This window comes from Erythranthe guttata, chromosome 7 (assembly GCF_056151865.1).
Source record: "Erythranthe guttata isolate IM_541 chromosome 7, IM_541, whole genome shotgun sequence".
Lineage (NCBI taxonomy): Eukaryota > Viridiplantae > Streptophyta > Magnoliopsida > Lamiales > Phrymaceae > Erythranthe > Erythranthe guttata.
The window spans coordinates 9153388-9217500 of NC_142539.1; the positions used below are offsets into that span (position 1 = coordinate 9153388).

General features: G+C 33.2%; 3 protein-coding genes across 8 annotated transcripts in view; 2 read left to right on the forward strand and 1 right to left on the reverse strand.

The window, feature by feature from the left end:
- The window catches only part of LOC105950335 (disease resistance protein At4g27190), a 22910-nt gene extending 6982 nt beyond the window's left edge, over window positions 1–15928 (forward strand). The window contains exons 2-5 of one of the 5 annotated variants that reach the window (XR_016032216.1): window positions 10713–13823; window positions 13988–14132; window positions 14221–14338; window positions 15864–15928. Coding sequence is in view for 2 of the 5 variants with exons in the window: in XM_012973687.2 (XP_012829141.1) it covers window positions 10714–13812 (3099 nt within the window). In the remaining 3 variants the exon portion in view is untranslated. Of the gene's footprint in view, window positions 1–10712; window positions 13824–13940 lie in introns of all 5 variants that reach the window. The other 4 variants (XR_016032215.1, XR_016032213.1, XM_012973687.2 and 1 more) reach the window with 4 other exon arrangements.
- Window positions 15929–29036: 13108 nt separating this feature from the next.
- LOC105950366 (disease resistance protein At4g27190) lies at window positions 29037–39213 on the reverse strand. Of its 2 annotated transcripts, XR_016032217.1 has the most exons (3): window positions 38966–39181; window positions 29240–31416; window positions 29037–29146 (listed from the first exon to the last, which is right to left on the reverse strand). XR_016032217.1 is itself a non-coding variant. In XM_012973713.2 (2 exons), the coding sequence occupies exons 1-2, from the start codon at window positions 38994–38996 to the stop codon at window positions 29300–29302; spliced, it is 2148 nt and encodes a 715-aa protein (XP_012829167.1). In that variant the 5' UTR covers window positions 38997–39213; the 3' UTR covers window positions 29037–29299. The 2 variants fall into 2 exon arrangements, 1 of the variants encoding a protein (XP_012829167.1); XM_012973713.2 differs by having other exon boundaries at window positions 29037–31416; window positions 38966–39213.
- Window positions 39096–43423, forward strand: LOC148769164 (putative disease resistance RPP13-like protein 1). The gene is made up of 2 exons (XM_088820903.1): window positions 39096–42288; window positions 43040–43423. Exons 1-2 carry the CDS (start codon window positions 39429–39431, stop codon window positions 43066–43068), a joined length of 2889 nt encoding a protein of 962 aa, XP_088677029.1. The 5' UTR covers window positions 39096–39428; the 3' UTR covers window positions 43069–43423.
- The last annotated feature ends 20690 nt before the right edge of the window (window positions 43424–64113 follow it).

Here is a 64113-nt window from a genome sequence, read left to right on the forward strand (position 1 = left end):
GCCACCTCTGCTTAGAGAATGTCTTCCCCTTCGGCGTTGTGATCCAGTAGCATTCAGATCTGGGAAGAGATTCATACGCTTGGACCGACGAGTTGGAATCCTTCCTGCATTGGAAGAGGGACCCACGTTCTGGAAGTTGTCTGGGTCAATCGGATTCATCTCGTCTCCGGGCTCAATAAAGCTGATCGGCATAGCTTCAAGGTTGACAGGATGAACGATGATGACCAGATTTGGGTCTGCTGGTTCAGGTGCTGCAGCATCGTTGTGGACATCACCAGCTGCGGCTGGAAGAGGATTTCTAGGAGGAGATGCCATGATACAGTAGATAAAAAAATTGCTTCTTGTGCTTTTGATTTTTGAGTGTGAATTTTCGAAAAAGAAGCACGAAATTTAGAAGCCCTAATTTGCAGAGAAAAAAAATTGAAGTGGAGAAGGTGAATAAGTGTTGTGCGTTTTTCTTGGAGAAAGTGTGATTAAAGAGAATAAAAGTTTCTTTGGCAGTTTAAAGCAAACCGTGACAAATGGCACAATAAGGAGTGGACTTAGTGGAAAATGAAAGACTAACCCATGTACCCATGACCCATATAAATAGTGATAATTCAATAATAAATAAAATAATAATAAAAATAGTAGCACTCACGAAATTTCCACAAAAATAAGAAACACATTTATTAATGATTAATAGTGTGAGAAAAAAAATAAATTGGCTGACAGGCATAGATTTTATTATATATATATATATATATATATATATATATATATATATATATATTTTTTTTTTTTTTTTTTTTTTTTTTTTTTTTTTTAAACTCTTATTTTCAAGTCAAACAATTCACATGGAACATGATCAAGTGTTCAGTTTGAAGGTTCCTCAGTTACTAAGATATGACTATCAAAATAGAGGAGTTTGACTTATGTGAGTGTAATTATTCCCCAAATGTTTACATGAAGCATGATCACGTTTCAAGGTGAAAGACTTCCAGTTACTTATTTAGAAAAATAATTCATCACAGTGAAGTCATTATTTAAAGAAGCTAAGCTTCAGTAAATTATGTTGCAGCTTAAGATATTTGATGAGGTGCTGCAACATTTTTCAGGACATGTTTATTGAGTACACATCCCGAGAGATTTTCTAAGTTTAGAAAACCTCTCATAATCTAATGCCTTTGTAAAGATGTCAGCCAGCTGATCTTCTGTGGAAATGTACTTTAAGCACACAATATTTTTCTCAACTATATCACGAATAAAATGATGTTTAATATCTATGTGTTTAGTTCGTGAGTGTTGAACAAGATTTTTTGAAATATCAATAGCACTTGAATTATCACAATATATGGTCAGGGTGTTACTGGTTAACCCATAATCCCCCAACATTTGTTTCATCCAAATTAGTTGACCACAACATCCTCCAGCAGCTACATATTCTGATTCAGCTGTTGAAGGTGATACACAATTTTGTTTTCTACTAAACCAAGAAACCAGATTATTCCCCAAAAAGAAACATGCACCTGATGCACTTTTTCTGTCACTAATATCCCCAGCCCAATCAGAATCACTAAAACCTATCAAGTTTGTATTAGTGTCTTTGAAAAACTGAATCCCTAAGTCTACTGTACCTGCAACATACCTAATAATCCTCTTCACAGCTTTAAGATGAGTGACCTTGGGATTAGCTTGATACCTGGCACACACACAAACACTAAACATAATATCAGGTCTGCTTGCAGTTAGATACAGAAGACTTCCAATCTTGCTTCTGTATAGGGTGCTGTCAACATCTTCTGCAACATCATCCTTGGACAGTTTTTGGCTGGAACCCATTGGAGTTTTCATGTGCTTGGCTGACTCCAACTCAAACCTTTTGACCAGATTGAGATCATACTTCTTTTGATTTACAAAAATTCCTTCACCTGTCTGTTTGATTTGGAGTCCTAGGAAGTAATTCAACTCTCCTACCATGCTCATTTCAAAAGTGTGAGACATAGAATCTACAAAAGACTGTAAGAGGTTAGCACAAGTAGAACCAAAAACAATATCATCAACATATATCTGTACAATAATGATATGGTTATTTGTTCTTCTAACAAATAGAGTTCTGTCTGCTTTTCCTCTAGAAAATTGTATTTCAAGTAAGAAGTCAGTGAGTCTTTGATACCAAGTTCTAGGAGCTTGTTTAAGACCATACAAAGCCTTCTTAAGCTTGAACACATGATCAGGTTTGGCAGAATCTTCAAAACCCTTGGGCTGCTCTACATATGCTACTTCATTAAAAAAACCATTTAGAAATGCACTTTTGATATCCATCTGATACAATTTGATTTTAAGAAAACAGGCTATAGCAAGAAGTAACCTAATAGATTCAATTCTAGCTACTGGGGCAAAGGTTTCATCAAAATCTATACCTTCAATATGAGTATAACCTTGTGCTACTAACCTAGCCTTATTTCTAACAACTGTACCTTTTTCATCAGTTTTGTTTTTGAAGATCCACTTAGTTCCTATCACATTTATACGACTTGGTCTGGGAACTAAGTACCAAACATCATTCCTGATGAACTGATTCAGCTCTTCATGCATTGCATTAATCCAAAACTCATCATTCAGTGCTTCTGCAATATTCTTTGGTTCGACTGAAGATACAAAGCAAGTAGTTCCAGTTAGTGTACATTCAGAAGATAAATTTGCAAATCTTACCATATCTCTGTAATTCACTCTCTCTTTTCTTCTGGTCCTTATCCCATCAAAGATATCTCCTACAACTTGAGTTGATGGGTGATTTTTCTGGATTCTACTTGATGGTTCCTTTCTGCAGACATCATGAGTTGGCTGCAATTCAGCTTCTGTGCTCTCTGTAGGAAGTATTGAATCAGATGTGGTAACACTTGGCTCAACACCCTCTTCTCTTGATACTGGACTGTTTATATCTGGAGCATCTGTGGCAGTAGTGTCTCCTCCTGTTGTTTCTCCTTCAGCAATCAGATCATCAACTTCATCTTCAGCTGTTTTACTGCGGAGATCAGCAAAGTCATCAAATACCACATTTACAGATTCAATAATGGTTCGAGTTCTTAAGTTATATACTCTATAAGCATGACTGTTATTAGAGTATCCCATAAACAAACTCAAATCACTTTTTGAATCAAATTTAGCTAGATGATCTCTATCATTTAGGACATAGCAAACACATCCAAACACATGCATGTATTCTAGACCAGATTTTTCTCTTAAAAAATACACCAAAGTATATCTTGAAAAATCATCAACACACACAAATACATATTTACCACCTAGGCTTTCTACCTCTATAGGACCCATAAGATCCATATGTACAAGTTCAAAACAAATGGTGGTACCAACGGGTTGTAACACATTGTGTGATACTCTAGTTTGCTTTCCCTTCTGGCACATTCCGCATATAGGAATGTCCTTGATCTTGAGATCAGGAATTCCTCTTATGGCATTGTACTTGTTGAGCAGCTTCAGATTTTTGAAGTTTGTGTGATCTAGTTTCTGGTGCCACAGCTCTAGTTCACTTACTCTTGAGCTCTTGCTTGAGATGGTGTCACCTGTTTGATAACAATTATCCATTGATATGGAACCTGTCAGTACACAATGATTTTGATTATCAAACACACAACAACAGTATTTATCAAATTGAGCACGCAGATCATCATCACACAATTTACTAATACTGATGAGATTTGACCCCAATCCTTCAACATGTAAGACATTTGAAAGTTTTGGAAGTCCCTCAAGACTGAGTGTTCCACGTCCAACCACTTTGCCTTTAGCTCCTCCTCCATAGGTTACACGTCCTCCATTGAGTGTATAGTAGTTTGATAGAAACTCTTTAGTTCCAGTCATGTGCCTAGAGCATCCACTATCAAAGTACCATGAACCTGAAATGTTAGCATTTAAAGAAGTGTATACTGCTTTGCACATAAGTTTACCTTTGGGAGTCCATATTCTACACTCCTTTTTGGTAAATTCTACCTTTTTCTTGGAGGTGTTCCCTGGAGTGCTGTGACTCATCCTGTACAACATTTTGTCACTACTTAGTTTCTCACAAAATGGACGGGTATGTCCTGGTGAGAAACAGTCATGACAAATGTATCCCATTATTCTGGACTCTGAAGTGGTGACTGTGGAATTTCTGCATTCTTTTCCATTTGAACCCTTCTCTTTTACAAAGACAATCTCCTTCTTCTTTACTGGCTTGTGTTTCTTCACTTGGTTTTTGAACCCTAGACCTTCATTTTTGTTGTACTTCTCCAGTGACACAATCTCTTTGAGTTTAGTTATGTCGGTATTCATCATCTTGATTGCTAGAGTCGCTTCTTTGAGTTCATCTTTCACCTTTGCCAGTTCAAGATCCTTCTTGGTGATACCAACCTCCAAATGAGTGATTGTTTCTTTGAGAGAAGGATTTTCCTTGTTGACTGCATCTAGAGCATGAGTCTTCTTCTCCAAGTCACTGAACAATTTCTTGTACATTTCTTCCTCATCATTAACTGCTTCATTACTGGATTCTGCTGCATTCAAAGAAATAGAGTTTAAAGATGTATAATGATCAGTATTTAACTCAGAAATTTCAGTTACTGAAAGTGTTTCAGAAGGTGTTGCAGCATCCAGAGGAACTCCTTGTGATTCTGTTTCAGAAGTATTTCCAGTGATATATCTGACAGAGAGGGCTTGTTTAGTGGATTGCTGTTCCTCTGTCTGTTCAGGTTGCTCTTCCTCCTCATCACTGACTGCACAAATCAGACTCATTCCTCTTCTTCTCAAGGTATTTGCACATTCATTAGCATAATGTCCAAATCCTGAACATGCCCTGCATTTAATATGATCCAAGTTAGGTGGTTCAGAATTTGAACGAATAAATGAAGAATTTTTTGAAGTGTTTTGAGAAGATGTTTGAGGAAATGTTCTCTGTGGAGTAGATCTGTTTCGGGGCTGAGTTTGTCGATTTTGTGGAGAGCCTTCTGGAAATAACTGTCTGGGCTTGATTCCACTTCGTCTGTACGCCCTATTGAATTTCTGAATCTGAAATGCCACATTGTTGAGACATTCTTCTGTATCATCATCATATTCCGGAGCAACATCTTCCTTCTCTAATTCTGCTTGGAGTGCATTTGATAGATCGTCTTTTGTCCACCGTAATTCTGGTGTTGGAAATACATCCCCATCCGCATCTGTGATAGTTGGTGGCTTCCATCCAGTAAGAATAGATCTCCAAGCTTTCTCATCAATGGCTTTGATGTACGCCCTCATCTTGACTTTCCAGTAGGTGTAGTTTGTGCCATCAAGTACAGGAGGTCGCATAGAAGCAGTCATCTGAGTATCCATCACGAATTTGTTTCTGTAAAGAAAATAGGAACAAACACTTAGTATACGTCAAGTGTTGGCTCTTGATGCCAATTGAAATAATTTATGGTCCCGAATTCGTTTTATACAGAGGTGTTGTCTAAAGTGTTATGACACTTGAACAAACATGCAGCGGAAATAAAGAGAACAATACTCAGAATTAAAAATGTTCACAAGTAAAGACTTGTGAACTTGCCCTTTACAGGACGGAAAATATATATTAAAATCAGTATTCCAAGAATACAAACAGAAGAGGTGCGAAAACTTCTTCCTTATGAATGAATCTTTTTCAAGATCATTCTTACAATCAAATCTAGATACTAAAAGAAAAATATTAAAAATTCTAGATTTCAAAGAATGTACTCGTGAGGAGTACGTAAAGAACTTATGAATGAATCACTATCTTGATCATTCTTACAACCAAGTCTAGAAACATATATACTATACAATCTAGACTACAAAGAATGTACTTATGAGAAGTACGTAAAGAATGTACTCATAAGGAGTACGTAAAGATTGTACTCATGAGGAGTACAAACGACCGATTCTAAAACCACTCTAAAACTCTCGTGAATATTCTTCAGCCCTCGGTTTTTATTTCGTAGAATCGATAATCTTCCTTGAGTATTGAAGTCGGTATTTATAGGCATTCCAAGCATCCACTCCTCAGCCCATGATCTGCAAGAAAACCAACTACAAGAGCACTCAAGAACATGGGTTAGTGGGTTAGTGGGTTAGTTTAAGGAGTTAGAATAATATTCACAATTAAACCCACTTAAGCACTACTTAGCCCACTAAGCACTATACTTAACCCACTAAGCACTATTTATTCCATAACTAAAATTTAGTTAGAAAATAAGAAAGTTAAAAACAACATGTGAAGATAATCCACGCTCACGTGTTTCACTCTACTTCTTGGAAGTACTTTTAGAATCATCCACACATCAACTGAAATCACTATCTGTAAAACCAACATGTGTAACATAAATATTGTTTTCATAAAAAATACCATAATCAATGGCTCCTTCGACATATCAAAGAATTCATTCGCCGCCTCCCAATGATTTGAATATGGTTTCTCCATAAACCTGCTAATCAATAATACACCAAACATGATATCTGGGCCATTAACATAATACCGGGGCAAGTGGTTGTAAGATACATCAAGTTTCCAATTAAGCTTCGTAACATGGTTGTGTTTACCAAATTTTCTTCCTCTTATTTGCTTAATTTTAAGCCCGTAATGCAAGGAGTTGACACCGGATTTGAGCTCTCCATTTTGAAAATTTTCAAAATTTCTTTTGCATATTATTCTTGAGAAATAAAAATTCCTTCTTTTGATTGATCCACATTAATGCCAAGAAAATGATGCAATTCCCCTAGATCGGTCATTTCAAACTCCTTCATCGTAGAAGCTTTGCATTCTACCAGCATCTCAAAATCATCATCCGTGAAGATTAAATCATCAACATAAAGACTCACCACCTTAAAACCGCCGTTAGAATTTCTTTTGATGCAAAGAGTATGCTCAAAGGACAACGTTCAAAACCAAATTTAATGAAATAATCATTAATTTGACCGTACCATGCACTGGTTGATTGCTTCAAGCCATAGAGGGCTTTCTTGAGTTTGTACACCTTTTCTTCTTCGCCTTTTTTAATGAGCTCTTATTGAAGAAATTCGTTCAAGAATGCTGATTTGACATCCATTTGGTACAATTCCAACCATTTTGAGCTGCAAGAGAGATAATTAAGCGAATTGTATCAGGTTTTGAAAGGGATCCAATACCTCATTGAAGTGATCTCCTTCATTTTGCTTATATCATTTTGCAACAAGCCTTGCCTTGTATTTGTTGATGGAACCATCAATAGTGATTTTTGTTTTGAACACCCATTTCACACCAATAGGAGCTTTGTGTGAAGGTAAATGTGTGAGCTCCCAAGTTTCATTTTTTTCAATGGCTTTGATCTCCTCTTTCATCGCTTGATTCCATTTTTCTTGTTTTGAGACATCTTCAATAGAAATTGGATCATCTCCAACAAAGAATGCAAAGAAAATAAGAATTGTTACATTCACCTCCTCCGTTTCATCATAGATTTCTCTCAAACTCCTCTTTTTTTCTTGGCGGGGGTGATGGTGAATTTCGTGGAGACTCATTTTCACCATCATTTGGTTGCATTTCTTGAGAATCACCTTCTTCATTTCCAAGGGTCTTCCAAGTTAATGATTCTGAATTTTTTTTAAATAATAAGAGGATTTTTCATCAAAATGAACATCCCGACTTATCACAATTTTTTTTTTGTTTGAGAATTGCAAAACTTGTAAGCTTTTGACCTCTCACTATACCCAATGAAAATGCATTTTTCGTCTTTAATGTCGAGCTTGGTTCTCATAACATTTGGAATGTATGAGTATGCAAGGCAACCAAATGTTTTAAGATGACTAGCATTTGGCTCCTTACCATACCATACCTCATTTGGAGTAAAATTCTCCAAGTTCTTCTTTGGTGATCGGTTGATCAATTAAACGGCACAAGCGACCGCTTCAACCCAAAAGTCCGATGGAATATTTTTTTTTCACAACATCGAACTTCGAACCATATCCATGATTTTTCGATTTTTTCGCTCTGCTACGCCATTTTGTTATGGTGCGTACCGAACCGTCAATTTATGTATGATACCATGGATTCGACAAAATTCTTCAAATAAAGAAGATAAATATTCTCCACCGTGATCACTCCTCAAAGTTTTTATTTTGAAAATGAAAAATTTCTCAACATGGATTTAAAATCTTTGAAGCATGAAAGAGTTTCGGATTTTTCCACAAAGTAGGCCCATATTTTTCTTGTAAAATCATCAATAAATAACAAGAAATACCGATTACCACCGAGAGAAGGAACTCGAAATGGTTCATAAAGGTCACTGTGAATGAGATCTAATGGTGATTTTGATTTCCAATTTGACTTGGAGGGAAATGACTCTCAATGTGACTTCCCCAATTGACATTCTTCAAAAATTCCGTCCATGGCTTTAATGTTCGACAATCCTTGAACAATTGCCTTGTTCGATAAATCCTTCAGACTTTGGAAATTAAGATGCTCGAATCGGTCATGCCATAACTTTAAACCTCCGTCCTTCACAGTTAAATGGCAAGAGACTTCAAAAGTATCAAGTTTGGTCGGAAAATATTATTTCTGGTCATACCGATATTTTCAATGTGTTGATCCTTCTTTTTTAAAATGCAAGAGAAGTCATCAAAAAACATATTGAAAACTTTTCTCATCAAGTGACCAACACCTAGCAAATTACTTTCCAAGTTAGGTACATAGTAAACCTCGGACATTGTTTGGCTTTTCATTATTTTGTTTTGAAAACAATTTCTCCAACGCCTTCTAATGTGTAGGTGTATCCATGGTTAGTTAGCTTCGACAAGATTTGAGAATATTTTTTTATTCCCCGTCATGTGCTTGCTCGCACCTCTATCCAAATACCAAATATTTTCAAAGTTACCATTAGATGCAACCAATAAAGTCTCCATATTTTCGACTTTATTTCATGCATATAACCAACTTTTTTTCTTTTTTCTGGATATTTTTCCCAACAATCTTTGATTTTGTGTCCCGATTTATGAAAAAATGACACTGAACGTAAAGCATTGTACCTTTATATGATCTTCGTCCTCGGCCTCTTCCTCTTTGAAAATTGTTCAGAAAATATTTCTCCTCCACTTTCGCCTCATCGTTTGATTGGGCTTGTCCACGGTAATTATTCTAAGAACTTTTTCCTCCTCGAGTATTGGCCACGACCTCGGCATTGTCCACGGAATGAACCACGGCCTCCCGTGAATGTAACTTGGGATTTTAATGCTTTGTCCGAAGAAGAAATTTGAGGACTTCTTTGCAGGATCCTTGTTCTGTTTGCTTCCAATCGTCCTTGTAAACTCTCTAGATCTTGTAACTCTTTCATAGCCACAACAACATGATCAAATTTCACCGGCAAACTTTGCATAATTTTTTTGACAACCCTTTGGGTTTCCGTAACTTCGCCATTTGATTTACAAGAGAGGTGTTTCTTGTAAAATATTCAACAATTTTTTCGTTTTCTTTCATCTCCAATTTTTCTAATTCAACCCGCAAAGATTGCAAACGAAACTTCTTTACTTTATTTTTCCCGGCATAAGTTGTTTGTATTAGAAGTTCCCATGCCTCCATGGAACTACTCGCCCTGGTTATTCTTTCATAGACGGGAACTTCGATTGCTTGATATAATTGGAAAAGAGCTTTTCGATCTTTTTGTTTCGCTTTTCAATGTTTGCTTTTGTGCATTCGTCAATTGATCCTTATTTTCGGGAGTCTGAACACCGTCTTCGACAACGCTCCAAATGTCTTGAGATTCAAGATTTGAACAAAGCTTCATTAGATTATTCCAATAATCAAATTTTGTCCACTGAAACGGGCTATTAGTGAAGCAAGGTTGGTGGGCATTTTTTTAAGATGGCTCTGATGCCAAGTTGTGGCACCAAGATGAGATAAAATGATTAATACTGAAATTGAGTTTTAGTGAGGTTGTGAAGACTAGAAAAAATATTATTTTTTAAGAGAGAAAGTAATAAGACAGATGTATTATTGAAGGAAAAATACTTTTGTTTTGTTTTTTGTCTTGCTTACAATCATCTCTAGCACTCCATCTTTATAGTGAGGAGTATATTACTCTTCTAATAAATTAAAAGATGACACTTGTACTTACATCTCTTCTAATTCTGATTTAACATGTAAAAAAAATCAAAAGACATTTGTCTAGATATATTTAGAGAAAGTTGCTTCAAATTCACATTTATTCCAACATTGCATCACCCACTTATTCCAACATTGATTCCGCACTTATTGTCACACTCATTCCAACAGTAACTAATTAGCATATATATGAACAAAAATGAAACTTTGATCTTTAATGAATGGGAATTATCAAGCTTGTTTCTATAGAATGTAGTCGAAAATATGAAGATTATAATCCATACATAGATTGAGTAGGATTTCATCTAAAATCATCTATGCATGGGAAAACCCTAAACTCTTCGGAAGTACTGTTTCAAATAATTTTGAATTCAGCTGACATTGGTTACACTTGTTGCACACGGTTTAATGTATCGAATATATATCATTGCTTATCCAAGAACTTTTATTTAAGAACACTTGATATAAAAGCAATCATGATGGAAATGGACTAAACGTTGATTTTTTTTTTTTTTAAAGATGATATATGAAATGGCACTTGCATAGTATTTTAATTTTATATGCGGTTTTTACATATAAATAACGCATGCAATTCACATTTGATGGTATTTTGCAGGATGGCTTCTTTATCAATATATCCTCCTGTTAAGGATATAACCATGTGGTTTATCGGAATGACAAAAAGCATTAAAGATTTGGAAAAAAACTTAGCATATCTCGTGATAGATGTGGTAGCCATTAAATCAGGAATGAGTAGCATTGATAAATCACTGAAATATTTGTCTGTCTACAAAGAGAAGAACGTTAACTACGAATCGGTGGAGCTGAAAATCAAAACTTTGATGCTCAAGTACAAGAAGTTCATTGACACCTACAAACAAGTCACCGAAGGCATCCCAATTATCGGGGATGAGGTAGACGTCGACAATGCAAAAAGGATTATAGATGAACTTGACAAAATAAAGCCGAAGATCTTCACACATAAATTTGTCAAGCGTGGTGAACTGAGTAGAGATATTGCGGAGCTAAAAGTCGAAGCGTCTTCACTCCTTAAAGATATAAACGAGGATAATCTGACAGTTGAGAAGAAACAAGAAGTTCCTCAACACTTGAGAGCTTACGATAATCTTCCAGTCCACAAAGAATATGTCAAGGAGCTTATGGTGCACCTCCACGATCCAAAATTGAAGGTGATTGGTCTCGTCGGCCCAGCTGGGGTGGGAAAAACAAATGTATTGAGGCTGTTGAACAATCAAATAATAGATACTATGTGGTTGCCGGGGGAAACGCGGTTAGACTTCATCCTGGTCATAACTCTTCCCAAAGAACTGGACAAGAAAGAGAAGATTATCGAAACAATACAGGATCGCGTTCTGAAGAAGCTAAAACAGGCTGTACCGGACAACGCGGATGAAAGGGAATTTGAACTTTCTAAATTCCTGGGTGACAAATCATTCATACTGCTCATTGATCAGATCTGCACAGATATTGATCTAAATAAACTGGGACTACCAAACAACGACCGTTGGAAAGTTGTCTTGGCATCCCATAGCCAAAAGGTTATCAACGAGATGGCTAGCACAATAGTCGAAATGGAGCCGCTCTCAATCGATCACGCAATCAACCTTTTTCAGAACATATACGGTAAAATAAATGACGAGAATTTGGAGCTTAAGGCTCATGGAATACTCAAGTGCTGCGGAGGGCTACCACAGGTGATCAAGTTAGTAGCTGTTCATTTAAAAGACAAGAGAAGCTCGTGGGATGGAGTGAAGCGTATTTTACAGAATGACACCGATGCCAAGTTCCTAGGCGCTCCGGATGTTTGTAATGCATACAAAATGGTATATGATAAACTGCACGAGGAGATGTCAGCTGGATGGAATATAAAAAGATGCTTACTCTACGGCCTACTGTTTCCACTCGAGCACTTAATCCACAAAGACTATTTAACAGAGTGCTGGATGTCTGAAGGTTTCAATGATCTGGAAGAAGACGTTGACCAGCGACTGCAAGAAAGTCGAGGCTTGGGAGATACACTATTGAAGACACTTACAGACAACTACTTGCTATTGTGGTGTTCTGACGGGCATGTGAAGATGCCAATTTACTTCAGAAAGTTAGCTTTCAAAGAAGAATACATGGCGAAAGAAAACTGTCTTATTTTGAAGGCATCGCAACGAGGAATGCCGGATAATGCAAACAGTGATTCTACCTTGTTGCAGGAGAGGAACACGAAGTGGGTAACACTTGAGGACTCGCTATTTGAGCATATGGGCGTCGGTCTTCGAGTTCTGGACCTGAACAAAACAACGATCAAATCACTACCAAATCCAGTTACTAAATTCACCAAACTGGTGAGTTTATATCTGAACGACTGTTCTCAGTTGACCGGACTACCGAATGAAGTAGAGAACCTCAAGGCGTTGGAATTGCTTGATGTTCGGGGAACTTCACTTCAAAGTTTACCTGATGAAATCGGTCTGTTGGTTGGCCTTCGGTGTTTGAGGGTGTCGTTTGCCTGTGGAAGCAAAGTGACTCAAGAGATGATTCCTGGTGGCATAATCGACAAACTCAAGAAACTAGAAGAATTCTCTGTTGAGACGTGCATTTCCAATAAACGGTGGAATTCTATTGCTGATAGAGTAGCTGGTGAGCTTGCCAGTTTGGAAAAGTTGAATACTCTTAACTTCCGTTTTCCAACGATAAGTAGCCTTACAACATTTGTTACTGAACGCCAATCCTGGCAAAACAGAAACACACTTGAGCCCAGATATACGTTTAGATCCTTCAATTTTTTTGTTGGTTCCCATGGTTTGCGACATCCGTATGATTCAGATATTTCTGAAACTGGAAAAAAACTCAGATTTTGCACCGGTGAAGAAAATTGTTCGGATAACGATTTTGAATCGATAAAAGATGTTTTGAAGCAAGCCGAAGCTTTCGTACTATTTGGCCATGTGGGTGTTCAGAGTTTGAACGAGTTTGGCTTGGAAAATGTCAGATCGTTGAAAGTTTTGATCGCCGGACGTTGTCATAACTTAAAAACAATTTTCAGAGAAGAGCTTGATGTTGTATTCAAGAGTTTGAAGAAGCTGCAATTATTTAATCTCAACTCGTTGCAATGTATTTGGAGAGGATCGGCCCCGATTCCTCAAGGATGCCTTTCAAAGTTGGAGGTGCTGACATTGTGTGGATGTCCAGAGTTAAAAGAGATTCTGAATCTGGAGTTAGCGAAAGCTCTTTCGAGCTTAAAGCACCTAAAAGTTGAGAATTGTGCCCAACTTGTAACGATTGTCTCTAGTAACATGCACGAACCAGATGATCACCAATCTAATGATGCCCTACAAAAGTTAGAGACTCTTGAACTGAAAAACTTGCCAAAACTGCAAAGTATATGCACGGGTACCTCACCGAACTCGGGTTCATCATTGAGGATAATTCATATAGAAAGATGCGGTGAATTGAGGGATTTGTCTATGATTTTGAATAGTGCAAAAAAGGTTGAAAAAATAATGTGTGAATCCCATTGGTGGGAGAAACTTGTGCTGGGAGATGAAAACAAGGAACATTTTCGGAGTCGTGGGATTGTAGTCACTTTACAACCCTTGTCTGTCGTAGCCGGTGGAGCAGAGTCGTCTTCGTCTGGCTCTGGAAGATCAGTCAACCATTTTGAAGAATCATCTTGTGTATCATGTGCATGTGGAGAAAAGTAATGTGGAAACAGGTACATTATAATTTAAGCTAATAACTAGTGTTGTTGTTCTGTTACTCATCTAATATTAAGTATGTAGCTTCAAAGCTCATTTTTTTTGTTCATTTCTTTTATCTTTCTTCATTTCAGATTGATCATTTGAGCAAAACAAATATTCAACTTTTGTCGAATTTCAGAAAAGAGTGATAGCGCTCATGGATGTATGCGCAATCTACAAGGCTTTGGATTGGACATAATAATTTCAAGAAGCAAAGTCTGGCTGAAGACTAAAAACTTAGCGCTTCTCGGGAGGCAACCCGAGCATTTATCATTTTTTTCCTCGTATTTTTCTTATTTTTAGTGGTTTTTAATTTTCTTAGAATTTATATAAGCTTGCAATCTAATAATTTAATAATGTTTGAATTTTCAGGTCGAAACACCTCTGGAATTTCTTTTTTTTTTTCTAAGGAAAAACTGAAAAAAAAAATTTGCTTGAAAGTGTAAGAGATGGAGGAATACAGCACGTGGAGGATGTTTCAATAATCAAGGTGTATTATATCCTTAAACTTCGTTTTAATTACATTGAGGACAATATAAATTTTAATTTTTGGGGGTGGAAAAACACTTTTTATGTGCTTTATATGTTTTAGAGTGCATGCTTTAGGATAATTTTTTTCATTGTAGTTGTTTTAATTTCGTTTATTTATTGTTTTCTTTAAAAAAATATGTTTGAGTTGAATGCATCGATAAATTGTGTTGAAGAAAGATGCCAATGCTTGATGATGAAATTACTTGCTTTGTTGTAGCTATACTTGAATTTTGGTGAAATTCCGATTCAATGTAATTTAGGAGTGACAAATTGTTGAGAATCATGAATTATGTGTTGCTTTTGTTGAAAATTTTGTTTCTTTAAACGTGGAGTTAATTTATGCTATATCATATGATATTCGATTGAACAACTCACCTTAGGAATTTGCAAAGTGAAGTATTGAGCCGTTGAATGATTTGGAATGTGATTTGGGCCTTCTTTGAACCGTTTGAGCCTTTCAAGCCTACCTTTAACATACTTATCACTAGAACCTTGATTGTGCCTTGGAGAAACGGTGTTCTTTCTTTTAGCCATAATAAAATGGGTAGATTAGATGGAGGATTTCTTGAAAAAATATCCCTTGGAGTTTAGTTGGAATTTTTTTTACGTTTTTCTTCTTCGCAATAAAAAATATAAAAAAATCATAAAAATAAAAGAAAAATAAAAAAAAAAAAAAAAAAAAAAAAAAGAAGAAGAAGAAGAAGAAGAAGAAGAGAACTAGTAGGGAAAAAGAGGACATGTGTAAATATTCAAATAAAACTCGAACCATACCTCAAGAGCAAAAGTGGAGACTTTTGAACTTTTGAGAATCGAGTAGTGTAATAAGTCCTTAGAGGTGAAACAATAATTCAAAAAGCCTAATCTTCAAATCTCGGCGAAAACGCCTCGATTCAAGAAGAAAGAAAAAAAAAGGCATATTGCGTGCAACTCTTTATTCAATAATGAGAAGATCAAAAGGAGAAGAGTAGCCGCTTATATACCCATATTTCCTACCTTGCACCAAAGAGCCCAACAATTTAAAGCCAAAAAGTCTCAATGATCCCAGTAGTTCAATTATTCGATATTAGCAGAGTAGAGAAATTCGGTGAGTCTTTGGAGTCGAATATTATTATGTAAGTATAAATTTTCTCTATTTTTAGATTACAAATATTGGATGTTTAGAAGCGATAACATGATTTTTGGTTCTTGGCAATGGTAAGCAATTAAGTGTCTTTGAATTTTAAGCTTGTGAATTTTCGAGAGGTGTCGAGACAATAGCAAGTTTTGAAAAAGTGAAATTGACCATATTAATATATGTGATGAGATGATGCATTTATTGATTTCGTAGCTTTGCAAGTTGCTAGTATTGCTTGAGGACAAGCAAAAGTTCAAGTTTGGGGGTGTGTTGAGTGTAGATTTTGCACTCAATACGTTTACTTTATGTGAGTCTTTTGTTTAGATTTAATTATATTTGTATTTTAATTGATTGATTTTGTGTTGTATAGGTGAAAAATGAGAATGACGTATCAATGAAAGAAAAAGGATAAAAAAGAAAGGAAAAAGTTGCAAATAAGGAAGAAAATCAAATTGGAAGAAGGAATCTTGCATTAGCTTTGGCAGTGTCCACCATTTTGAGCATATCTTGCTCATACAAATTCCAAATCACCTGATTCAAGTGGCATTGGAAAGCTAACTCAAAGAGCTACAATTTTTATTGCACGCAACATTCCAAACTTCGGACTCACACATGGTCAAAATAGGATTCAAAACCGACAGAAGTGCAGAAAAAGCTTCGGACGACCATCCCAATTTAGTACTAAAATCTGGGGTGGCCCTCCCGTCATGCGAAGTTGAGCAGTAGGCAACGAAAAATGAGACACCGTCTCAGAATGGCCTGGAAACTCAGACGGCCGTCCGAGCCGCGATCCTTTTGATCAACTCTTAACCACTATGTAAACACAATTCAATGGGATCCAAACACAAAATTTTTGGACACCACAAAAGGCGAAGAAAGAAGATCGAAGACTCAAGTGTTGGGATGTGAAGCCCAGGATTCAATGAAAATTCGCATGAGGTTCTAGATTAGCCGGTTTTAATTTTATTAACATGCTTTGATTAGATTCGTTTAAAGCGGAATAAATCTAATCTAGCAACTTACAGTTTTCGCGAGCAGATTCGTTTCTATCTTCGGCGAACAAACGAGGATCCACGTCAAGCCTTCTACCATCGGCTAGTTTTCGCGAGCAGATTCGTTTCTATCTTCGGCGCACGAACGAGGATCCACATCAAGCCTTCTACCGTCGTAAAGGCTGCTGTCCAGAAATTTCCAGTCCTCTTCCTTCACCGATATCTCCGCGACCGTTGATCCGATCGAGAAACCCTTCGGACGGATTGTAGATCTAAGGGTTAGGAAGCTACTGTATGAATTTCGAGCATATCTGACGAATGGTTGATTTATGACGAATTTCTTCGCAGGACTGCTCAGAAAATTCGGGAATTATAGTTTGCTCTAAAAAACCTATAATCTTCTATTGTATATTCTGGATTAATAATTCTTCTACAAGGGTGGACTTGTACTTTGAAGAAATCTAAACCTATAATCAGGAAATTTAGAGAGAAAATAAGAAGAAAAAAATATTCTCATCTCCGGAACGTGAATAGGTCTCCGGAACGTGAATAGGCGTGTAGGAATTCTTGTCCTCTCATCAACTCAATCTCTATTATATAGCACAAGGAATTAGAGTCACACATAGAGAGGATTACATGGAAACAAATCCCACTCCTTCTATAACTCTATATAGTCGAAAATTACAGTCCAATGGGGACTTAATTTTCAGTTATATTAATTCCAATATATAATATTGGTTAAACTTTATTTTCTCGATTAATTAGAAAATCCATTGGGCTACAATAGGGACTAAAGGAGAAAATATAAATCGAGCAACTAATAATTAATTAAATCCAAACTCTTAAAAGAATTCATTTAATTAATAATTAAATAATTATTTATTTTCCACTACCAAATAATTATTAAACTCCCGTTTATATTCTCAAATATTGCATTCGAGCTCCGGTCGATCATTACTTAGATTCTCCCCACATTAAGAAATCTTATAACCACCAAATAATTCATTCACTGCTAAATAAATTAAATGGTTTCTTTTCATGAGTCTTACCCGCTTAACTTATTTGAGTATGCCGGATACGAAATCCACCTGGCCAGGACTTGGCATAAACAAATCTTATAAATTACTCAAGGGTTATTATCAATCCCATATTTCAGAGATGTGGATTCCTTTTGATAATTAATTTCCACCTATTAATTCTTAATGTCTCTACCCAACGCACCGGGGGCCATTTGACTCAATATAGGAATCTCTCCCATTGTGACATCAAAGTAGAGATCATCAATTAAATATGTACGTTAATTATCTAGGGATTAGGAGAGTAAGTAATTTACTGTCAACTAGAAATAATACAGTTTCATTTATGAACACTGATGAAACAATTGTTTCACTTTGTCCGGTTCAACACATGCCGGGTGTGCTAGCACAATAAGTCAAAACAATAACTACAAAAGTTATTCTCTGTTTACTGTGATCAAGACCAATCACTTAAATATTGTGCTACAATCTTTTACCTATGGTTAGTCCATTTCCATCTAGATTGTGAACGTTTATCTTTATATTCTAAACGAACTTTCGAAATGATCTTTCTGTGCGCCGTAGCACACCATCTCGAATACTATTAGAATATTAGACTTATGCTTTTAATTAATTGACAAACAATCAATTAAATGCATTTGATGCCCTAGTGCATATTCTCATAAAATGATAATAAACTATTTTATTAATTAAATAATAAAATTATGTAGCTAAAAGCGAGACTTTTAGTCTACTATCCTAACATCAAGCATAGGTTTTCTTATTTCTTTTATGAATTATATTTTGTTTATCATAAGAATTACGAGTAGCTAAGTCTTTATTTCTAGGGTTTTATTCGAACCCTATGTGGGATTTGTGAACCCAATTCTATGATTTTATGCAAGTATTAATTTTAGATTATTTCTTCTACTTGATTTATTAAGTGTATGAACTTGATCACTTTATGTGCTTTATTGTTATTGTTGTACGCATGAATGAAAAGATCGGTTTAGCAATTAAAACTGTGGTAGAAGAGCCTTTGTTGTTTTATCATAGGAATATAGTTAACCTCTTAGGTAGCCATGATTGAGATTTGTTCTTAATGCTTTGTTCTTGATTGATTTGCGTAGGAATATAGTAATTTAGTCTTGATTAATAGAATCATAATACATACGGAAGCGGGTTATGATTAATTTAGCATTTCAGGTTAGTAATATTAGTTAATTGCTTGCATAATTGAGGGAATTGGGGGACCAATAATCACATAGGCGGGAGATAAATTCTAGGCTCGTTTACTTTGATAATCTTCGTGTTTATTTATTTTTCTTGCTATTTAATTTGCGTTTAATATTTTGGTTTAATTTAGTTAACATTCTCCAAATTAGACTGTGTAGGGTGAGCTTGAACACAGTTGTGAGAATCTAGCGCTTAGGATTAGACAATTGAATATTCATCGTGGGATCGATACTCGGACTTAATTATCCACTATATTACTTGTTCGATACGTGCACTTGCGTGGTGCCATTGCCGAGGAATATAATAAATTGTCTATTTATTCTGACTCTAGATTTGAACAACTCTCTCGATTCACCGAAATTAGTTTTTATTTTTATTTTTTAATACTTTGTTTTTTCTTTGGTTACATGTCAGGTTACAATTTCCGCACACCTCAAACGAGATACGAATGGCTTCTGTCTGGCGAATACCTCCAAAGCACCTTTGATATGCCACTACTTTGTTCAACATGTGGTGGAAATCATTACACTAACCAATATTGAGAAGCACCAAAAGATGATAATTTCATCGATAATACCAGCAGAGGTTATTGGAACACATACACCAACACGTACGAGCACAACTTTCCGAGACAAGCTTTCAATGATTTTCAACATCGAAAGCCGCAATTTGATGATTTTCAAACCTATTATGCAAGGCCACAAGAACGCACTATTAAGGAACTTTATTGGAAATCCGTCCTTGAAGAATTCATGAAATCCACTCAAGCATCAATTCGAAAACTGGAGATACAATTGGAAGAGATCAAGTTCAAGAGATCTCTTGAAAATATTCCTGACGATATCGAGCAGGGTTGTAGAAAAACAAATCCGAGTTAAACTTCTAGTGAGAAAAATTCTTTAGACCTAGAAAATAGTGTCAATGAGAGGGAAAACGAAATTATGAAGACGCTTAAGGATGATGAATCTGAAAATGCAATCGAGCTACACTCAAAAGATGTCTCGGAACAAGAGAAAAAAGAGATGGGTGTGATTAGTGCAAATATTCAAATTCAGGATCTTATCAATGAATTGAATGCATCAATGAATTGTGATGAAGAAAGATGGCCAATGTTTATTATGAAATTACTTGCTTTGTTGTAGCTATACTTGAATTTTGGTGAAATTTCAAAGTAATTTAGGAGTGACTAATTGTTGAGAATCATGAATTATGTGTTACTTTTGTTGAAAATGATTTGTTGGCAGATTCCTTGGTAGCCAAAATCAAGAATGTAACAGCTCGCTCACACAATCTTGCTATGTAAATGCTAGCCTCAACTCTACCACTCTTACTTAGAATAGCTTTTACAATCCTGTATATATTTGCATATACTAGTAAGTGATTGTCCAGTCTTCACGTTCGTCACGTTTCCATTGCGGGGCGTATTAGAGTATATGATATCAGATATTATTAGATATTATAGAATACTAGGATTATATTATGATTCAGTTACATAGATTAGTTACGATTTAGTTACTTAGTGAAACTCTATCACCTCGTATTATTTCTCTATATATACTCCATGTAAATCAACCCATAATATAATGGGGGATTCTATTATATTACGTATTATTATTTCTCTCCTTCTCCAATACTATTCTTCCTATAGCATATGTAGCACCCCACCTTTCCAAAACCCGAAAACCCTAAAACCCGAAACTAATATTCCTAACTCGAGAATCCTTAGGTAATATTATTATATGATATTACGTGACTTACGTGAATAATTACATGCGGTATTTAATTATTTGGAATATGGGGATTTCATGATATTTATTTTGTGAAATTCGTGAGCAGATATTTATGTGATTTAGTATCATTTGAATTTCCGTTCTAGAAATTTCGTGAAATTACGTGAATAATTGCATATCTTAATTATTTGGTCGATTATTTTTGAAATGTGGTAACTTATGTGAATAATATTTTTATAATACTAAAATGTGATTATATATATATATATATATATATATATATATATATATATATATATATATATATATATATATATATATATATATATATATATGGGGTTATTTTACATACCCCTAACCACCAAATAAATTAGGGATAAACCCAAGCCCAAATCATCATTTGACATACTCCCTGAACAAGCAAAAGTACCATACTACTCTTATATGCAATATATATATATATATATATATATATATATATATATATATATATATATATATATATATATATATATATATATATATATATATATATATATATGGGGTTATTTTACATACCCCCTAACCACCAAATAAACTAGGGATAAACCCAAGCCCAAATCATCCTTTGACATACCCCCTGGAGAAGCAAAAGTACTATACTACACTTATATGCAATTTTCGCCCAAACTGCATTCAGCATTTCGGGTCCTGCATTTATCATTTTCGCTGATTTCTTTATTATTATTTCTCTCTCTCTCTTTTTTTTTTTTTGATAAAACCGTTTGTTAAATATATATATATATATATATATATATATATATATATATATATATATATATATATATATATATATATATATATATATATATATATATATATATATATATATATATATTATTTATTTTATTTAAAAAAAAAATTAATTTAAAAAAAAATTATTTTTTTTATTTCTTTATTTTCTAATTATTTTAATTTTCGAATCAATATATTTACTGTACTGAAAATAACAACATGTAACTGTAGTAACTATAGTAACGCGTAGTTACGTTCTTTTTTTTAGCCCATATTTTTAGTCGATCAATTATATACACACACGAATACTGGCTAATACAAAAACAAATTCATAAACCAAAACAACAAAAATTTACAAATTTCAATATTTATATTATAAATCATCTCAAAACCAATAAAATACAAATAAAAAATACACAAATATACGCATATGTAACTACATGTTACTATAGTAATGTATAGTAATGTATAGTAATGTATACAGTTTGTTGAACACTGCATCACATGTGACTTCAACCAAATTTTTGACACCTTCAAAGAGAGGAACAATGGCTTTCATTAAGCTGCAATAACAAAATCGAAACAAAAAAAATTACTTTAGTGCAAATCAATAAAATTTGAAGAAACATCGAAACACTAAAAAATCAACAAACACTAAGAAATCGTGAGATAGAGAGAGAGATTTTATTGCTGGGAAATGCTACAAATTTTAAATCGAACAGACGGTGAATCCTCACCCCCCCCCGTCTCCTACCAAAACCCTAGGCGCCGCTAATAACCACCCACAGTTTCGCGCACCCACAAATGCAAAAAAATATAGAAATAAACCTGTAAACATAAAAACAACGAAATTACCATCAAACTATAGATCTCGACGAGAGGAATCCAACGGTCGGTCGTCCGTCAAATTTCGACCGATGGAACACAAAATACACCTCTGGCAAGACCACCGTCGACGAATGAAAAAAACATTGCAGAAACAGATCTGCGCTCCAAACTGAATGAAATCACCACCAAAAGAAAGAGCTCGACGAGAGGAATCCAACGGTAGTTAAACCATCGAATTCCGACCACCGGAGAGAGAGTTATGACTCCGGGAAGCAATTTCGCCGGTGGAAGGTTTGTGGAGGCGTGATTTTGAATTTGGGAGAAGAGAATGAACGAAATGTGAGTGGGTAGGGTTTAAAACTGATTTTAAAAGGGTATTATAGGTACTTCATGATGGCCCAAGGAGGTATGTCAAAATATTTTCGAAATGAGGGGGGTTTCCCTTAGAGTGTAATCAACTTGGTAGATAGTTCTATATAATTTATAAATGAGGGGTCTACAAAATAATCCATATATATATATATTAATATATTAATACTATATAAGCGTCGAAGTCCTCCTATTTTACTCTCCGTTTCCGTTTTTTCCTTTTTTTTTCTGCCAATTTCCACGTAAAACGGCGCCGTTTGGTGAGGCTCAACCAATCAGGTGGCTGTATTAATTTACTTTCCATTTAATTTCATTATGCACGATCGCAATCAGCCATCTTTGGTGGGCCCAGATCTTTTTTTATTCTTTTACATGCCTACAATGTAAATATGTGGGCCTGTCCTTTTGTTTTTTATTTTTCTTTCTTTTTCCTCCTACTTTTACAACTGTGTGGGGTCCAAATATTTATTTATTAGATCTTTTTACTCTCCACATTTTCCTTTCCCATTTTTTTCTGACACTTCCCCGCTGAAACGGCGCCGTTTCATTAAATCCCACCAATCACATGGCTACAATAATGTCTTTTCCATTTAATTTTACCGAGCACGATTGCAATCGTTCATATATGGTAAGCCCCTATCCGTACTCTCTCTTCTTCCTTTTCCTTTTTTTTTTCTTCTACCGTTAATTTGGTTAATTTGGCATATTACCCCCTGAGGTTTGATTGAGGTAGCTCCGTTACTTTTTCCTTCCAACTTAACGGTGCGTGTACATCACACCATCATAAAAGCGAGTGATGTAATGACAAGTCAATGTAGATTAATCAGAAAGACTAAAACACCCCACTCTTTGTTTTTCCATTTTCGTTTTCCATTTCCTTTTTCTTTTCCTTTCTAATTCAAAGTTAATATCGGGTTTGTAATAGTCTGTAATTGTGGAAGTGATTTAGGGTTGTTTAGGTAGAAATTGGGTTGACATTGTTTTTTAATTGTGTATGATATATGATTAGGGATAGAGTTTGGTGGGTTAATTGGAAATTAAATAAACTAATTTAAATATTACTTTTGAAATTTATATATTCTTCCAACTTTGGAAGCTCCAGAAAATAAAAATTAAATTTAGGATTTTCAAACTTTGAAACAAAAAAAAAATTAAAAAAAAAATAAATTAAAAAAGTAAATATAACTAATAATAATAATAATAATAATAATAATAAGAAGAATAATAATAATAAGAATAATAATAATAACAAGAATAATAATAATAATAATAATAATAATAATAATAATAATAATAATAATAATAATAATAATAATAATAACAATAATAATAATAATAATAATAACAATAACAATAATAATAATAATAACAATAATAATAATAATAATAATAATAACAATAATAACAATAATAACAATAATAACAATAATAATAATAATAATAATAATAATAATAATAATAATAATAATAATAATAATAATAATAATAATAATAATAATAATAATAATAATAATAATAATAATAATAATAATAATAATAATAATAATAATAATAATAATAATAATAATAATAATAATAATAATAATAATAATAATAATTATTATTATTATTATTATTATTATTATTATTATTATTATTATTATTATTGTTATAATAACAACAATAATAATAATAATAACAATATAACAATAATAATAATAATAATAATAATAATAATAATAATAATAATAATAATAATAATAATAAATATTAATTGGTGGCAGTTAAATTTGAAATCCGTAGAATTGTTTTTTAGAAGTCGACTTCAGCAACTAAGAGGGTGTTTGGCTAAGCTTATAAGATGTTAAAAGGAGCTTATAAGATGTTTTAGAGCTTATAAGCTCTTCCAAAGTGTTTGGTAAATTTTTAGAAAAAGATCTTAATTTTTTTTTAAATAAGCTGTTGGAGAGCAAATAAGATCTTTTTAAATAAGTACCTCTACCCCACCTTTTTATTTAAGATCTTTTAATGAGTAAAAATAGGAAATAAGCCCATTATCCAAACACTCTAAAAAATAATCATAAAAATAAGATGTAACAGCTTATCAGCTCTTATAACATCTTATAAGACGTAAGAGCTTATCAGCTGTTTAAAATAAGTTTAGCCAAACACCCTCTAAATAGATTGTTCGGAATTATAATTGAAAATTAGAATTGTAGAAAAGGTACATATTTTTAACTTAAAATAAATTAATTACAAGAGAGGAAATGGAACTTCTAGAAACCAACCACCAGTTGGTGTGGATGTGATTTTGCCTTATTTTAAGGGGTAATATAGTCTTTCACGTTTATAGTTAATGGTGTTCATAGAAGCTATCTTAATCAAACCTCAAGGGGGTAATCTGCCTAATTTGATCACAAACGGGTCATGTATCAAATGGTGAAACTACAAGGGGTTAAGTGCTATCTACCTTAAATAAATTAGTACTAATTATACATGTCTTTCCACTTGGCAATTTGCCATATTTCCTCTAATTTTACACTCAAGAGGAGATTAGTAAGATAAAGAGACACTTTTCATCTTTTTTCTTCCAACACCAAGCCATTTACTTGTTTCTTCCTCCTCTCTCCACCGAAACCATCACCACCACCATCGGCCTTCTTCTTCTTCCACCTCAACTCCCATTTTCAAGAAAATCCCAAAAATGAAAATGAAGGTCCCCTATTTAACCCTTGTTATAGACTACACCAAAAACACCATCAAAACTACTTGCCTCCTTACGGGAGATAATAACACATCCCTCCTTGAAGCTGACACCATTTCATTCACAATCAAAGTAGCTTTGTTAGATTTCGGTGCTTGAAAGCCTCTCTTCTTTCGGTTACTTTCTTCTCTTCGATTTTAAGGTAAGAAATTCAAATTTCTTGCTGCAATTAAATGGCATCATTAGTATTAAAATAGTTTTCAAAATTTCTAAAAGATTTGGAGTGATTTCGAAAAAAAATTAGGGCTTTTTGGGGAAAAATCAGGGTTCGCCGGAACGGCCGTCCCGGAACAGGAACGGTGCCCGCCGTTCTGGAATCCCTAACAAAACCGTTCTCTCTCCTATGACGTGGCGGACCACCGTTACGGCCGAGACTTAGCCGGGAAATGGCACCGGAACGGCCTCGGAACGGCCAGAACAGCCGAAACGGCTCCGGAACGGAAAAATAATAAAAAAAAAATTGGGAACGAGACCCTTGATGGACAAAAAAAAACTGAAAAAAAAGAAGGAAAAAAGAAAATTGGGATCGGGATAATTGGTAAAAGAAGAGTGTAAATTATTTTTTAAATTAAAAAAAGAATTTAAATTAAAAAAAGAGTTTAAATTTTTTATTTATTTTTTCATAGAGTTAAGTGCTAATTTTTTGGATAATGAGACCCCACAACTCCCTCTAATTTCATATTAATAGGAGAAAGTAACAATAAGTAAAACATGACTATAATTTATGTATTTAACGAAAAGAAAATAGCAATCATACATATATATTTTTTTTACAGAAAATAACAAATAAAATTGAAGACTGTGATTCTTAAAAAATGGAAAACAAATATCAAAATAGAAATAATAAATAAAAATAGAAAATTCGAATATATATAATATTAAAATTTTATTTAACTTTTTTTTTGTTTTCAATATTCTGTTACTTAAATATAATTATTTTAATTTGAAATTAATTCATCACATAATATTTTTTACTACAAATAAACATAAATATGTGTTTTTATTTTTGTTTTTAATTTTTTTTAATGCAAGGTTGTTGTAATTTTGTTTTTTTAATTTTTAATAATTTTAGCATATTATTGTATTGTAATGTTTGTATTAAAACTATATTTGAACTATATTATATTTTTTAGCATTTTAATTAAAAAAACTCTGTTCTGGCCGCGACGGAACCGCGACGTGGCAATGGAACTGGAACGGCAGTGTCCGCGACAGCCGACTGTTCTGTGCCGGCGAGCCATGGGAAAAATGGAAAAGATGTGTTTCGTGTTGATTTCTTGTTCTTGCATGCATCATCTATGTTAGTAGTGGGTAGATACAAGTTTTATTGGCTAAATACATTAAAAATTTCGGATTTCAAAAAGGGGTTTCAAGAAAAATGAATTTTTGAACTTTTATAGGTTGCATGTGTAAATCGAAATATTTTTGGGCCAAATCTGTAATTTTCAGAAGTTAGTCCTAAAATCAAAACTGTTTTCCAGCATTTATTTAACAAAAATTTCGGATTTAAAAAGGTTTTGCAAGAAAAAGTGATTTTTGAACTTCTAGTGGTCTTGCATGTATAGATCTAGAGATTTTGGGGTGAAATATGTAATTTTCGAAATTTCTGCATAAAGTAACTTTTTAAATTTGTTTTCTGCATTTATTAAAGTAAAATTCCAGATTGTTAGGGGTTTTTCATGAAAAAGTGGATTTTGAACTTCTAGTGTGGTTGCATGTGTAAATCTTGAAACTTTGGGGTCAAAACTGCAATTTCCGAAAAATCTCTCATTTCTAAAGTTTGAATCTGTTTTCCAGCAAGTATTAAATGGGGAGAAGTTTTCTTTACGAAGGTTTCAAAGTGATTAAGGTTATATTAGAGTTTTGTATTTTTTTTAAATTAAAAAGGGGGTTTTCTAGTTTTTTATTTCAAAAAAAATCAAAACTTTATGAAAATTAAAAAATGATTTCAGAAATTAAAATTTGGATCAGTTAGGAGTTCTAGAATTTAATTTGAGAATTTTTGGAATTAGTTTGCTATTATTTCGAAATTCGGACATTTTGCATGTCATTTATTATGTTTTGTGCTTTTATTTTCACGTCCTTGATTATATAACTATGAGTGATGAGATTTGGGATTTTGTACATTAATTTGCTGCATGGATGTGTTTATTACTGCTGCAATTTATTGGAAAGAATTATTACCTAGAAGTGGTAATAAGTTCATTAAATGAAAGGTGAAAAATGGGTGCTTGCTTTACAAGCATGGTTTAATATTAAATGGTGATGTTTTAATGTGTGGCTGCATGTGTGTGCTGAGTACATGTGTGTGTGTGTGTGCTGAATGTGTATGTGGTGTGTGCCGTGTGTGGTTGTGTGCGTTTATGTATGTGAATTTGGGGATTTTTGCCCAAATTATAAATATGGGGTAAATTGTGATATTTGTGTGATTTTGTGGCACTTGATTGATATTTGTGACGTTATGTGTGGGTCATAAGCATGATTTTTAAAAGTTGCATTTAACGGTTTTTAAATTGAAAGATTAATGGAATACCGAGTAATAAACAACTCGGATATAGAGGGCCGGTATCCAACTAGGATGAAATGTTGTGGTTTGATCCGACTTAGTGAAAACGGGCTCGTAACAGGTTTATTATTCAGGTACAGAAATTAATCTTTCACGAATCCGATAAAACCAAAAATGTGTTTTCCACGATTTTCATAAAAAAGGGATTTTAGTCATTTTGCATAAGTACGTGTTTATGTGTGAATGACGTGTTTTCGTGAATTATGCGATTTACCGATTGTCTTGTGTTGGTTTGGAATGTGGGTAAGAATGGATAATATAACTTATTTTCAAAGTTCGATATTTAATCGGATTTCTTACTGAGCTTATAACTCATCTAGATGTCTTTTAATTGCAGGTAGTAGTGCTAGTAACCCTCAACCGGGATGGATCGAGTAGCGGATCGAGGTCTTGCCCGGGTTTTTGTTGGAAGTTGTACGAGGATCTATGAACGATGCTATATATATTTTGGGTTTTCTTTTGGTGATGTAATATTAAACCTAACTATTTTCTTTTCGTACCTTTTAAACTCATTACCGATATGAATCGTACTTAACTCCTATTATAATATAGTCCGTTTCGTAATTTTGATAAGTCGAGGTGAACAAACGGAATCCACCGATATGTTCGAAGAGTTCTTAAAGAACCAAAGAGAATAATCTCATTATTTTATTCAAAATTCGTCCTATAAAATAAGCCAAATTGGCAACATATTTATAAGTGCTAAAAAGATTCATTTTTCACAAGGAAAATGACTCCTACCTAAACTATAATAAGGAAACTTGTAAATAAGCAAATCCTAACCATAAAAGACTCTAAAATTATAAAAACATAATAAATACTAAATTAAAATCGTGAATAAGTAAATTACCAAAATAATTGTAAATTAAAATCGTAATTTTGCTATTTTCATGCCTCCACTAGTAATTTTCGAATTATTCACCAAAATAACCTTTCCAAACTCTGATTTCTTCTAGAACCGAAAACCGATAGGGATAGTGTAACACTCGAACGAAAAAACTCCCCTCGAAACTTGCGAAAAACCTCCCCTAGAAACTTGTTTCCAAACGAAGCCTTTATTCGACTAAAGTAACCTAAGAAAGTTTTTCGAAAACGCAAACTTCTAAATACCCAAAAGAAGATATTTTTGATAATTGCTTTTTTGCCCCAATCCAAAGTTTTAAAATTGCACATAGATCCTTTTGCTTCCGCTAAGTATATAGTATTCCGATAAACCGGTTCGACTGATCGCCTGACTTTAAGGGGGTGCTACAACATATAAAAATCTTGTAAATGTATAAAGCCTTCTCTTGATAATTGAGTAGTAATAGAATCATAGTAACTCTTCAAGTTTCATCAAGGTGAACATCAGTGTGCACTGTAAACGGTTCGATCATCAGAGTGCATATCTGCGACTCGACTAGACAGTAGACAGTTACAGCCTTATTAGTGCATAGACACAATTAATGAAATATTTAAGTAATTCTACAAGACGAAATGCAGCCTCACTTACAGATATTTCTTAGGATCCTGTTGAACTTGTAGATCACATCATTTGAAATTGTAGTGCAGCTCAGAAAAAAAAGTAACGGTATAAAATCGAAAAAACAAGTACAGCCAATAACCAACCAAGACGTTTCATAAGCTTTACCAGTGCATGTTCCTTGGGCTTCAAGTTGAAACGGGGACAACCAGTAATATCGATTTTGGCTTCTGACAAAGACAAGCCATTTCCAAGACTAACCAACTTAGGTAAGTATTGAAGTACAAGTCTGCTTAATTCAATACGAATTACGCCGTTATCGGTGTAAATTGCTCTCTCCTTTTCTTGTTTAACTATTTCCTCCACAGATTCACAGTCTTCAACCACAAGTTCCTTTAAGTTGGGAAGGCATGGAACCATGGATTCCCAGAGTATGAACTTTAGCTTATGACACGTGCTGACTGTTAGATGTGTAAGTGCCGGGAAATAGCTTGTCCAGATTGAAGGTGCTTCGCATACGTGCTTCAGTTCCCACAAATAATAGATTCTTAAATGTTCTAGACATGGAAACACGTCTCCAGCTGAGCTGCTGTCTACAATCGTTTGTATTTTTGGGCACTCTCTCAATAGGAAGAACTTTAGTAACCGGAAATTGGAGATCCGGAATTCTGACAAACTCTTGACTTTCATGTGATGATCCAGGTAGAATGATGTGGCACGTGCAAGTACATTTTGAATCATTTGAGGTACCTGATTAGCATTGCCATTCACAAATCTCAAGGACTGTGTTTCTTTGCGGAATAGTTGTTCTACCTCATCTGGTACTCGAGATGCTATTCGTTTTACATCACAGCCAACAACGAAGCAGAATTTTCGTAAGATGCCCTTCTTCCAAGAAGGGCTTGTCTGAATGAAATCCTCAAACATTTCTACTTTTGGAAAGTAGAACTGAAGATGACTCAGATTCTCCAACTCAGCAACGTTCTTTATTATCGGTTCGGCATCGTTAGTCCACCGGTGATCTTCAGGGTGCACTGAAATATTTAGAGCTTCGAGATTCTTGATCTTGGATAAGAAAGTGGGAGAAATCAGTTTAGATGGCAAATGTACAAATTCACTCTCATCATCAGGCCCATAAAAGGACAGCTGCAAATGCGTAAGAAGCGTAAGTTCACCAATTTCATCGGGGAGGTCATATAGTTCACTGCCCGACAGATCCAGCACTTCCATATCGCTGAGATTCCCGATTTCGGATGGAATTTTCGCTAGACGAAAACAGTTTCTCAACATAAGAACCTTAAGTTTGGAAAGCTTGAAAAGTGAACTAGGCAGGATCTTGATTTTAGTATCCGACATGTCCAGAAAAATCAGATCGGGCATGGTGTTGAAAAATGAGTCGGGAATCTGAGTTAAGCGGGTGTTTTTTTGGAGGAATAAAAAATAAGGATTAGAGTAGTCTGGTTCCTCTGGTAGCTGACACAAGTCACGTTCTACGAGATTTATCACTGAGGAATTCTCAAGTTTCCCCGATGTGGATGGACGATTGGGAATTGAGATAGTTTTACCATCATCCAACTCTACACACTTAATAGAGTTATTCTCCATCATAAACGAATAACTTTCGTTTTCTGGAATAGACGTACTGTAAACTTTATGCGTTTCCTGTGAATTGGAAGGGCTCAAGGACTCCTGTTTTGAAACTGATTCAACTGCTTGCTGTGAATCATGAAAACCACTCACAGGATTCGCTTTCAACCGTGCAAGCGCCTCCTCCTTATTTGTCGAGAAGGATGTTCCTCCATGCCCGACAGGGCTAGTTTTAAATTTCTGATCTTTTTTTGTAGGTATGACTACAGGAATTGCTTTGTCGTACTCATATTCATCTTTGACGGGGCAATGCTTTAGGATTTTGGCAGTAGAGTTGTCGAAATGTTCCGACTCCTCTGTTAGCGAGTCACTCTTTCCAGCTTGTAGTTTCTCAAGGAGACCACTCCCTTTATATTTCAATTCTGTAGCATCCATTGACCATCTGTCTAATATCTTTGGTACACGTCTCCCCCCCATATATACTTTATTCATCCGTTTACGAACGTATAATAGTCGGTTACCCAAACAATGGTAATATTTTTCAGTACATTCTGCTATACTCTGATGGTTCTCGAGGTTAGGTTGCTCACATGCTATTGGATTCCTCTCGATAAAAGCATCTGCAAGTTGAAGAGCAAAAACAAGAAACGACTTAGTTTTATCTGACATATATTTATGTGAAACAAATAATCTAGAATTAGCAAGCTCATAATGAAGTTTGTCTCCTTTTGCGCATATTTAGAATTGGACTATTTTGAATGACCATTTCAAGTAAAAAGTTTAGTCGTTAATTAGGTAAATGATTTGATGTTTATATCTTCAATACATCCTCACGTGCAAGAAGATCAATTTAGTAATTATAACTGTAGTAGAAGAACCTTCGAGTCAGTTTAACCTTACAGATATTTTATTTGACATGTGATATGGTTGATATATATATATATATATATATATATATATATATATATATATATATATATATATATATATATATATATATCACCTTACGCTAGCAATAACGAGGGTTTGTATTTCATATTTTGTTCTTAATTGAATTGCGTAGGAATACAATAATTTGGTTTTGAATATTAAAACTACAATCCCAGCATAATTAATGGATAATTGGGTGATTCATAAATGCATAGGGGAAAGATAAAATCATATACTTGTTTTTATTTGATAATCTTCATGATTTCACTTGCTTTCTGGATAGTTTGCATATGTAGTTTATTTTAGTTTTAAGATATAAACAATAACTTCATAGTTAGTGAAAACCCCCAACACATTAGCATATATTAGGATGGGTATACTCTCATTTTACATATGAGTGAGATATGTAAAATTTTAAGTGATTTGTTTAACTACCCTTAATTATTAGTATGAAATATGCCACTCCAATCGCACCACGTGTCCCGATAATATAATTGGTTTTTGAATGATTTGTGTATTGTCTAAAACACATTATTACAAATATTTAATATTTAAAATATAAATAATAAATTTTATGAGAATTGTCTTTTGTACCCCTTGTATTTTTATAAATTTTATATCTTATTATTGCTGAATTTGTAAAGTCAATTATACATTTATTCGTAAAAATCATTAAACCACTCGTCAAAAAATGAATCCTATTGGATTTTTAATGATTTGTGTATTATTTAAACCACCTTATTACAAATATTTAATATTTAGAAACATAAATAATAAATTTTATTGCGAATTGTCTTTTGTACCCCATGTATTTTTACAAATTTTAAATCTATTTATTGTTGAATTTGTAAAGTCAATTATACATTTATTCGTAAAAATCATTAAACCACTCGTCCAAAAATGAATCCGATATGATTCGAACTTGTAACCACCTTAAAACATACAAGAATACTTACCATTGAGACACAACATATTACTGAAAATTACCTAACAATAAGCATATATATCACAACGCTACAGTGTATAATGATTATAACACTTATATAAATAATGTTCAATAAATTACTAATTCTCATATAATAATAATAATTATATATTAAAAATATCCAATATTAACATATCTATATATAATAAGTTTTAAAAATCTAAGGAAATGCATATCAACTCGTGTAATTTAAAAATGAATTTCGAAAGAATTTGAAGTTTGAATTGAATCTTAAATCGTAAGATTTGAATCAATTCACCTCACGTGTGTTCAATTCGAAAACAATATTCAAATATTTGAAACGATTCAGCTCAAGTCATTTCAGTTTGTAGACAATATTCGAATATTTGAATCGATTAAACTCAACAATTTACATAAACGTATTAATCGAAGTAACTATGTATAGTTAAAGTTTAGTATTTTTTTTATTGAATTTTATCGTAAAAAGAATAAAACTTAATTTGTAAAAACCGTAAGACCGTAAGATTTAATAGATTCAAATATTATGGTTAGATTAAATCTTAAGATTTATGATTTGATTCTTATAATTTTTATAAATTAAGTTTTTTTTTTTTAATTAAAATTGAATTAAAAGGATATTAGACTTTTTAATTATAAATAGTTAACTCGATTAATACGTTCTTGTCAATGGTTGAACTTAGTCGATTCAAATCTTTGAAACATATTTACAAATTGAACGAACTTGAGCTTAATCGATTCAAGTCTTACAATTTGAATCTTACATATGTCAGAATTAAATTTATTAATTTATATGATAAAATAAAATTAAATAGAAATTAGACTTTAATTATAAATAGTTACTTCAATTAATATGTTCTTATAAATTATTAAGCTTCTTTGATTTAAATATTTGATTTACGTTTACTAGTTGAAAGGATTTGAGCTTAATCAATCAAATCTTATTATTTGATTAAACTTAATATTAAAAGAAAAATCATAATATAGTATTTTCAGTATATAGTTTATTTTAAAGTAAGAAAACTAATTGGAATGAGTTATAATCTATTTTTTTCTTCTAAATAAATATCTTATTTTATTTTTTATTCGAATTTGTAACACTATCGTTTTAATAAGTCGGCTTGTATTAAGGCATGCATTTGTTTATATTTAATTGAGTATTCTTTATATTTTTCAATAGTGGAGTTTATTAATTTATATAATTAATAATAGATGTTTGGGGATATTGCCGGAGTTCTTTATACTTTTTTTTAAACTGTATTATATTAAATTTGTTAATAATTTATTTAACATTATTTAAATACTTATATTTATTATCACTTTTACATTGTGTCTTGCCAATATAAAATGATTCTTAGATGTGTTAATATAAGTTATTGTGCCCTGATGGTTAGTAGTGTTGAAAGTAGTGAAAGGTTTGAACTTCAATTCCCAACTAATGCATGCATGCATTTTTGGGCAATTATTATTCATCAAATGAAATTGGGTCACCGAGTTGACCCGACTTCATCAAATGAAATTGGTCCCGGGTCACTGAGTTGACCCGGCTCGAATCTTTAAAATATATTTAAATTAATTATTTACTAAAATATAGTCAGGGGTAACTTAGACAATTGAATATTAATCTATTTTGTATTAGTTTAATAAAGAAAATAATCGAAGGACACTTTGGTAAAATGCTTCGATTTTTTGTAACACCAGCCATGTTATTTTCCTAGGATCCAGATTTAATCTTAGAAAATTAATGATGATTGAAGCATATCTCATATAAGTTTAGAACACGGGGTATCTCACCCTAGACAAATCCTAAACAATAACCTCATAACTAGTGAAACCCCCCAACACATTAGCATATATTAGGATGGATATACTCTCATTTTATATGTATAATTATAAGTGATATGTTTAAATACCCTTAATAATTATATTACATTAACAAACCCTATTTCCCCTCTCACACTTCTTCACCGGCCGTCTCTCTCTATTTTTCTCTCCCCTGCCACCATACCACGCCTCCGTCCCACCTCCGCCTTGCCTCACGTCGAGAAGCCGACCTCCTCTCTGTCGACTTAAAGAACGTCACCGACCAAGTAAAAGGAGGAGAGCCGCGGAGACGGGAGCTACATGTCCTCCATCAAAACCTTCAAATCCAAATCGAGAAGCATCTATCCTCCATTTTCGACGATATTCTGAATCTTTTCGATTCCAAGCCCATCGGATCTGCCGCCTGCATGTATGTTTTTTCTCTATTTTCTCTATTATGTCCTGTTTCCTTTTAATTAGTTTCTTATCTTTTTATTCTATTTAATTTTGTTCCATTTATTTGGAATTTGAAACTAATCGATTATGGTGATATGTTGAAGTTTTATAGATTGATGAAATGTGCATATGATTTTGCAATTTTTATTATATTTGGATACAATCGAATTATGAGTATGACTTTAGGTTAGAATAGCAAACTCAATTAAGGTTTGAGATGTAATATTTTTTGTGATTATGAAATTGAATTTAGTGTAATTCAGGTTGCTCGATTCTTAATGTGATTTAAGTTTATGTTTGTCGGTGATCTGGAGTTTTCTTTTCATTTCTCTTTTTTCGGTAAAAAAAATGATTATTGGCATTTATTTGATGTAATTTTGCGTTCGTATGCAAGGCATTGCCAATGCTGACATAGCCCACAACAAGACGAAATGGAACAACAAGAAAAGATTGGATTTTTTTTGCATAGTTGTGTTGAATTTTATGATAGATTTCGCTTGAATTTGGTTGTTTTTGTAGTTGTTTTCGATACATTTAGTAGTTTTCGATAATTTTTAGTTGATTTCGTTAATTTATAGTTGATTATATTTTTGATAAACTTGTAACTGTAAACAAATATTTTTGTAAACAACTATTTTGTTTAGTTGTTTTACAATTTTCATATAGTTGATTATGGGGTAAACGGATAAAAAAAATAGTTGTTTTCAGTAATTTTGTAGTTAATTATGAAAAAAACAAATCGAAAAAACTGAAAATTTAAATAAATAAATAAAAATTATAGTTGATTTCGGAATATTATAGTTGATTTCAGAAATATTGTAGTTGATTTTAGAATTTTTTTAGTTAATTCTGACGAAAAAAACTAATTTTTTTTAATCCTTTTTAAATAAATAAACGAAAAAAATAAAAAGAAAATAAAAAGAAAAGAAAAATGCACTAAAATGGTGTGTAATGGATAGTGAATAGAGGTAGGTTAAATATAGAAATAAGGGAAGGGATGGGTCTATCTATCACTAATAAGTGAAAATGGGCTGGACCCATCCTTATTTAAAAAATGCTAGAGTAGCTCCCAATTTACTTGTGCTTGGTATGACCGTAAGTTGTGATAATTTAGTAAATATTCTTTGTGGGTTCGACATCCGACTAATTTGAGTCCACTTTACTACTTGCTACAATACATACACTGGCGTGTGGAATTTTAGCAAAAGATATTCAATTTCAAACACCCTTGAATATAATCATGGATTCGCCACTGTCCTAAGATTATTTACCCCACGTATGAGCTTTGGTAAGGAGGAGCATGATAATTGAGTCCTTAAGGGCTTGGGGGAAGGACCAGAGAGCATTATATGGTCAAGATTGTGATTTGTAGAACCTTGTGATCACAGATGATGTTTAACGGCCATTGGATCAGACATCACAGGCATGATGAATTGCGCATGTGGAAGCTTCTAGTAGGAGAATCCAACTTCCACTAGTTACTTTATAATAGCACTTAACTTTTGTGATTACAAACTCTTACAAGATGACCTTCTTGTACTTGTAATACATGCACATAATTCCCTCTTGTGGTTTAGTGGTAGTTTCCTTTAGTTTTTACGTTAAACTTAACTGCACGTGTCAAACTTCAAAGTATTCTTTTTGCGGATGACCTATTCTTGCCTTTGTGCTTACATTTTCCATTTTACTTTTGCAGATGACCCCCTTAAAGTTTGATACAAACGGTTAAGTTTGACGGAAAAACTAACGGAAACTACTCCTAAACCACAAGTGGATTATGTCTTAAACCAAAAGCTTGTAACTACGGGACTTAAGTGCTACTTACCTTATATATATATATATATATATATATATATATATATATATATATATATATATATAAATATATGGATTGGTATATATGTAATCAAAGTTGAGGAGAGAGAGAGAGAGAGAGAGAGAGAGAGAGAGAGAGAGAGAGAGAGAGAGAGAGAGAGAGAGAGAGAGAGAGAGAGAGAGAGAGAGAGAGAGAGAGAGAGAGAGAGAGAGAGAGAGAGAGAGAGAGAGAGAGAGAGAGAGAGAGAGAGAGAGAGAGAGAGAGAGGGAGCGAGAGAGGGAGGGGGAGGGGGAGGGGGGGGGGAGGGGGGGGGGAGAGGGAGGGGGAGAGGGAGAGAGGGAGAGAGAGAGAGAGAGAGAGAGAGAGAGAGAGAGAGAGAGAGAGAGAGAGAGAGAGAGAGAGAGAGAGAGAGAGAGAGAGAGAGAGAGAGAGAGAGAGAGAGAGAGAGAGAGAGAGAGAGAGAGAGAGAGAGAGAGAGAGAGTGAAAATACAATTCACCGGAAAGAAATAAAAATAGAAGATGTGTAAAATACCATTAAAGCTAGGAGAGATTAGCTTGTTCCTTGACCCTTGTTAGGTTTTGAAAGAATTTTTTGGGAACTCTTTGTAATTGATTTATTTGATTAATAAAGTTAATTTTGTTCCACAGTGGACGTAGGCATATTCATCTGACCAAACCACTAAAATTCTGTGTTATTACTTATTACTGATTTGATCATAATTTATGTTGATATTTGACTTTGATTCAAATATAATTTAATTGTTTTGATTTTCTTAACTCAATTTTTAATATTTTTAAAATTATTATTATTAAAAGATTTATTATTTTAAACTTGGATTTATTATTTTAAGTTAGTGGGCAGTTATTTATAACTTAGTGTGTAGTTATTTAAGCACATATTTAACTCATTCACTAACTCATTATTCCACTAACTCATTGTCTCTCCTATGCTAATTTCGTGCGGGGCAAAGAGCTACCAAAATTTATAAATAGGAGAAGAACTCAATTCATTTCAAACATTTTCTGCAGAGAGTTGACAGCACAGAGTTGCGGGTGTTGGCAACACCTTCGCCAGCACCCTGCTTTCTTTATGGATTTCTCACTACAGAATTGAGTCTCTTCTGTATTCAATCTCATTGAATACGGTTTTGTATTCCTAGAGTGCATTTGTACTAGATATAGGAACTAGTGTACGAAGAAATCATCTTACGATTTCTTCTTAGAAGAGAAGATGGCGACTTCTCATTTGTATTCTCTTGAATAATGTTTTGTATTCTTAGAGTGCTTCTGTACTAGTTACTAGAAATTAGTCTACGAAGAAATCAACTTGGGATTTCTTCGTAGAAGAAAAGATTGTGGCTTCTCATTTGTATTCTTTTGAATATTGTTTTCCGCCGATGAAGGCTCCATCCACAAGTTATATACTTGTGGATAATAATTTAAAAACTTGTGTCATTTATGTTCCGCTCCACAATCTTTCTCAACAGGAGTTTTTGTTTATTTGAAAAAAATCTCCGATTTTAAATCGATTTATATTATTTTAACGAATTCGGGGCACTAAATTCTTTCAATCTACGTTTCAAGTTTTCAATATGTACGTTTTGTTTGCTGTTTGAATTTGCAGTTCGATGTGTTCAAGTTTCTTCTATTCTTTTGGTGTTTAAATATTTGTCATATACAGTGCTTATTCACACTACAATAATAAATTTACAATAATTCGAATTAGTGAAAAAAGTTATACTCAAACGGATGTATTCATTCATCGTGTCTAGCGGTGTAAATCGGATCGGGATTAGCCTTTTCGATGAAATTCTGATTTTTTCCGGAACGATCGGAAATCGGAATCTCATATATATTCCAATTCCGATTCAAACAATTTCGGAAAAAATGGAATTCCAAATTTCTGAATTAAGATTTAAAAATATGGTTCCAAAATTGGAAAATCTGTAATTAGAATCGGCGGAAATCGGAAATTCCATTCCAATTTGCACCCATAATTGCGTCCTCCTTTCGATTTGTGTAGACGTCTAGAACAGGTACGGTGAGAGGTCTTATATAAAAATTAGATATGTTTTCAAGTATAAATTTATTTAATGATAGGAATAAACTTGGGTTTTTCAAGGATGTGGAATAGAATCAAAATGAAAAGCATAAAAGGTATGTTACAAAATAATAAAGAAGTGTGAGAAAAAAACTGACCGAGGTGGCTTGGAAAGAGTAGTACATCCATGGCTGAAGAACTCCGAGAGCAGAGCAGATGCCAAATGTCCAAAGAGAGAGAAGAAGAAGAAGAAGAAAAAAAGGGAGGAGAGAGAAGTAAAGAGAGGGAAACTCTCTTTTTGTTTAGTAGTTGTATTTGGTGCAAATAATAAACTCTCTTTTTGTTTTAGTAGTTGAATTTGGTGATCTCTGTGAATGAGAACAATTTTTAAAATGGGTTGATTGTGTATTTATTATTTCTGATTATACACGGTGTATTTCATATTAGTTATAGTAGAGATCGTAAAATAATAAAATAAGACTCGGAGAGTTGACTCATATTGGGCGAACTTATTTTGGGGTGATTGATCGAGAAAGACAAAGTTAGAGCCATTTTCATCATATCTCTCTCTTTCATCATACACAAAAAAAATAAAGATATACGCAAAAACCAATCTAAGATATGGAGGCTTCACAAAAATTATTAATCGATACGCTCGAGAACATTTTCGAAGTCATGCGTCGGAAGGAATCTGCCACAGATTACGATGATTTGCTGCTGAAGATTTTTGACGAGAAACATCGAAGAGCAGAAGACTTCATGTTCATGAAAAGTTTGCGCTATGAGCATACCGTCCACACAGACTACGACGAATTGCTTTTATCCCAAGTAATTGGCTATGCAAAAAAGGAGTTGTCGGTAATTCCGATTGTTGGTGGCTGTCGAAGCGGGAAGACATCACTTGCCCGGAGGGCTTACGAAAACGGATGGGTAAAGAATCATTTCAAAGTGCGAGCTTGGGTTAAGGTGGACGGACAGGAACTGAGGCTGCATCAGGCTGCGCATGGAATAATAAAATCTGCTTTGGATATCTCGTGCTCGATACATGAACTGCATGTATTGGACGGAATCGTAAGGGAAACTTTACAGTCCGAGAGATGTTTGATTGTGTTTGATGGAGTCGAATCTATGTCCAACGAGTCCTGGTCCCACATGGTCAAACACTGGTTTGACTTTGTGGATTTGGGATCTGTGGTCTTGATCACAACTTGTCGCAGTGAAGTTGCAAATCTTGTTGGCCAAAATCCATTTGAGTTGGGACAACTGTCTGAAAATGATGCAATGTCTCTGTATAGAAAATTTATGCATCATTTAGACAAAGATGTACCAACTCCTCTCCTGACTAAAAATGTCGCAGCATTGTGCGGGGGCAATCCTCTTTCTATAACACTTCTCGGAAACTTAACGAGTTATGATCGCAAACTACTTTCTGCTGTGGATTTCTCGGAAAGTATGTCGCTTCCCGCTCCGGATGCATCAGCTATTATTTTGCTGTGCGTTTGGGTCCTTCCTCCATACTTAAGGTACTGCATAGCCTACTGCTCCCTATTTCCTAAAGGTTATGCATTCAACAAACAGAAGATCGATAGGATGTGCGCTGCTCTTCGATATGATTATGCAGACCCGTATGGCGTTAATAAGTTGTTCACGACGTCATTCTTCACGGATATGACTTACGACGACATTGGTGAGGTTGTAGAGTTTCGAATGCCTGTCCTGGTCAAGGATGTATTGGAGGATGTTGCTAGAATTGTCTACAAATTGAATATTGTAGGTGTGATTGGCTCTATATGTGACGATGCCGGTGCACTTTCCCTTGAAGGGGAACACATCAAGCCAAAAGATATGCAGACATTGATATTATCACCTACCATATATCTAGGTCGCAATCTGACTCATTCGCTTGCTGAATTCACGGAATTACGGTCACTTGATTTGAGTTGCAGCGGCATTCATACTTTGTCGGAAGATATACGCGTGTTGAAAGAACTGAGGTACCTCAATCTCTCTTACACACTCATTGAAAGGCTACCAGATTCCGTCACTCATCTTTCGGAGCTTGAAACTCTGGATCTGTCGTGGTGTTATCATCTTAAAGCTTTACCTGAGGGAATCTGTAAGCTGACAAATATGATAAATTTAGACTTGTATCAATGTGAGTCTCTGTCTGAATTGCCATCCGGAATCAAGTCCCTTAACAAACTTACTTCAATGCCACTGTTTGTTTTGGGTGACACGGATCGTGATTGTGCTCGCTTACGAGATCTTGGGAGTTTACGCAATCTCAAAGGCAGATTGGAGATCAGAAATCTCGAGAATGTGAGGGAGACCGATCAAGCCAGAGATGCAATGATGTCTAATAAATCTCTCAACCACTTGGGATTGTCGTGGAGCAATAGTAGTCAAAAAGAGGCTGAACATAATAATTGTTCCGAAATATTGGAACTCTTACAGCCTAATAAAACAAGACTCAAAATTCTTGATATAAAAGGGTATATGGGTTTGAGATTTCCTCGTTGGATCTCAACCATGGAATATGTAACTAAGATTTTCATTTCGGATTGCGCATGCGAGGAACTCCCATCACTGGGCCAAATTGAATCCCTCAGGGAGCTACAGCTGAAAGGGATGAACAACATTAAGCGCATTGGTCCAGAATTCTACGGTGATAATCACCATGACGTATTTCTATCACTTAGGGAACTCGGGCTTTATGATATGCCCATGTTATCGGAATGGGCCAGTCCACTGTATTTCGACAGCTATGTGCTTTGTGCGCTCAAAACTCTGACAGTTGAAGGTTGTCCTAAACTTGCAAGTTTGCCATCCATTCTACAACAACCAAAGTTGATAGTTTGCAACAGCTCTAGTCAGATCCTCCGTTCCTTGTCTATCATGAACAGCAGTAGTAGTTTTCTTTGGGAAATTTCATCATCACTTCTTATAAGAGATATGAATTTGGGGATGTCTTTGGGGGAATTGATCATGGAGTCTAAATCATTCAAAACACTTATTCTATTCAACATCGATGGTGAATTCGATCATGCTCCACGTTTTTCGGGAGAAGGCGCTCTCCTTAAACATTTGGGTATTCTACATTGTCGTCAGCTCAGAGACATATCTTTGCCTTGTATTCACAACCTTCGTAAGGTACATATTTCGGACTGTCCGAATTTGATGTTCATTCATGTTACGGCCTCGTTTGTTTATGGAATCGAGGAGTTGGTCGTTGAGGATTGTCCTGAAGCGACTACCATCGACGGGATTAACAAGCTCGGCTACCTGAGGAAGTTAATAATTAAAAATTGCAATACGGAATTTGATTTCAACTATGAGATTTCCTATCATTTTCTGAAGAACCTCAAGTACTTGTGGATTAGTGGATGTCCAAAGTTGGAAGAGCGGTTAAACAAGACGCATGCACTACTATCCCATATCCCAGTTGTCATACTGGGAAATCAAAAAAAAAATGATCATACAGGTATTATTATTATTATTATTATTATTATTATTATTATTATTATTATTATTATTATTATTATTATTATTATTATTATTATTATTATTATTATTATTATTATTATTATTATTATTATTATTATTATTATTTATTATTATTATTATTATTATTATTATTATTATTATTATTATTATTATTATTATTATTATTATTATTATTATTATTATTATTATTATTATTATTATTATTATTATTATTATTATTATTATTATTATTATTATTATTATTATTATTATTATTATTATTATTATTATTATTATTATTATTATTATTATTATTATTATTATTATTATTATTATTATTATTATTATTATTATTATTATTATTATTATTATTATTATTATTATTATTATTATTATTATTATTATTATTATTATTATTATTATTATTATTATTATTATTATTATTATTATTATTATTATTATTATTATTATTATTATTATTATTATTATTATTATTATTATTATTATTATTATTATTATTATTATTATTATTATTATTATTATTATTATTATTATTATTATTATTATTATTATTATTATTATTATTATTATTATTATTATTATTATTATTATTACTACTACTTCCCAGCTTTTGTGACTTATCACAAATGCTATTTCAATTTTCTGGAAATTAGTAAATAATTTTTATATTCATGTGTGTTAATTTGCTCTCTTTTTTTTCTTTTCTTTCTTTTTTTTTTTAAATTCAGGATCCAGCCAAGGAAAGAAGCACGAATGAGTTTTCTATTTCCATTTTCAATTTTCTTTTTTTTTTTTTTCTCTTTTTCAGTAACTATTTTGCATGAAGCATATTGTCGTCTTACATTGTCATCCTTAAGGTGTGAATTTTGACAGAATCTTTTTTATTCTATGGAATATTACTCAAAAAATACCAAATTTATCCTTAGGGGTAGTTGAAATAAAAATACATTTCTTCTGTTGGTAGTTGTAATGTCTTTTCTTAATAAAATATGACTGTTGTACTATTGTCTTATTGTAATATTTATCATTTGAAAAAGTATTCTTTATGAACATTTAAGTATGTTTAACTGTATTACACATACAGATGTGGTATAAATTACTTTGATTCACTACATTTTCCTCTAATAATTTTTTTTATGGGTTCCCGCAGTAGCTTTTGTCAAATTAGTAGGTTAAATTTATAGGCGGAATTAGCAATTTCTGAATAATATCAATTCTTTTTTAGAAGAGAACAAATAATTTTAATTTGGCTCGAAACAAATTCAGAAAAATCGAATTTTTAAAATTGAAATGAGAAAAACTATGTCCATAATGAGAATTTTTGGATTGGAATCAACAAAACTCAATAATTATATATTTTAGTTCATGTTTAATATAAAAAATATAGTAATTTTGATAGTATAAATATCACCAATAAGTCATCTGAAGTCATCGAAGTGTCACTGAAAAGTTGTATATAAATGTCATTGAAAATTTTGTTAGAGCAAAAACATATGAGGATGAAGTTCACGAAAAAAATCATGTAATGGGCCATTGTTAGATTCAAACAAACCTTATTGGGGGTCTTATTAATTATGGTTACTTGAATGATTTTTTGGTAATTCAACCATATATCAGGGGGATTTTGGTAATTTATATTTTTCTAATTTTATTTATCTTAAGAACATTATAGACATTGTACATATTTTGTTAAGAAATTCGGTCAATCGTTGGTTGAGGGGTCTTTTGATAATCTGATATGCTAAATTCCACACCAGTTTTATCAAATCATACACACAATTGAAAAAATTTATGTCTCTAAAATATCATCTTCTCCTTCCTCACCCTTCTTCTTTTTCCCTAACTTTTTTCACAAAATCACACACTAAAAACATCCATATCATTCCAAGTTCGAATTTAAGAAAAATCTTCATGTGTTCAAACTAAAATAAAGTTGGAATTTGAGAAAAAAATTCGAATTGATCAGAACTTAAATATTAAAAAAGGCATAATAAAATTGAAAAATATTAAATAAACCTAAACTCACTTTTTATGATTATTCACGTGAAAGATTAATGAATTTTGAGTGAATTGGAAAAAATAATCATAGAAAAAAAGTTAGAGAGAATACAAGTAGAGAGAGATTTTTTTTTTTTTAATTAATATGTGGGACTTAGTAAAATTTAGTGTGGGATTTAGCATGCCCCTTTGATAGTTGTGAATAATTGAGGGTTTTATTTTAAAATTAAATCTTAGCTCATGTTTTTTATAGTTTACCTGATTTCTGATTTAGATAGTAGGTGGAGTAGATAATCCAAATTAGAGAGTAACTTAACAACTGTGTATTTAATAATTGTTGGGTGCTAAATACCAACACGCAAGTGTACGTATCGCAAACAAGTAGTAAAGTAGACTCGTGAGAGTCGGATGTCGATCCCACAGGGAATACTCAAATTATCTAATCCTAAGTACCAAATTCTAACAATTATGATTTTTATTCAGCCTACGCAAAGTTGTTAAATAAATCAATAAAACAATTAAACTAATTATGAAAGCAAATAAACACGGGAAAATATCAATAAAAACGGACCTAGGATTTTATCTTCACCCTATGCAAGAATTGCTCACCCAAAACCCCTCAATTATGAAATACATGATTCATGATTATTAACCCGAGACACTAATTTACTCATAACCCGCTGTCGCGTGTATTATGAGTCTATTATTCATAAACGATTCACTATATGTCTATGCAAACCAATTATGAATAAAGCATTAACTAACAAGTCTCGTAAATGGCTACCTAAGGTGATATCTGTATGTCTACGACACCACATGCAATTGACACACTCATCCGGTGAAAACTACTCGAAGGCTCTTCTACTCACCGTCTAATTATCAAAATAGCTCTGTCGAGTCAATCCCAATAATCACAGATAAAGCACATAAATTGATCAAGTTCATGCACTAACAATCATATCAAGTAGAGGAAATAATCATAAAATCATACTTGCATAATCTCAAGAAAAAGGGTTCACAATCCCTACATAGGGTTCCAACAAAATCCTAGATTAAAAACTTAGCTACGCATGTTCGTTACGAAAAACATAATAAAAATACGAAAAATCATAAAACTATAAATAACAATAAAAGAGGAGAACTATGATGAAGATTCGTCAAGTCTTCGTCTTCGTTCTTGTGCTCCTTGATTGCGTGTAGAAAGATTAAAAATAAAAACCCTAAAGATTAAAGATGAAAAATAAAATATCCCTCTAATTGTGTGCTCTTGGCCTTTAAATAGGGTGCAAAAATATAATAGGGCGGGTTTCCTTGTGTAATTAAAATTCCTTCACTGCGCCTTCACGTCCATCCGGACGGCCGTGTGAGATTGAGAACTAAAATCCGCACGGCCGTGCGGTCTTTTAATTCTCCAGAATTCTGTTTTTTTCACTTTTGGCCCACTTTTTCTCCGAAATTGCAGTTTTCACCCCAAAAGTTGTCAATTCTCCAATTTGCACCTAAAATACAAATAATAGCCATTTTAAGCACCAATTATCATTAAAACACACCAAAAGCTCCAATTAAAAGGTACAATTAAGTGTATAAATATACACTTAACACACCCCCAAACTTGAACTTTTGCTTGTCCTCAAGTAAAATCAAATAAAATAGCACAAAACAAAACCATACATCTCATTACATAGATCGATGGGTCAACTTCGCGTTTTCAGAACTTGCAATTATGATGACAATTCATAGGTATTCGCAAGCTTAACATTCAACGGCACTTAGTCACTCATTATTACCAAAAACCACAAATCATACAATTGCTTCAAGTATCCAATATTTGCAAGTTAAAGAAAGAAAGAATTTATACTTACATGCATATATTTGACTCCAAATACTCACCAAATTATTTTACTCAAGTAATATTGAACAATAAGCTATTGGGATCATTGGGACTTTGTGGCTTTCAATTGTTAGGCTCTTTGGTCCGAGGTAGGTAATATGGGTATGTGTGGCTAATTTTTCTTGAAATGAGGTGATTACGCCAAAATTTGAAAGATAGGCGTTTGAAACAATGAATTCACCTTTAGGGACTTTAATAAACTCGATTCTCCAAAATTCACACGTCAACACTTTTGCCTTGAGGCAATGACTCGAGTTTTCAACACAATTCATCCACTAGTCCTTATTCCTCCCTTCTAATCTATTCTTCTTCTTCTTTTTCTTTTTTTTTTTTTTTTTTTTTTTTTTTTTCTTTTTTTTTTTTTTTTTTTCGAATCGAGGAATTTAGATATATATATAAAGATGCACATATATATCTATTTCTCTTTTTATCTATATTTTTTTTTTTTTTTTTTTTTCGAAGAAGAAGAAAGATCTTATAAAACATTTCGACCGAAATCCAAGGGATAATTATTCAAAAATCTCCACTTTTCTACCTTCTACATATTGGCTAAAAGAAAGAACACCTTTTCTCTCCGAGGCTCAAATCAAGGTTCTAAGGATAAAAATTTAAAGGTAGGCTTGAAAGGCTCAAACGGTTCAAAGAAGGCCTAAATCATATCCCAAATCACTAACTACCCAACACTTCGTTTCATAAATGTCATAAGGTGAAATTTAAAACCGAACAAAGCATGATTTAGCACAAATAAATTCCAAATTTAAAATGCAAAACATTCAACCAAAGCAATGCATAAGGCGTGATTCCTAGCAATAATTCACTTCTACGTTCCGTTGAATCGAAAGCTAAACAAATATCTACTCCTTATCACATAAAACAAGTAATCTCATCATCAAACATTGACCATCTCCCATCATCATAATTCATCGATGCGTCGAACCAAAAAAAAATTTTTATTATTTTTTTTTTTTTTTTTTCGAATAATAAAAAAAATATTTGTTTAAGGATAGAAAACTAACAAACAAGCAAAACACAAATATAACCACCCCCAAACTTAAAATTCACATTGCCCTCAATGTGATTCGCCCAAAGTTTAAGGATAGAAAACACCTGTCTAAGCGTCGGGACCATCGTCGTGTGAGGTGCCCTACCCGTCACGTTCTCGTTTCCCCATAATTTGAGGATGCTGGTGGAGGAGCTTTGGAGTGAACTGGTGTGCAAAATTTCCCCCAAACTTGACTTGGGCACTTCGTCGAACACCTTGTGGGCGTTCTTGGTGGAATGGGTTTTTTCGAGAAAATTGCACCGTTCTTGAATCTCCCTGCGCAAATCAACAACAAACCACCTTGATTACGTAGTATATGTGTGTAGTTGGTAAATTTTCGGTGAAATTTGTCAAAGAAAAGGGAAAATTTCGAAAAAGGAAGACGAGGGTTCGAATTGGGGGAGAGAGGGGATTTGGGAATTATGGAAATTGTTTTTTTTTTTTTTTTTTTTTTTTTTTTTTTCCGCACGGCCGTGCGAAATTTAGGTGAAAAATCCGCACGGCCGTGCCATTTTCCAATTTTGGGCAGTAGCTCTTCATATTTCGCACGGCCGTGCGAGATTTAAGTGTAAAATCCGCACGGCCGTGCCCTTTTCCTATTTTGGGCAGTAGCTTCCCCGAAATTTCACACGGCCGTGTGAATAATTGCAATTAGGTCCCTGCAAAATAAAAACTTCCTATTAGTGCCCCTAAAACTTTTTTTTTTTTTTTTTTTTTTTTTTTTTTTTTTTTTTTTTTTTTTTTTTCTTTTTTTTTTCTTCAAAGCTGGAATAAAATAAGAGCAAACACTAACAAGTTAAATAAATAAAAACACAAATAATAAAATAAAAAAAATAAAATAAAAGAAAAGAAAAACGAAAGCTCGGGTTGCCTCCCGAGAAGCGCTAAGTTTATAGTCTTCAGCCAGACGTTGTTCCTCTTCTTCAATTCCTTAGCTTTTGAACCCATCTCCTAACTTCCTTTTGGAGAAAGTCTTGAATAAATGGGTTGATCCGATTCTTCTTTCGACTGGTTCGCTTAGGACTGCCCTTGAATTTATTTTTCTTGATGTCATGAGGCTTGCCAACATCGTCTTTTATCACGGTGTTTTGAGTAGGTGTTGTAACCAACTCAACCTTTTTCTTATGTTCTCCTACATGCACATTAGTATCCACAAAAAAATTTAAATCATGTAATTTAACAGGAAAAAGTTTAGATTCACTTACCTCATCAAGAAGATAACATCCATTAGCCGTAATAGGCTTTTCATCCACCCGGTACACCTTGAAGATCACTGTTTCTTCCCCCACACTCATTCTTAGCTCTCTCTTTCCTACATCAATAATTGACCTACCGGTTGCTAAGAAGGGGCGTCCTAAGATAAGGGGAATATTTTCATCTTCCTCTATGTCTAGTACTAGAAAATCGGCCGGGAGTATGAACTTATCTACCTTGACCAATACATCCTCCACTATACCTAAAGGGTGAGTAAAAGATCTATCGGCTAGCTGCAAGGTCACGGAAGTAGGCTTAATTTCTCCTAAATTCAATTTCTCATAAATTGATAAAGGCATTAAATTTACGCTCGCCCCTTGATCACACAACGCCCGCCCAAAATACCTAGTACCTATTGTGCATGGAATGGTACAACTGCCCGGATCTCTAAGCTTCGGTGGAATTTTATTTGCAAGGATAGAACTACTTTGCTCATTGAGGTCTATGATTGCTGCACACTCCGGAAGCCTCATCTTCTTCGATACAAGTTCCTTTATAAACTTAACCCAATTCGGCATATGCTTAAGTGCCTCAACAAAAGGAATATTAACATGCAATTTTTTAAGATAATCCAAAAATGACTGAAATTGCATATCAAGCTTAGAGTTTTGAAAACGTTGAGGGAAAGGTACCTTGGGAGTAGGTTCACTTACTGTGATCTTTGTGTTGCTTGGCCCGACCTCGGTTTTTTCCTTGGGCTCCTCTACAATAGGCGGTGATGCAACGGACTTTTTAGGAACTTCTTCTAATTGCCTCCCATTTCGCAAACTCACAGCATTGCACTGCTCGATGTTGCTCTTTCGAGGATCTTCCGTATTCGACGGCAGTGCTCCCGACGGCCTCGCGTTTAGTTGGGTTGCAAGTTGCCCCATTTGTGTCTCAAGGTTCCGAATGGATGCTTGAGTCGCCGTCATGAATTTTGCTAAGATGTCAGCGAGGTCAACTCCTTGGGGTGGAGCTTGAGGTGGGCCTTTGTCCTTGCTGATTTCCTCCCCATCCAAAGTTGGGATGATCTTTCCATCCGGGATTGTACGTGTTGGGGTACGGGTTCCTCTGTTGTCGGTTGGTGTCATGCACATAATTCAGAGACTCCGTTTCTTCTATGCGTTGGTCGGGAACTTGGACTGCGTGGACTTGCTGAGCCTGCAAAGCCGCTACTTGCTTCGATAGCTTCTCCAATTGGGCCGTGATTGTGGTGACTCCATCTAACTCCAAAATTCCGCCCGTCTTGACTGCTCCGCTATTCGACCGGTCCGATGCTCGCATGTATTTATTCCTAGCGATTCGTTCCAAGAGCTCGTATGCTTCGTCATAGGTCAAACTCATGTACATACCTCCAGCTGCCGAATCAAGCACGGTTCTCGAGTTGTCTTGCAATCCATCATAAAATATTTGAAGTTGCCGCCACTCTTGAAGACCGTGATTCGGGCATCTCCGAATTAATTGTTTGAATCGCTCCCACGTCTCGAACAACGCTTCACCGGCTTCTTGTAAGAAGTTTTGTATTTCTCTCCGGATTCTCTCCGTTTTGGTTGGGGAGTTGTACGTATTCATGAAGAGCTGTGCTAGCTGGGGCCAAGACGAGATGGAATGCGGTGCACGAGTTTGTAGCCATTCTCTTGCGGCTCCTTGGAGAGAGTGCTTGAAGAGGCGGAGCTGCAGTGCTTCCGGCGACACTCCGTTCATCTTATGCGAATCACACGTTTCGAGGAAGTTGACCAAGTGGAGATGCGGATCTTCATGAGCTAATCCGCTGAATAACCCATTGTTTTGGAGCATAGTAAGTAGTCCCGCTCGAATTTCGAAATTGTTGGCTTCAATAGGGGGCTGCTGGATGCTTGATTGAAACCCATTGAGTGTTGGAACGGTGTACTCATGCAATGCTCGTTGACGAGGTGGTGGATTAATTAGCTGACGTTGCTCTTGCTCGTTGACGATCTCTCCTGCCGCATTCGGTAAGCGCCCTTGGTCATCTCTCCTACGATTATTCTCTTCTTCCATTCGCATAAAAAGTACCTAAACAAAAATAATAAAAATAAAATAAGCAAATAAAATTATAAAATAAAATAAATAAAACGGCTGAAGTAAGAAAAATTGCTTAAATTTGATATTAGGATAAATAGATAATTTAGCCGTATTCCCCGGCAACGGCGCCAAAAACTTGTTGGGTGCTAAATACCAACACGCAAGTGTACGTATCGCAAACAAGTAGTAAAGTAGACTCGTGAGAGTCGGATGTCGATCCCACAGGGAATACTCAAATTATCTAATCCTAAGTACCAAATTCTAACAATTATGATTTTTATTCAGCCTACGCAAAGTTGTTAAATAAATCAATAAAACAATTAAACTAATTATGAAAGCAAATAAACACGGGAAAATATCAATAAAAACGGACCTAGGATTTTATCTTCACCCTATGCAAGAATTGCTCACCCAAAACCCCTCAATTATGAAATACATGATTCATGATTATTAACCCGAGACACTAATTTACTCATAACCCGCTGTCGCGTGTATTATGAGTCTATTATTCATAAACGATTCACTATATGTCTATGCAAACCAATTATGAATAAAGCATTAACTAACAAGTCTCGTAAATGGCTACCTAAGGTGATATCTGTATGTCTACGACACCACATGCAATTGACACACTCATCCGGTGAAAACTACTCGAAGGCTCTTCTACTCACCGTCTAATTATCAAAATAGCTCTGTCGAGTCAATCCCAATAATCACAGATAAAGCACATAAATTGATCAAGTTCATGCACTAACAATCATATCAAGTAGAGGAAATAATCATAAAATCATACTTGCATAATCTCAAGAAAAAGGGTTCACAATCCCTACATAGGGTTCCAACAAAATCCTAGATTAAAAACTTAGCTACGCATGTTCGTTACGAAAAACATAATAAAAATACGAAAAATCATAAAACTATAAATAACAATAAAAGAGGAGAACTATGATGAAGATTCGTCAAGTCTTCGTCTTCGTTCTTGTGCTCCTTGATTGCGTGTAGAAAGATTAAAAATAAAAACCCTAAAGATTAAAGATGAAAAATAAAATATCCCTCTAATTGTGTGCTCTTGGCCTTTAAATAGGGTGCAAAAATATAATAGGGCGGGTTTCCTTGTGTAATTAAAATTCCTTCACTGCGCCTTCACGTCCATCCGGACGGCCGTGTGAGATTGAGAACTAAAATCCGCACGGCCGTGCGGTCTTTTAATTCTCCAGAATTCTGTTTTTTTCACTTTTGGCCCACTTTTTCTCCGAAATTGCAGTTTTCACCCCAAAAGTTGTCAATTCTCCAATTTGCACCTAAAATACAAATAATAGCCATTTTAAGCACCAATTATCATTAAAACACACCAAAAGCTCCAATTAAAAGGTACAATTAAGTGTATAAATATACACTTAACAATAATCCACAAGTCTCCATGATTGATGTCAACGTACTAACCTGCACCAAATAGCTTTCACGAGACTATTGGCCCTTGCTAATAATTTACAATTGTGTTAAGAGTTGATTTGCATATAGTTTCGATCTGAATAGTAATTGAAAATATAGATACTTTTTTGTTGTAGTTGACAATAAATTATTGACAAGTGTTGTGTTATATAAAATATTGTTGTCTTAAATAATATTTTCTTTCAAAATACTTGACATATTCGATTTTCAGTAATGCATTAATTGCAATTTCATAGAGTTCGAATTTTTGGTTAAAGTCAATGTTTTCAGAATCGGATCGGCTATAGAACCGGACGACCCTTTGGGTCATGGGTTTATAGGGTTGAACCGGTTCAATCGGGTTTTTGATATTTTTTTAATATGTCATTATTTTATTAATTTTAATATTTTAAAAATATTATTTTCTTTATATTTTTAATCTCCGAGTTACTATTTTAACTTTTATCTACTTCACCTCACTTTTTACTATATTTTATTGCTTATACTCTATATTTTTCCATTTTTTATTCTTCAAATCCGCAATCGGCCACCCTTATTCGATCACCCATGATCATATCCGACAATCATTCGACCACTCATGACTAGATTCGGCCACCCACTACTAAGTATGTGAAGGTTCACTCAAATCTAGCCACAAATAACCAACTCAACGGTGATTCGAGACGTTTTGGCCGAAAATCGGGTTCCTTGACTGACTCGTCGGTTCTCGGGTTTTACCCTGTCGAACCGGATTTTGGTCATTTGACCCCTGTTTTCGATTTTACTGGTTTTAGATGTTAGACCGGACCGGTTAATTGCCGGGTCACGGTCGAACCTGTCCGACCGGCCGGTTCTAACAACATTGGTTAAAGTGGTAATTTTACATGATATCCGAGACAAACCCAAAGAAGGGTCATATTTTCAAGGGTAAATTACAAGTACCCCTGAGGTATGGTCAATTTACGAAAAAACCCTTCTTGTTTGGGTAATTACATTTACCTCATTGACTATGATTTTTTCTTACATCTCCACCCTCATTGTGTCAAATTCAACATAATCATCTAGATTTCGTGGAATATGCTCTAATTTATACTCGTTTTGTGCAAAAATACAGTTCCTGATGCACCACAATCTGATATATTTTATGACCATCTTGCTTCAAAACGTAGAGTTCGAATGGGATAAAACGGGTACAAAAATAATAATATTCCATATAATCTCGAAGATTCCACTAAATTTGAAACCGAAAGGGTGGACGTGTAAGAAGATATATAGTTGAGGGGTGGTTGTAATTACCCAAACACGAGGGGGATTTTCATAATATGACCATACCTCATGGGATGGTTGTAATTTACCCTATTTTCAAATATCACCACCGCCCATTGAAAACATTTCACGTGCAATGCTTTAAAAATGCAATACGGTTGCACCTGGGGGCATGCTGGAGATAAACATATTTATTATTTCACCTCATTAACATATAACAATTTAATTAAGCTCTTAGATGAGGTGGTCATTCAACTGTTGGTCCTTTTTTTTTTTTTAGGAAAAATCGTATTATTAAGCGATCAACGCTAAATTTGAAGGCACGTGATATTCTTCTAAGATGTTCTTACATGGTAACTTAGCAAGAGAATCGGCTAAACAATTACCGGAACGTTTTATAAATTGAAAAGTAACACTGTCAAACATCTTCACCATGTTGATGCACTCATCCACGAAAGTACAATATGAGAAGTCCGCCCCATCTTGATCCCTTAAAGCCTTTATTACTTGAATGCAGTCCCTTCTATAATATTATTCCTCCAATCTTTCTCGTTGGCCATTTGTACTGCTTTCAATAATTAGTGTATAAATTATTAATGTGTAAAGATTCTAACACCTTCTTCTTTTGGTTTTTAATATATTCGAGATATTTTGTTATTAGTTTTCAGGGCAAATGGCAAATAGTTTTATAGGATTAGATTAAATGAATATAAGTCCAGACAAAAAATAGTTTTGCAAAAAAACTCATCTCATGTTTTTTTTTTCTAAAAAATACCCATCATAATATAATTTTAATCAATTCCATCCATTATACTCTAACTTCATCAATATTGCACATGAACCCCGATTTTGAATAAATATATCAACTAAACCCCATTTTCACATTTTTTTTTCATTTTCCTTTTTAGAAAATAATTTTTTTTCTGAATTTTTCTTTTCCAGATTCCGATGTTGACCCTTTTTTTTGGAAAACTTTTTTTTTTTTCTGAAATATTTTTCCCGGCTAGTCAGCCGTCGTTGACCGTTGGTCTCCAGCGTTGACTGTTTTTTAAGAAAAATTGAAAGTAAAATAAGAAGAAAAAAAAGTCAACGCCGGAGACCGGCGGTCAATGGTGGCTAAACTGTCGGAAAAAAAGAAATTAGAAAAAAAAGAAAAGAAAAAAGTCAACGACGGTGGTGGTCAAAATTGAGGTCAAAATTGGAATAATGGGTAAAATTGGTTAATTGGTGAAATTGGGGTGTACATAACTCATGAAATTGGAGTTGAATTAGGATTTCAATGAGTTGTAGGCAATTTTGATATACATGAAAGAGTTATTCTTATTGCAAATAAGTTTGAATGATGTGGATGTATTTGCAAGATGAAAAAATTGAATGCCACTTTTTAACTAAACGCCCTTGTCATGGGCCTATTTGCCATTTGCCCTAGTTTTTATTATAATATTTGCAACTATTCGAATGATAAAATTTTGGCTAGAAGATAATAATTGTGTAAAAGTCGTGCAAGCGATGGGGAATGTTTAGTTCTTAGGTGGTGTTTGCAAAAGCTTTTAGAAATAGATTATGAGTTTTTTTCTGCACGTAACTTATTTTAGGTGTTTGCAAAACAAACTTTTGTTTTTGCTTCTCTTAAAAGAGGTTGCTTTAAAAGCACCAATGTACCTGTTTTTTCTATTTTAGTTGATTTTCCAGATAATTTGCAAACACCCCAAACTTTTAGAAATAAACACTCAATTACAACTTAACCTACAATTACTAACTTCTACCTTTAAATAAGCTTTTACAAACACCACCTTAATATTCGTTCGACTGCTAATTAATGATCAAGTTGCGTACTAAACTAAAGTAGAAAAATAAGCACCACATGGCATTAACTGTCCCTTGCTATTGTTATGTATTTATTAATTAATACTTTTTCTATTTCAAAATATTTAGTAGTTCAAATATATTTGGGTAACATGTTGGCCTTGACTTGGTGAATGCAAGACTTCATCCGTATCCTAAACAATTCTTCCACATAATATTCATGACAATATTTGCCCCTTGGGAAATTTCATTATTTTATATGTTGAATCGATTTTTCTATAATATATACTTGTACTGGTGATACCTTTCCTTTTGCTTGTAACAAATTACTATTGGGGGTTATTTGCAAAAACTTATAGAAACATCTGTTTCCCTTTTTTTTTTTTTTTTTTTTTTTTTTTCTTTCTTCTCGTAATCTGTTTTTAGATGTTTGAAAAACTAGCTTTTGTTTTTAATTTTCATAAAGTAAGTTGATTTAAGTTTTTTCTTAAATGCACTGTTAGACTAGCTTTTTCATATAAGTTAATTTTCCAGCATATTTGCAAACATTCTCTAACTTTTAGAAATAAACACTTAATACCCATTTAACTCACAACCACCAATTTCGACTTTTGAATAAGTTTTTGCACACACCACCTAATACTCATGATGTAGTCGATGGTATATTATATATGAGGTGGTGTTTGCAAAAGCTTATTTAAAAGCGCAGTAGTTATGGATTCTGAGTTAAGTAAGTTTTAAGTGTTTATTCGTAAAAGTTGGAGGTGTTGCAAATTTGCTAGAACATCAACTTAAATAGAAAAAAAAAGGATCATGCATGCCTAACAAATTATAACTTAAAGTTGATTATTTTAAGAGAAACAAAATCAAAAGTTCATTTTGTAAATACTTAAAAATAGATCATGGGCAAAAAAAAAGTCCATAATCTGTTTAGAAAAGTTTTTGCAAACAACACCACCTAAGTAAAAAAATGGGAGACTAGAAAATAATATTGTTAGATGTTTCCATGACTAGATCACAACAATAATTGCACAATTAAGTTTGATTTCGTCTAAACATTATTAATGTCAGCATTAAGACTTCTCATAAAATAAACCACGTCGTGCAAGCGACTTGTGATATGAATATTGTATAGTAAATAACTGTTTTATAAAAAAAAATACGATAATGCTAAGATCGTGTATATATAATAAATCTGCCACCGATTAGTTGAGCAATTCAATCGAAGAATTTTTTTTATATAGTAGTGTCATTGAGGCACATGATTAATTATAGTTCTGCAATATAATCAAACAATTTGTTACAAAATATTAATATCGAAACCAAATAACTTGATGCTCGTTTGATTGAATATTGAAGCAGGACATGTTATTGGATTAAAATTGCAAAATAACTATTTAATATCAGTTGCAATGGAAGATTCATTCACCTAACGAAATGAAATATTTAAATGTCATGTTGTTTCTGAGACATCAAAATAGATCCATATTAATATAATGTTCTACGGATTTTGACTTTTAAGTTATTTTAGAGACGAGTCTTTGTTAATATGAAGTATAGCTAGCTGGATATTACGACAAAATATATAGTAATTTGACATATGATATAAATAATATAATATTTCAGATTAAATAAAGACCAAGACTACCATCTTTAATTACTTGGTCAATTAGCGCCACCATGTAACCATGTTCTTTATTAAAAAAATTGTATGGTGAATAATAATAATAATAATAATAATAATAATAATAATAATAATAATAATAATAATAATAATAATAATAATAATAATAATAAATTGGAAAATTTATAAATATCCTCCTTTAGAAAAGGGAAAAGAAAAAGGATCCCTGATGACAAAATTTATTAGAACTAAATGACAAGCTTAACTAAATATTTGCTACATATCATTCAAAAAATATCCTCCCACTCACAAATTCGAAATTTGCATTAAGTAAAATTCAAATTGCATTTATCGTTTTTTTAGTCTGCATTTAATATTTTCATTTTTTCCAACCAACATTTTTAATTTTTTTTTATATGTTCTTTTCTTTTTCTTTCTATTTCTTCATTTTTTAGCATTTTTTTTACACGATTAAAAAAAATAATTTTCTCTTCATAATATTGAAGATTACGAAAAAAATGTTATTTATTTTTTTCAAATTCAATTTACATATTTTTAAATATTTTTTTGGATTTTATATGTTGTTAATACTGTAGTAGACTATTGTATACGACCTTGTACTACAACATACTACATGGTAATATAGCATACTAGGTGTGGTATAGCATACTACGGTGTACTATAGTTTAATACGGCGTACTGTTCCAAACCCTAGCAGCAAAACGATTATCTGCCATCGCCAAACCCTAGCTGCCAACAACTCGCAGCCGCCGCCAATTTCTATCCACCAAACCCTAGCCGCCAACCAAAACCCTAGCACCGTCAAAGAGCCCTAGCTTGATGCAACCACCTCCCACCGTAAAATAATCGCACACCACCGTCTCCAATGGCCATCTACCACTATAACCATCCGCTCTAATACACGACAACCGCTGCTGCTCTCAACCGTCATGAGCCATGAATCACCGCTGCCATTTGCAGATCTGTAGTCCGAACGCCTCCCACCGTAATTGAGTGGTGAGCGAGAGAGAGATAGAGGGAGAGGGAGAGGGAGAGGGAGAGGGAGAGGCGAGAGGCGAGAGAGAAAAAGAGAAAAAAAAAAAAAAAAAAAATCTGATTGGTTGAAGAAACGTGAGATATTATATTTAGGGTATAAGGACAAACTAGGGATAAAATAAAATTAGGGATGTGGGTCATATGTTATTTCAAAGTAGGAATTTAATTAAAATATTGAATTTAAAGTTATCATTAGGTTTCATTTAAGGGACTCTTAGCATATTACACCAAAGAAAAAAGAACTTCAAATTTGAAGTTATTTTAAGTGGCAATGTTTGGTTTATTTTCCATTTCCCTTTTATTCATGCTCCGGAACAAGTTTGTGTTTGTTAACATTTTCAAAATTTCAACACAACTTTTAAAGTTTTTTTCTCTTACACATAAAGTTTCTCTCTCCTTCTAGAAAATTGTCTTCGTTAAAAAAAACATCACTTTATTTTTTGCAAATTCTTTTTCTAGAGTACATTTTTCCGGCACTTTGTTTTATCTAAAACTTACAAACGTACATTACTTTCATTCTAAAATTATTAACTCAAAACATATTTCTCCAAAATAAAATGGAAATAATCCCCAAAACGAATCCAAAATTGCCTAAGATCCCAAAACTCTATGATCTAATAAATAAATATGATTTATATTTTAAGCAAATGAAACTACTATATATTTCGATATAAATCCATATTTCAAAGGATTCATTGACTTTCATTAATTAATTTACCAATGACGACCAATTTTTCATTTAGTAGCATAGTAGGGTTTCATTTTATTGTTGGTCCCGCAATTTAATCAAAAAAATTACTTGATAATGGGTAATTCAAGAGGGTTTAATATCCATAAAAATTATACCTCTTACATTACAAACATAATACAAATTTAACCCTATATTTTGTGACACTAATTATTATGTATGAATATTTGAAGAAATAAAAAATAATTATAACCTTAAATACATGTAAACAAACATAAATATAGATATTTGTCAAAAACAAAAACATGAATATAGATAAGAAATCATTGTTAGTAAACAAAAAAAAAATGATAAATGTAATGTATAAATTGATTTTAATGATAAATTAGAAGGAACTTCATTTTACTGATATGTTGTAGTTTCAGCCCAAAAGATGTAAGCTTACTTTAATTTGGCCCAACTGAAGGAGAAATTCGGCCCAACTAAAGGGGAAATTAGCTATGAATCATACATATGTTTCTAATAGCGGTGAGAAAGTCGGACCCGTCACCCGTTGAATCCTTCAAACTCGGTAAAAATTGTCCCACTAGGATGGGAGGATATATCTATCAATAGGATTAGGTCTTGAAATAGAGAAGATCCGCGGTTTTGGGTACAAGACGGGTTCAGATTTTTTTAATACTCGTAAAACCCGCCCCGACCCGCCATACTAAACGACGTCGTTTTGTTTATATTATTTAGTATAATAAGTTATTAATATATTTTGCATGAATAAAATATTTCTTATAAGTCAAAACTCATATCTATAACAACGACATCATCTCGTTTTATCTGTAGTTATCTATTTTATTTTAAATTTTGTCTTATAAAACTTTGACTTTAGTTACTATGTTTAATGGAGTTATGGTTAAAATGTATTAAGTTTGATTTACTCTTTACATTTATCATTGAAATTATTCACGTTGGTTTCAATGTAAGATTTTTCGCTAGGTCATTCATTTTAATTTCTAAATAGTTTCGGGTAAAACTTATAAATTATTAAAAAAATATATGTTCAAATTATAACGGGTTTCGACCGGTGAAGATTGGGTCATTCTATAAACCCGTCTATCCTAAAACTGTAAAAAACCCACGAGTTTGATCCCTTAAAATCAAGAACCGTTGGTTGACGGGACGAGGATGGATTTTGCTAGAACCCGAGGGTTTATGACCCGACCACACGATGACCATTTAGCAACAACATTAGCAACGGATGACAATTTTGTCTTGTTGCTTTTAATTTTTTCTTTTATAGCGACAAAATTAGTTGTGACTAATACTAATAAATAATCTATTTGTATATAAAATATCATATTTGAAACACAATTTGCTTTCTTAAACTTAAATTGAATACTTTTATTAATTTACTATACGAAGAATAAAAGGTTCATAGTAGATGAAATTAGGAACGAATTTTAAAATTATTTACATCATTTTTTGATATAATGAATCCATAATAAATTATATAATTAATATATAATAATTTTAATAATTTAAATTTTAGAAAATCAAAAGTTTTAAATACACTAATAAATTAAATCAAAAATGGGTAAATTACACCCACACCCCTGTGGTATGCTTAAATAATTTTAAGATCCCTATGGTATCGATAATTACACTCACCCCTGAAACGTAGTTAGAAACTCTAACAGGATAATGCATTGGATACATGATCCCGATAGGGTTCTAATGGACTATTACTTTTAGCTAGTGGTGGAGATAACATAGAGTTATGGGGAGTTATGGGGTTACATGGCTCCCCCAATATTTCTTAAGTCACCCATAACTCTTTGTTGTCTCCACCACTTTCTGAAACCAATAGTCCGTTAGAACTCTATCGTAATAACGTATCCAATGCATTATTCCATTAGAGTTTATAACTACGTTTCAAGGGGGTGAGTGTAATTATCGATACCACAGAGACATTAAAGTTATTTAAGCATACCTCAGGGGTGTGGGTGTAATTTACCCTATAAAAATTGGAATTTTTTCAACAAAAACAAAGAAAAAAAAAACACAAATTATCGGAACTATTATTTTTTTATTTTTCATATTGTAATTGAATAAATATATCAATTTAATTAAAGAAATGCATATGAGTTTTAAGCAAAACAACTTAACTTTGCATAAAACTCCCTTATTGTAGGGAACATGCACCAAATCCCCCGCTTTCACAAAAGACTTGCATAAGAGCCCCTTTACAATTAACGGAATAACTAGTATCGGAAAATGGAATTTCGTGCAAGAAAAAATGAAATATATTGAGATATTTACTCCATAAAAAGAACATATGAGAATCTCGTGCAGCTTTTAGTTAACACATGGGGGTTTTAGGGTATTTACCCCTAATTAATAGGGTATTTTAAAAATTTCAACGGTTAGTAAATATTTTTAAAAAAAATCAACAGTTGTATTTAAAAAAATACGATTTCATGCCATTCAAAGGAGACCATCACTGGAAACTGTCGATGAAATTTAATAGACAATGCAAAGTTGGATGGTACCAACGTCATTCGAGGAATGAATAGCATACCGCTAACATGTTTATCGGATAGGATTTTGCAGTTGAGAAGGTATTTTCCCATATTAATAACTGGAGGCGTAGTTCCATTGCACAATCCGCTAGCCTGATCAATATTTCTAATGAGCATAACGGGAACACCTCTTTTCAATGTCAACCTTGCGGTCGAATTCTGAATACCTAATTTCCGCATGATATAGTGTTGAGGAACTCAATGGAATATACTTTTGCATTGTTCTATGATAGTAACTCATCATTGCAAAAAATGATCATTCACAAAACTGAGACTTTCAGTACTTGGTGCGAGAATTTTCCTGCCCTCGAAGTACTGAGGATTGAACAGGTTGCCCACCATATCGGAGTAAAGAAACTCTATTAAATTCAAAAAAGAATTTGCAGAATCACAAATAAGCATATCATCGGGAATTTCAATTTCAATATTGTTCTATGAGTATTGATCTTAATCATAATACTAATACTAATATTAATATGTTAATGTTAATAGGAATATACTAATGCAATTACTGTTGTTCCCGGTATATAAAACGGGTAGTGAATTTAGTAAAATGGTCGAACAAATTAGTTAGTGAAATTACGAAATGATTAGCCGAGGCGATAAAAATCTTTCCTTAAGATGATATTGCCCCGCTACGGTACTTACGGTTATTTGACAATCCTCTCCCAACATACAACGGCTAACTCGGCATATGAGCACTCAAAATCCCGAGTACAACGAACGTTACTTTGTAACTCAAACTCTCGAATCGAATACGGAAGACAATATTCTATGAAGAATATTTCCGGGCTAAAGAAAGATAAATTCCATACAACAAAATTATGGAACTGAATTTGTATTTTTATGTTATTGTAATCAACCATGTGGAGCTTTTTATTTATAGGTTTCCAATGGTTGTGAGTAATGAACACAACCCTTAGGAAATTAAACAAATGAAAAGGTGTGGCCACACTTCTTCATATTGTCACACCTATTTGATCAATATGTCCCTAAAAATCTTTTTAATTTCCATTCAAAAAATAGATTTCTTTTAATAAATAAAATTTCCAACAATTACTAATACTAATACTACTGTACTAATACTATAACCAATACAAATACCAATACCAATACTTATATCTATACCAATATCAATACCATTATTAATATCAATACCAATACAAATACCAATATCATTACCAATACCGATACCACTAATAATACCAATATCAATATCAATACAAATAATAATACCAATACCATTATCAATGACATTATCATTACCATTGCCATTATCTATACCAATATCAATACCCATAACAACATCAATAACAATTCCAATAACAATACATGTAATACCATTATCAATACCAATATCAATACAAATACAAATACCATTACCATTACCAATAATCCTAATCCTAATCCTAATCATAATTCTAATCTAATGTTAATATTAATTATAATATTAAACTTAATATTAATCATTATATTAATATTAATACAAATCATAATCCTAATTTTAATGCTAATGTTAATTATAGTATTAAACTGAATACTAATTATAATATTAACATTAATAAAAATCATATTCCTAATCATAATCACAATTATAATCCTAATACTAATATTAATATTAATACTAATACTAACACTAACACTAACATTAACACTAATTACTTATACTAATACTAATACTAATACGAATACTAATACTAATACTAATACTAATACTAATACTAATACTAATACTAATACTAATACTAATACTAAACTAATACTAATACTAATACTAATACTAATACTAATACTAATACTAATACTAATACTAATACTAATACTAATACTAATACTAATACTAATACTAATACTAATACTAATACTAATACTAATACTAATACTAATACTAATACTATTATTAATACTAATACTAATACTAATACTAATACTAATACTAATACTAATACTAATACCAGTGTTCTAAAAACCGGCAGAGGCGGCCGATTAGTCGGTCTCCGAGGCGGAGGCGGTCCCAAACCTTTACGATTTTAGTGTAAAGGTTTGAAAAATTGGTTTTTTGTCTGTGAGGCGGTCAAACCTTTAAGGCGGGTCAAACTCGGTGGCAAAAATCGGCCAAAAATCGGTTAAAAATCGGTTTTTTTTTTATTTTTTATTTTTTTATTATTATTATTATTTTTTTATAGTTCAAAATAAAAGTTGGGATTTTAATAAAAATGTATGAGTTTATGCTTTGTTTTGTTGATGTTAATTGCATTGTTAAAGAACTAATGATGTATGCCATGAGTGTTCAAGAATAAATGTAAAATAAAAAAAAATGCTTTTTTATTTATATTATATAAGGATATTTATGTATTATGATTTTATTATTATTAAAAGTTTATTATGTTATTAGGATACATACATGATGGAGATATAACTTTGTTTAAATATCTTTTTATATATTTTTTGAGTATTTATAAATAATATCTAGAAATTTATTATATTAATTTTTAAAAACTGATTTATTTCCGATTTATCACTGATTAATCACCGCCGCACCGATTAATTGTGAGTCGGTGCCTGACCGCCTCCGACGCGATTACCGTTTTTTACAACCTTGACTAATACTAATACTAATACTAATACTATAACACTAAATACTATTACCATATGAATACCAATACGAATACTATTACCAATACAAATATCAATATCAATATCAATGCCAATACCAATACCAATACCAATACCAATACCAATACCAATACCAATACCAATACCAATACCAATACCAATACCAATACCAATACCAATACCAATACCAATACCAATAGAAATAGCGATAGCAATACCAATACCAATACCAATACCAATACCATTAATACCAATACAATACCAATATCAATACCAATACCAATACCAATATCAATACCAATACCAATACCAATACCAATACCAATACCAATACCAATACCAATACCAATACCAATACCAATACCAATACCAATACCAATACCAATACCAATACCAATACCAATACCAATACCATTACCGTTATCATTACCGTTACCGTTATCATTACCGTTACTGTTACCGTTACCGTTACCATAACTGCTACCATTACCATTGCAAATATTAATATTAATCTAATGATACCATTACTATT

Coding starts and splice junctions, on each gene's coding strand:
- LOC148769164 (XM_088820903.1), top strand. CDS start 39,429: ATGGAGGCTTCACAAAAATTATTAATCGATACGCTCGAGAACATTTTC. Junction 42,289..43,039: donor AAAAAAAAATGATCATACAG/GTATTATTATTA, acceptor TTTTAAATTCAG/GATCCAGCCAAGGAAAGAAG.
- LOC105950366 (XM_012973713.2), bottom strand. CDS start 38,996: ATGGATGTACTACTCTTTCCAAGCCACCTCG. Junction 31,417..38,965: donor ACTCTTTCCAAGCCACCTCG/GTCAGTTTTTTT, acceptor TTCAACTTGCAG/ATGCTTTTATCGAGAGGAAT.